Here is a 72,089-nt window from a genome sequence, read left to right on the forward strand (position 1 = left end):
TACATTGAAAAGGTCAAACATGAAAGAGAGTAGAGCATCTACCTTATTTAATGGATGATCTGTAATTAATGCTTCATGCAATAGTGGTTAGGGGTTAAATTAGCTATTTTGGCAATTTTGGTTGAATGCAGTTGTGAGGAGTCATTTTTTTTTTAGGCCCCTCTTGTGTTATTGACCACAAGAATCTTCACAATGACATTTTGGGACCATTTATAGGCCCATGATATTGCCTTTTTTTTTCGACCTCCTTAAGTCTTTACATTGAGGGCTTGACATAAAAGTTAATTATTCAGATTAAAAGTGTGGTAATTCTATTGGAATGTTGTTCAACTATTCCATGTTTTTTGATAAAAATACAAAAATGTGCTTTTCTTGGTGATGGGTTTTTTAAATCAAGATTCTTGTCATTCGATTGTTTTATCATTACTCATGTTTTTAATATTATATTTATTATTAATCAAACTTATTCACCACTATTAATATTCTAACTTGTTTTTTGTCTAACTTCTCAATAATATTTGTTACTAATATCACATAATATAAGGATAATTATACATTGATACCAACTCTTTAGTCTTGAAGAGATTTACAAGCCATTCAACATGTAGTTTTGTAGGTTGTTGGTTTCTCTACTACAAAGAGAAACCAACCCACTAAAATATAGAATGACAATATTAAGAAAACTTAGTTTAAATCATTATGCCTCGCAACTCTAAAGTTAACAAAGTCTACTATCACACTAGGAAGTTAATCATACAAATATTGGACAAATTGAAAAGGAAAAAATGCAACTAAAATTGGTTAGATTTCTATTTATTGAGTTCACAACTTAATATGTAATGACATTATCAAATGATGTTTTTAGTTCCTACCATAGGCAAGATAATATAGCATTCAGTTAATGTTATTTTGTCTTTTCTTCAACCAATCAACATTTAGAATTTTTGTAATTGTTTGTACTTTTATAATGTTTCTAATTTTTATTTCTTTAGTGAAATTTATTACAAATCTTTTATTTCTCTTCTTATTGACTAGTACCATGAACAGTCATGGGTGGAACAGTTTGTAATATTTACTTGATCTCAATGAAATACTTTTTTCTCAACTTTAGGCTTTTCTATAAACTTCTAAAAAAATCCAGTATTGGTTGGTGGTTGTAATTAATGTATATCTTTGGAAACATCTAATATTTTCCTAATAAATTATGTCCACGTATTTTCTTCCCCTCCATCATATTCTAGAACATTTAAGTAATTTAGTATAACATATACTTTGTAAGGTGTTGACGCAAAATGAGAAGATAATAGAACATGATTGGGTGCAATAGAGTTTGAATTTATTAGGTTAATTAAGTTGGAAAATCGTAGACGTGTGAATGATCAATGCTTGCACTAGTGTCGACTCTAGAGATGGGGATTTTCTTTTAGTTTCAATTTTTAGTTCTAGAGATGGAGATTTTCTTTCAATGTGTTTTGTTTCTAGTGAGAAGAAGTCACCTCCACACAAGTCATAAATGGATTCTATGGTTGCCATTACAAAGCATTGATCATTCACACCTCTACAATTTTCCAACTTAATTAACCTAATAAATTCAAACTCTATTGCACCCAATTATGCTCTATTATCTTCTCATTTTGCGTCAACACCCTACAAAGTATAAGTTATACTAAATTACTTAAATGTTCTAGAATATGATGGAGGGGAAGAAAATATGTGGACATAATTTATTAGGAAAAGATTAAATGTTTCCAAAGGTATACATTAATTACAACCACCAACCAATGCTGAATTTTTTTAGAAGTTTATAGAAAAGCCTAAAGTTGAGAAAAAAGTATTTCATTAAGATCAAGTAAATATTACAAATTGTTCCACCCATGAGTGCTCATGGTACTAGTTCCTTAAAAGTCTATTATCACCAAATTAGATGTATTGCAGAGTTATTGCTATCGCTGACTGGTATGATGGATCCAAATTTGGGAAAAATGACGAGGAAAGCCCAAAGGCAAGAAAAGATGTGTTTGAAAATTTTGAGGAAGTTGTGTTGGTTGGGGTTTCTATATTTCTTAAGAAACGAAACATCATTAGAAATGAGTAGTTCAGATGCAGTATATTGCAGACGCCTACAAAAATACCTGATTTTCACCAAATCCTTTCCGTCCACCTCCAATGGCAAAGCATAGAGCCCAAAATTGGAAATTTGATGTTGCGTCTCCGTCAAGTAACAAATTCTCCACCTCGAGATCTCTATAAATGAAACCCTTGCCGTGACATTAATCCATGGTGCTAATTATCTGCTGGAAATATTTTTGAGTCGAATCTTCATGTTACTTTTCGATCATTTTCCACAGATATTCTTTGCCAACATATTCCATTAATAGGAATAGTTTCTTGTCCATGTTGATTGTTGTAGAGACATACTTCTTTTGAGTTAGTATCGCACCGAACTGCTTAAACATCACACACTAAGGCTTGATTCCTAGTGCAAAAGTGCTAAATAGTCAAAGTTTGACTTACTTTTCCAGGCTTAATTTCTTCCTTAGTGTGTGATGTTTAAGGCTGACCGTAGAGCACTAGTATTTGGTTGGAGTTTCTACGCTCACTATTGGTAGTCTTCTCACTACTAGGCTAGAAAGCATAATGGTGGCATCAGGAAATCCCAATTCCTCAAGATGCAATTTTGCACAAGTTCACTCTAGGCAGTGTTGTATACATTAGCCACAAAAATGTCTTTCAACCTCATTGCGACATGCAAGGGGCACATCCCTTTGCTATATGGATGTAAGTATTTTAATTTTTAATAATCTAGTACTAAGTTCTAATTTTTCAATTAAATTGTGTCTACACATGAATCTCCCAAAAGAAAAAAAGAAAGCTCAAATCATAAGAGTATCAACCCAAATTTCCTGTACCCAAATCTAAAATGGAAAAAGGAAACGTTTTAGCTGCCTTATAATTCTGGAGCTCCATTGTCAAAGAGTCTACAATGTAATAATCATTTTCAACTCTCTCTTATATAAAAATGGAAAAGACATTGTCTTTATCAAATACTTTTCAAGCAAACAAACAAAGCATGTCACTATTTTGGTTATGGTGGAGACACCACACTTTTGTTTAACACTATTACAATATTATTTTTAATAGATTCTAGTTTATTGTAAATTACATTTTAAAGTTTGAGAGTTTCGTAAATAAAATTTGACCTGGTCTTTTTTATATTTATTGGTAAAAATATTAGTTATTATATTTTATCAAAATTAGGGTAAACTTTAAGAAATCCCCCTCTAAAAAATGATATAAATTATTGGCGAATCTTTCTTTCTTTTGAAAAACTAAATTATTTTTATTGGTGAATCTCTCAATTTTTTTATTTTAAATATTATTTACATAGGCGATTATTTTAGAATAATAATTTTTGAGTAGAAAATATTGGCGAATCTCAATGATAATAGGAAGTTTTCTAGTCGTCGTGGAATATTACAAATCAAAATTGAGCATGTTTTATCTCATGGAAATTATGAGGATAATTACATTATATTTTAAATCAATAGTGCAAACTAAATATTGGTAATATATCCCTAAAGTAACTAGTAATTATGATAATTATTGATAAATTAATTTCAATTTCTTCGATGATATATAATATTTAGGTAAATCAAATCTAATCATGTGTCGAATATTTGAGTTTAAATTTTTTAATAAAATAAATTAATGAGTGATTTTACGTATTTTAGAACTAAATTTAATAAAAATGTGGCGATTTAGGTTGCATTAAATCTTAAATTATTAGCCAAATTACTAGAAAAAAATTTCTAAAATTTGTAGATTATTCACCACTTAAAAACACCCTAATCAAAATTGTATGACATTAGATCAAATTTATTCAAATATAATTAAGTAGATAGGCTTATATGTGGGAGCTTTGCTTCCGAAAATGATTTTTTCTCCCGAATAATCCTGAATTTTATTTATGACAATAAAAATACTTTAGATTTTTAAATGCAAAATTTCCTAAAAAATTAACTAATAGTCCTAAAATAAAAAATAACAACTTACCTTATTAGCTGAATTGCAATCACATAAGAAAAGCCAAATAAGCCAAATCTGGGAAACTAAGATCTTTTCAGGATATTATTGATTTTTTGTAGTGGGTTAAATCCTAGCCATTAGTTTATATTATATATTTTAATTAAAAATGAGAACTATAGATAGAGCATTGGAACTATGATTATTTGTTCCAGAGTATTTCATGCTTTCTTTGTTATTTTTGTATAGCTAAAAATCATAATTTTTATACATGCTCTATGTAGATCTCTTTTGGATTATTTTATATAGAAATGTCACTGAGGGTTTCTTCATGTTTTATGTGTAAGTCTTTAGATTTTGAGTTATATATTCCAGATTTAATTAGACACTTGATATTTAGAGGGTTTCATTGAGGTTTTCATTGTTCTTTGGAAATGTTCTTATATTTATCATACCTCACTTTCACGAGGTGTTTCAAGTTCCATTTTTGTAAAAACAAAGAATAGACTATTTTATTTGTGCTTAGTATTATGCTTACACTTGAGATCTATGTATTATTACTTGAATTAGGTTCCTATTGTAGTGTAGAGTTTTTTTTGTATTTCTTATGCTCATTTTTTAATAATTAATGTTTGTATGTATTATAAATATATTAAGGGATGTTTTTTATATGATGATTTTATTTATATATGATAAATCAAATATTTGAAAAAAATGAAAACTCGGTCTGTTTAAAATAAGTTTTTAAAAAAAAGATTATTTAAATTAAACTAAAAATAATCAAATTTAATGTATTCACCACATGAAATTATAGTTAAATAATGATCTTGAATAAATAATTTAATTTAATATTTTTTAATTTTAAAATACAACATAAACTCTTTTCTTTGATTATATATATATATATATATATATATATATATATATATATATATATTGATGGATGGTTCAGACCTGTGAGGCAGCCCTATGAGCTACCAACCAGCAAAGGCCACCACATGGACTTTTTAGGAACCCGATACAGGCCCACTCGTGCTTGAAACCTTTCTGGCTTAGAGCTAAGGACTGAGGGGCATCCACACCGTCAAAAACACCCAGGGCATGATCCTGGCCTCATCCATTATGATGTCAAAGCCTTGCACTCAGCAAGACTTGATCCCTGGTGGGCTCTTTATGAGTCATTCAACTTCACTAGTAGACCAAGGGCCCATTGACATGTACTTTAATCTTCTACTTTTGGTATTATGTGAATAATTTGACAATTTATGAAATCGAAGCTGCTAGCCTCTTATTATTATTTTAGATATTTTATTTTCAGAATAGAATATAACTTTGTGTTATAATTTTAAATTTGATTTTTTTTAAAGTTATAGTTTTGATAATAAGATGTGATTTTTTGATGTAATTTGAATTTCATAATAAAATGTGTTTTTTTTTGTTTCTATAAAAGCAAGTTTCTTTTAATTCATTCTACAATATAATTATAAATTGATAATGATCTATTACTATGTGATTTTTGTTTTAAACCAATTTAAAGCTTAAGTTTCTCTTAATTCATTCTATAACATAATTAGAAAGTGATAATTGTTCATGTGAGTTTCTTTTTCTTTTTATATAAAATAATTAGAAAGTGATGATAATTAATTTAGCCGATAGGCTATTTGTGAGAACTTTGTTCCTAAAAATTAAAATGTTGACTGAAAAGTTGTCAGTTTGAAAAGTTGTTGACCAGAAAATTGTAAATCATTTTCGTTAATTATCTCACTCCACTTTTAACTCTTGTTTTGATATTTATTAGTTGTTATCTCTACTTTTAACTTTTGTTTTTCTTTTTCTATTTTTTTAAAAAATTAATTAAGTACTTGTGATCTCCACATTAGCTCATGTTGTCATCTCTATTTATTTAACTTTAGATTTTTTAAATTAATTTAAATTTTATGGTTTAATTTTTTATATTAGTTTAGTTTTTTCTTTCAATATTGTTTTTTAGTTTCTATAATTTATTTAGTCAATAGAATATTTGTTAGAGATGTGGTTTTTTTTTTGTATTAAATATAGAAGGATCAAAAAGAGTACAAAATGAACGAGATTAGTTCACAGGAGGCCAAACCTCATCAAAAGACAGAAAGATTTACATATCAACCAAGCAAAAGAGAGAAGAGTAAGAAGGACAGCTAATGGAGAACATCCACATAAGTATCCATCCGTGCTATCCAACCTAGATTTCCTTCCATCCAAACCAGGTTTTTTTGGTCTTGGATTTGTTTCATCATATAAATCATGTCGTTGGTGAAGCTTTGAGGTGTTCTCTTGATCTCCTTGCTAATATCTTGAATGGTCTGATTAAAGAGCTTGACATTATCCAGATGATGTCTCCAAAAGTGTCCATCCTTAACCTCGTTTGCAAAGAAGGTAGCATATCCATCCTTAAGCAGCCTTTTGAACTTGGACTTACTGGTTCTCATCATGATTTGGACCTGTGAAATTTTTTTAAAATAAGTGAGACTTCGAAAAGACTCAATAAGCAACCTAGATTTATTTTGGAACCTTTCTTCATTTCTACATTTCCAAATTTGCCATAAAATGTTAGCTAAGAGAATATTCCAAAACATGTTAATATCCTTTTTAACATTGCAAATAAAACCAGTAATAATCTCAAAAATAGTAAAGGAAGTAGGAACAGAGATACCAAACATAAGCCAAATTTCTTTAGCAAAAGTGAATTCAAATAAAATATGCCTTCCCATTTTCGAGACCTTGCAAATACTGCAATAGTCAACAATAGAGAAAGAGTTCCTAATAGGAAGCTTCTTATGAATAAGCAAACATTTAAAACATTTAATTTTTGGATCAATTAAACTTTTCCAAAGATAATCAAATTTTTTCGTCCAAGCACATTTGTCTAAATCAGTATACCAAACCTTATTAATATGCCTTAAGATCTCTTCATTGTGATTAATAACTTTGTAAATATCTTTAGCTTTGATATTAGGAACAACAATACCACCAGGCCATTTAATTTTATGATAACTGTCAGAATCAACATAGCAAATAGTAGGGATGTTTTTGCTAGCTTTGACAATCATATTGTAAGTCCTCTTGTGAACATCAGGAAGATTAAATTTGACTTTTAACTCCTCCCACTAAATAAGTTAATCTTTCTCAAATATATCAACAAACTGCTTGATCCCATTATTAGCCCAAATTTTGGCAGAACAACATTGAGTAAGAGCAAGGGGTTTATTTCCTAGCTTAAGGCTCCACCAAATGGACCTTTCACTATGAAGGGTATTTTTATCAAAAAATTCCTTATTGGTGATAAGCTGCCTAACACAGTCCCAGGCTTTCCAAATAGATTTAGAAATAGTAGAGCCTTGAACTATGGTAGGGAACTCACCACAAATAAGGTCAACAAGGGGGAGGTTCTTCCAAAACTTAGCCTTTTTAGGATAACCTCTTCCAATATTACTATGGATCAGAACCTTCCAAGGTTCCTCACCCTCCAAAGCATGAAAGATCCATTTGGAGGCCAAAGTTATGCCACTTAACTTAAGGTCTTTAAGACCTAGACCCCCAAGCAGCTTGTTTGTGTGGCACCAAGTCTAGTTGACAGAGTGAATTTTTTTATTACCTTTGCCATCAGACCACAAATAATTTCTAATGGCTTTCTGAATTTCCAGAATTTGATAATCATTAAACATCCAAGCAAAGGCATAATAAATATTTTAGGAAGAAATAATTTTTTGACACACTTGAATTCTCACTGCAAGCAAAAGGGATCTATTGTGCCATTTGTTAAGCTTGTTGTGGATTTTATCCTTAACCCATCTCCACATTTCTTTTAATGAGGGGTCAACCAAAAAAGGAATACCAAGATACTTAACGATCTTCGAGGGTCCACCCCACTAAAAACCAAATTTCTCGAACCAAATAGGGGGATGGGTATTCCATCCAAGACAAATAGATTTAGACTGGAATAATCGAGCTCCAGATATTTTGCAAAAGAAATTGAGTTTACTAATCATAGCCTCAAAGTTTGACTCAGAGGCTTCAAAGAAGATGGCAGTATCATCAAAAAACTGATAGTTAATAAGGTCATTATTATCTAGGAGAGTGATACCTTTAACAGTAGGGGAAAGGGTATTGTCTCTAAGAATATAATAAAGAGCCTCAGAGGAGATAACAAAAAGGGCCAGAGCAAGGGGACATCCTTGTCTAAAATATCTACCCAGGGGAAAGGGAGCTGAAAGGGATCTATTGACATCAACCTGCGCATAAGCATCTTTGAGAAGCATTTTACCAACATTACAGAAAAAGGGTGGAAATTCGAAAGCATCCAACATCATGCTAATGGATTTCCACTCAATTCTGTCATAGGCCTTTTCAAAGTCTAAAAGGAACACAACAGCATCTTGATTAGTATGATTAGCCTAGTTAAGAGCTTCGCAGCTAGTAATCAAATTTTCCAAAATAAACCTACCTTTAACAAAGCTAGTTTGAGAGTGGCAAATGAACCTTGGCAGAATCTTCTCTAGCCGACGAGCCATAACCTTGGCAAAAATTTTATAAGAAAGATTAAGCAAAGTTATGGGACGCCAATTTTTAATAAGGGCTTTATCACCCTCTTTGGGGATCAACTTAATAATGCCAGAATTAATGTTCCTACACAAAGTACCAATATCAATAGCTTCATTGTACAAATCAACAAGAACATTGCATATCCATTTGCTATTAGCCTTATAGAATTCAATAGGGAGCCCGCCTAGACCAGGGGCCTTATCATTCTTAAAAGAATTAATAGATAGCTCAATTTCTTCAATAGTTAAAGGTTGCTCAAGGAGAGAGGCATCATTATCCATATCCTATTCGGGATAAGGTCTCTACACTGGTCACGAAGAATCTTAGCTTCCTGGGAATCCTCAGAAGTGAAAAGATTAGCATAGAAGTGAGAAAATTCATTCTTAATGGCATCCATATCAGAATTCATCACATTATTAATTAATAATTGATCAATATTCTCCTTGGCATGCTTATACTTAATCAGATTAAAGAAAAACTTACTACCCCTATCCCCAAACTGGAGCCAGTGAGCTCTGGATCTAACCTTTGCCCCCGTGGTCTTAAGTTGCTAATGTTTTCAGAGAGCATGTTTAACATAAGCCAACTGGAGACAGAGATGAGGATCATCAGCTTTATTTTAAAAATAAAGATTGCCATTCAATTGAGACTCGGTAGATCGAAAATCTTTAGCTCTCTTTTGACCCACATTCATGAGTAATTTTTGCCAAGCAGCCACATTCATCTTCCATCTATCGATGTGAGAGAGGGAGGGGTATTGTGAATTATAAATATGCCTGATTATGGAAACAACAACTAGGGTATCTTCATCTTTCAAAAGATTGGTGTTAAGTAAAAATTTACAGTAATCTTGTTTATTGCAGGCCATGAAAGAGCCAAGGCTAATAGAGATAGAGATAGGATGATGGTCTGACATGGTAGAAGTGTAAATATTCACATTACTATTATGCTCATTAGGAAGAACAGAAAAGAAGTTACTACTGAGATAAAAATGATCGAGCCTGGAATATATCCTGGCTTGACCTTTTTGAAAGTTACACCATGTGAACCAGAGGCTTGAGTTAGAGTTTCTATTTCTGCTTAAAGGATCAAACAAGGATTTAGAGATCTTGAAGTTATACCAAACCATTCTTTCTTGTTCTTTCTAGGAGAAAGGAAGACCTCCCATTTTATCCTCTTGGTTTTCAATCATATTAAAATCACCTCCAAAGACCCATGGTATATCGGGCATCAAACTAAGCCAAGACCAGAAAGAAGCTCTTTTAGAATAGTCATTAGAAGCATAAACAACACATATACCAAATTGTCTATTATTAATTTCCAAAATTAACCAAATAGCTCTATTACAAGGAGAAATGCCATGGCTTTTTATCCGAGGACCCCATTTTGGGCTAAGTAACATAACAACACCTCCCCTACCTTGAGGGTGGTTAGTGTGAATTTTCACTGCATTCTTCCAAATAAAATTGAGGTTGGATTCTAGACAGAATCCAGTGGCTTTAACCTCTTGTAACATAATTAAATCTAAATTCCTCATATTACTAATAATTTTTTTATCAACATACTTCCTGTCGGGACATTCAAGTCCTTTGATATTCCAAGAGATACAATTCATTGAGAAAGATTTTTGGTAATGGACGCTTCCATCTCCATGTTATCTTCCAAAGACAAAGTGTTAAAGAAATTAGCATTATTATAAACTTTACTGCTTATACCCTTGTTTTTGGAACCAGGTGGTCTCCCTTTCCTCTTTGAAATGGGGATGTCCTCACTTTCCAACGTAAGATGGGAGATATTATCCAGAACTAAAAGATGGTTTTTAGTGGAAGTAGCTGGTATAACTTCCACATAATAATCATTAGAAATTTCTTGGAATTTTTTGATGGGGGGTTTCAAAATAGAGAGGGAGTTTAAATCCCAAGATTTAGAAATAGGAGGCTTGACAGACTCCTGCACATGAGCAACTCTATTGTTTATAGAAGGAGGGTAAACTGATTCCTTAGGAGCAACATTGTTTTTATTCGACCGGTTCTTCCTTTTTTTAGTAACAGTTTGAAACCCATCTATATCCACAATGCTAGTAACAGAAAAAACTTGCAAGGATGGGGATGTCTTAGTGATAGAGGGGGAAGAATGTGAATTAACAAATGGAGGAGGTGATAAAGTGGGATTCACGGTAGTGGAGTCGATGATAATGGGGGCAGAAGGGGTATTTGATGGAGCATCCGAGGTTTTAGGGTTTTTGGGAGGTTTATTCTTAAGAATAGGGCAATCTCTTCTAAGATGCCCCTCTTTCCTACAGAGAAAACACACATTTAATCCTCCCAAAGTTTCAATAGGGCAGGAGATAATTTCATCCATAATGAAAATGGTGACTTCTTTAGGAATATCATTACCAGGCTTTAGAGCAAGAAGAATCATGGCATTGAGGTGAGAAACCAGTCTTGTCAAATCATCCATGCATAGGAATCTACCAAGGGGTTCTACAAGTTGAGGGATGAATTTCCAAGGAAAAGGAGGAATGTTTTTTATAACGACCCATCTGAGGGCCGAAAGAGCAATAATTTCTTCAAGATTAGCTTCAACCTTCCAAGCCAAAGCTCAGAAAGTGGTATTACCCACATTCCAAAACTCTTTCTTAAGAACTGCAAGTTGAGAATAAGGGTTTTTGAAAAACAAGACAAACAAACCTCTTTGAATCTAACGACAAAAAAGATCTAGTAGCCAAGCTTAAGATTCTAGTAATTATAAAACCAGTCGTCCAAAAACTTCCTTGCAGGAACTTTATCTAATTCAACCATAGAAAAAAAGATGGTGGTATTTCTGAAGTGTTCTTTTTCATTCTTAATCTCAATTAACATTTCATGGTTAGGAAAAACATGAAATATAGAAGGGTCTCCATGTTGCTTACCGTTCACGAGGACTTCGGCATGGGGAGATTTAGTGAAACGAGCACCAGAGCCCACCGCAGGAGCCAAGCCTAAAACTGCCTCAAGGAAAGTTTTAGATTTACTACTGGTGGTTTCATTGCTACCATTATTATTAGCAACATCCGAGCTTTCTATGGCATTAATGGCAACATTCAACATAGGAGAATTAAATGTGGCATTAAAACCAAATTTGTTGGGAGAGGAATGTTCGCACCTTGGGCTGTCCTTATCTGATAGCGAATGCTCAAACTTACCCTTAGTTCCTGCCACCTTACCATCTTCTCAATCGTCGAGCAAGGAGGTGCCGCCAACTAGTTTTTTCATTCGATCCTGCTTAGTCATTTTAATGAAGATCGAGATCCAATCCCTCTAAATTTATCGGCATCCAGATCGGAATGCACACTGACAAAATTCTTTACTTTGCCAAACTTCGCACTTTTCACACTCTCAAGGATTCCAGTTCATTTAAATCTAATATTGTCATGGTTATTTTTTCATATATATATATATATATATATAATTTCTCTTATTATTTTTTCATCATAGATTTTTTGACGAGATCTTTTTAAATGGTTATCTATTTAAAGAAATAATATTTATTTATCTATTTAAAATATTTTACTAAATATTACATTTTTTAAATTGGAAATTATTAATGATCTAATTTTGTCACATAAGATTATATTTTAAAATCTCCAATTTTAACTCTTGTTTTTCTTTTCCTATTTATTTAAAAAATTATTACTTGCATTCTCCACATTAACTCATGTTGTGATATCTATTTATTTAACTTTTAATTTTTAAAATTGAATACAAGTTTACTTATAAATTATTTTTTATATGAATTTAGTTTTTTCTTTATATATATATATTTTAGTTTCTATATTGTTTTTAGTTTCTTTATATATTCTATTAACTAAATAAATTATAGAAACAAAAAACAATATATAAAGAAAAAACTAAATTAATATAAAAACAATTTAAAACTAGAACTAAAATCAATTTAAAAAATTAAAAGTTAAATAAATAGATATCACAACATGAGTTAATGTGGAGAACACAAGTAATTATTTTTAAATAAATAAGAAAAGAAAAATAATAGTTAAAATTGAAGATTTAAAATATAATCTTATGTGACAAAATTAGATTATTAATAATTTTCAAATTAAATAACGTAATATTTAGTAAAATCTTTTAAATAGATAAATAAATATTATTTCTTTAAATTCAATTTATCAAATATTGAAAAAATAACCATTTAAAAATATTTGTTAGAGACACTATTTTTATTTTTTTATTTTTTTGTATTTCTCTTATTAAATTTTCATAATAGATTCTTTTATAAGGTTTTTTTAAATGAATTTTTTTCATATTTAAAAGATTTTTAGTAATATTATGTTATTTAAAAAGGCAAGAGCCTACAACACAATGGTAAATTGTGAGCCTCTTAATTGGGAGGTCTTGGGTTCGAATCTACTCAATATTAACTAATAATTGAAATAATTAATCATAATAAATAACAATTAACCTTGGCTTCAGCCTCTTACCGATAAAAAAAATAATGTTATTTAAATTGAAAATTATTAATAATCTAATTTGTTCACATAAGATTATATTTAAAAATATTTATGATCGAGCACCTATCGGCTTATTGTTGCAAGCACAAAAGCGTGCAACTGGTAGTTTATAATTTTTTAAAGAAATATAATAAATTGTTTAATTATCTAGCACGTGAAAATTCATTCCTTACTTGTTTTAATTATTTTATCAAATCCAAAAGTAAAATTTTAATATTATGTCATGCACCACACCATTTATATTAAAAAATTAAGAAAATTAAAAATTAATCTTCTTTATCTATAAAAATATCATTTCATATTTTTTAATGCTTTGGTAGTTTTCCTTTGATTTACTTATAAATTTGTAGATGAGAAGGTAGAACAAAATGTACTAATGACTACTAATAAAACAAGTGGTAGTTTTTCTTTGTGGCCAATGATCCCATCACTACTTCAATCAAATAGTTTAAAAGTCATCAAATCTTTTGCATTATCATTTTCCTTCATTAATAATGTTGATGTGAAGGTGAGATAAATAACATGTTTATTTATTATTACTATATAATGTGTGACAAGTAAATAATCATAATAAATAATAATAGTAATGTGAACATTATATGTAATAAAACTTGCATAAATCATTATCACTACACTCCTCACAATATGAATCATCTAAGCAGCATTGAATATATGTGTAAATACAGATGACTAAAAATCAAAATCACAAGGAAAGAACTCCTCACAAATATGTATTGTATTATCATGTAATACATGACATAGTGAATAATAATGAATAGAAATAAATATGCGGGGTTATTTATTATCATTATAACTTGCTATCATAGTCACTATTGGTATGGATAGTCATAAACTAATTTACATTTATCCATAGTCGTAGCAATTATAAATATAATATAAGGCACTATGCAAAAAAGTTGTTGAGCTATAAAAGTGTTTAAAACAACAAAACTTTTGGTCTAGCATATTCCAAGTGATAAGATGAATTTGTAGACTTGTGGAATGAAAATAGTTAGTCCACCAAAGACCGTTTTAATTAAAATCAACTAGACCAAAGCTTCTTACATTTTGACAATTCAAATATGGATGCATGCATCCTCACTTCTCCTTTTGCTAAATTTTATATTACCAAATTATGGTGTAGTGAATTGAGTAGCACATAGATGAATGATTTAGTTGGGTGGGTAAGAATTACACGATTTATAATTATTGTTTGGACACAAAAAAATTCATTTGGGTCTCTTGCTATTTACAATTTTTAGACTCTAGTAAAAAAGATTAAGTCTTTTTTAATAAATTTAGTTATTATAGTTATACTTAAAAATAATTTTTTTATTAGGTATAATTTATATTAATTTTATTATTTATTATTTCACATTTCATATGTATAACATTAATGGTCTTAATGGTCTATTTTGTAGAAATTAATTTTAATCCTAAAAAATCAAATCTCCTATCGGTTCATCATATCGTGCTAAAAACATGCAACTGCTAGTTATGTACTTATAGAGGGATTTTTTTTAGAAGTGACTTGGTGAACATTTATATAAAATATGGACTAATAATTTATTTTTAGATTTGCCAAAAAAATTGGCTTGACATGATTGGATTTATTAAAAGTAGTTATAAAGATGAACAATCTTAATTTATACGTAAAAAAAAATCACTAAAAGAGAGGTAAAAATTTATTAAGAAAAAATTAGAAACAAAAAGGAGAGCTCAACAAGGAGCTCTATCTTGAGCAACAAGGTCATCTAACTCAAGAGACAAGTCTATGGGAAGTTTCCCTCGATCGACAATATTCCAATCCTGAGCATATTAGATGCCCATTTAGCCAAACAATTAGCAGATTTATTCCATTGTCGAGGAATGTAATAAAACTAACATACTCTAGAGAAGTACTTTGCGTCATCCCCTCAAACAACATTGCTCCATAACATGTAAAATGGCTAGGGCCTCCATGAGATTATTAGTACAATAACCCTTATGAATTGAAAAAAGAAATTGAACTTCTGCAAAGCTACAGAAGATGGATTGAAATTATTGGTGATGCTTTAAAATCAACAAACATAACTGTGATGTTCCATTCACCTTTTCTGTAAAATAAAATTCATGTTAAAAGCTCTATTTTGCACTCCTCTTTCTATAGCGATGGGGGAAAGAAACATTTTAGTGGTTTGGCCCCTCCCTATCCCACTTCGGTCCAAGATAAGTGGTTGGGCACTGAAACCACTCCCAACAACAGTGCATAATTAATCGATAATAGTAACTTTAAATTTTTGGTATTAATGTTTTGGAGAGTGTGATCCATTATCAGAAAATGGGAGAAGGCAAAAAAAATTTCAAAAAATAGTGCATAATTAGTTTGTGTATTTCAAAAATACTTTATAATTATTTGATAGTGTTTTCTTTTGTTTCTTATATATAATTGTATAGTTTGAGTTTCTAACATGACAATATTGGTGTTAGTCATGCTCATGTTAGTATCAAAATACTTATACTAAATCCCCTCTATACCTACCTAAAGCTAGAATATTTTGAGATCATCGAATTAATATATGTTTGGTATGGGTTTATTAGTAGATCTGGTCTATTTTTTGGCTACCAATGCTAAAAAATCATCAATCAATTGGTAAAAATGTTTTTCAAGGTATAACAAATGGTTGGGTCAGCCATTTAAAGAGTATAATCAACATTTAGCATTAATTTTTAACTACAATTTAGTGCATGAATTATTCTATTTAATGAGAGATTCAACTTTTGTTACGAATCTTATGTTGAATGCTTTATTTTTGTGATTTTATTTAAATTTGAATGAATAATTTTTTTTCTCATTTCTTATCTACTCAAATTTAAATCTGTCATTTTATTTAAATAGTAATGGGTTTCTAGGTTGTAATTTTTTTTTCTCATTTCTTATCTACTCAGATGAAACTATGAACTAATTTAGAGCTACTCCTTTACTCTTGGCTTTGTTTGCACAAAATGGCAAACAAACAATGCAATTAATTATTAATGACATGGAATCGTCTATAAATTCTATAATAGAGTGTCCTCAACTTCTAGCAAGGAATTTGGAAAAGCTTATAAGGCCTACATTTCTAGTTTGGCAAAAAAATAAAATCCTAGAAGTGACTTCGACAATTTTATGTTAAACAACTTTCTTACATAACCATCATTGTAGATATGGATATTTACAATAATGCAATTTGTAGGATTTTAAAATTCTATATTAATCTGAAAATCTCAGCTCTATTTATTATTAACATTATATTTATAAATTTCATCAATTCATTATTTGTAAAATAAAGCACAAATTTAATAGACATTTTTCTTTACTATTTTCCAATGTAATGTCTTTCTAGTTATTAATTGTTATTTCACAAATCACCATCATTAATATGATAATGAAATGAAATAAATAAGTTTGACAATATGTAACAATATCTTCTTCATGTTCTCACATATCTTATATTAATTGAAGTGTCCAATCATATTCTTTTATTATTCAAAAACTTTCAATTTTATATAGTTCTGAAATATATTATATTTTACTAATTTACAATATATTATATTTTACTAATTTACAAAGTATTTATTTCCAACATTAGTTAGCTTTTATTTTTTCAATTTCAATTTTTTTTGGTGCAAACTTTATAGCTACCATTAATATGATTTATTTTAACAAATAAACAAATAAAGATTTATATCATATTGTTATATCTTTATATTTCCTAGCTTTAAAATAAAATTCTTTTGTCAAAGTACCAAATTGAACATTCTAGATTACAATTTAATTTTTCTTAAAGGAGAATATGCACATTTCAATTATATGAGCATAAAGCTAAACATACATAAGTATAAAGAAATCAAATTGACATTTTACTAACATAGCTATATTGTTGACATTTTTAATACTTTGATGATCTAAACTTCCAAGAGGAACTTGACGCTGCCCTTGTCATATATTGGTTGTCTAGATGACACTTGGTCATGCATTTTCATCTTAATGTTGAACAATAACATGAATATTCATCATCGCCACCAAATAGTGCTCCTGCACTATTATCCCTTTGAAACACATTGCACCTTGTCATCTTCAAATTGCCAAATAATATACCCTTCATATATTTGACCTATTTAGTTGCCCTTCTTACTCTTCTCTCTTTTGCTTGGTTGTTATGTAAATCTTTCCATCTTTTGATAAGGCTTCGCCTCCTGTGAACTGATCCCATTCATTTTGTACTCTTTTTTATCCTTCTATATTCAATACAAAAAATGTTATATTTTCACATTATCCAATATATTAGCTAGACATTATAAATTATTTATTTCTTTGTACAAGTTAAATGATTGTACCCTTAATAGTCCACCAATCCTTTACTTATAACTACAAAAATATTCAATTAGACTTTTCCTCCCCAATCAAATTATAAAAGCAATATAACTTTAACATAGAAACCAACAATAATTAAAATAATAAGTATTATAGTTAGAGTTTACTCTACCACAATTCTATCTAAATCTTGCTTTGAAGTGTATTAGGCATATTATGACTTATTGATCTATTCTATCATTGTTTTGCGACTACATGCAATAGGAACAAAAGCAAAATAAGAATTTGTTTTAATGCTTTAATATAACCTCAAGAAGGAGCAACTCTTTTGGACTTTAAGTGATAAAGTTATTGTGTAATCTCTTCAAATATAACAAGATGAACAATAATTTATATTCAAGGCATGCATAATAGTGGACATATCTTTTTAACCCAAAAAATACATTTTTCCAAAACTAATTTAGATTTATAATTAAAAAAAACTTTAAGTCATAATTGTATTAGCATGCATGTACAAATAAATAAACAAACTATTTATATCCAACTTTTGGTTTGAATGATGAAGGATTTTATTTTAGGGAGAGAGATCATGAGAGAGTGATATGAATCATGACATGAAGGGTTTCTTGCTTCAATACATTGAAACATAATGTAATACAATTCAATACAAATTTTAAAAGCAGATATGTACCAAACCCTATTAAAGACAAGTACACCATCACTATTTCAACGTTCCTGACAGCTTGAATGCATGACTGCTTTTTACACTACCTGATAGATCTGCCATTGTCCTAACAAAGTTTGGAGATAGCTTTCAAACCCCAGGTTGGATCGGATTATTATCTGAAGCCATTACCTTCCCATACTGACCTTTCATATCATCGTCCTCATCTTCGTAGTCTGATCTTGCATTAAGTGCAAGCATTTGACATATTAGCCAAAACAAACCTGCATCCAAAGCCAGGAAGGCAGATCCACCATATAAGCCAGTCTTTGCAGTTGGGCACAGTGTTGTGAGATCATGATGTACATTTCGTGTTCGATGCAGACTCTCGGTGATTACAGTCCACATCATAAGGGCTTGCGAAAGAACGGATACAGCCCTGGTAAGCAAATGTCACAAAGAATTAGCACTAGGCAACCAGATCTAGCTAAGCGATTAACGTTTGCAAAAAGTTTTAAGAGTATCAAATGGTTAAAAGCTTGAAGGACTAAAAATACAGCTTGATTTTCACTGTGGTTTATGTATCATGAAGAATAAACATGTGCCCTACTTCTTAAATTTCCACTTGTAGTCTTGCTACATTTATGTCTTCAATCGCCTAATGGAAAAATAACTGATGGTAAACTACTGACAGACATTATTTAAACTACATGCGCCTACCTATATAGTTAGAGAGTACTTACATGGCGATAGCGAAGAATGTCATCAAATTGGCGGTCTTCAGAGCATTAACAGGAACTGATTTCCCTTTGTAAGGATAAACTATAGCTACAACCCCCGACACAGATGTTAAGAACGTTAACACTATTGACAAGCTGCCCAATGCAATGGTTGGATCAGAAGGGTATTTGCAGATTACAATCCCCTTCCCTGGGATAGGGGTTCCAGCAGCAGGCTGCAGGACACAAATGGACAAAAGTAAGATTTTCAATTCTTCTGCATACATTAAAGAATTCTCAAACATCTACGAATGGTAATACAACTTGAAATTGACAATGACCAAGTATAAGGTTTTTGCATTTTCTTTATTTTGTCGAGAAGCTTTGTAAACAGGAAATCCATTAATTGCTTTTCAAATCAATAGTATCAAGGGAAGACATGATATTTCCACAGTCCATGACAATCAATTGAAATGCTTCTGGTTATAATCATTTTTTACCAGAAGCATTTTAATTGATCAATAATATCTTCATTCTATTTCTTAATATCTGAAGCAAGTTTTTGAGTGCTAATGCTTTATCTGTAATATACACTGCAGAAACATCCTCGTATACTTCTAGGAGTTACTATAGTTTTTATTCTTCCAAATATTACACAATGTTTACAGGTAGAACACATCTTTAGAGATTTTATTTTGTGCATAATAACATTTTTGTAAGATATTTATTTCTACATTAACGAGATATTCTCACTCGTCAAAGCTAAAAATAACCATTCTTGAAATCTAGCTCAGGCACGATTTGATATTTTGGTTCCTGGTCATAGTAAATATTGCAAGAAGATGAAAAGGAAAATCTATAGATGACATGATATTTCCACTGTCCATGTGAACAATGTGAATGCTTATGGATATAACTCTGTGGTTTGTGAGTGATTTTTTCATCAACATTTCAGATCACACTCCCTGATTCATCTTCAAGAGAAAAAGAACATGTTACATTGCAAAATGCAAACAAGTTCTTATTAAATACATGGAGGGTAGGAGAAATAGAAAGGAAAAAGGAAAAACGGCCAAGAAGAAAGCCATTTACTGTAACGGAAAACCATCAGGAGGGCCTAACACCTCCCAAAGCTGATTAAGCTTCAACAATAAAACTGGATTATGCCAAAAGGTTAACCTAGAAAACAATAATGACTAGGGATGGAGTGTTAATTATTGTTAGTTGGACAGCTGTTATTTCCAACCCGGAAATAGCAGTAGTATTTATGGGTAGCTTAGACAGCTGTTTGTCCTTATCTATGTATAGCAACATTAGTTATGGGTAGTTTGGACAGCTGTTTGTCCACTTGCCAAGAATTAGTAAATGGTTATTGCAAAGATAATTATTTACTAATTTTAGTGATTCCCTTTTGGACACCTTGCAACCAATTCTATTATTGGTTGTCGAGTTGTCTTAATCTCAGCCGTTGGTTTGATTTAATCTCGGTCGTTGTTTTTTCCAATAGGGTAGTATAAAAAGGGGTCATTGGGTCATTTGGAGAAACAAGTTTTGAAAAAGCATTTTGCAGTGATAGCAAATTGTCTTGCAGTGTTAGCAAGGGCGCAGTGTTAGCGTGGGGATAGCAGTGGGGAATATCAGCGGGAGAAATTAGGAGGTTGTCGAAGTTCTGCCAGTGAGAGGCAAGGAATTTTGTATCTCTTGATTTGCTGAAGTTTAATATAATTTCTCATCTGTAGAACTGGTTTTCCCTTAGGGGTTTTTCCAGGGACAATTTGTCCTAAAATATAGTGTTCATTGTGTTGTTTATTTCTTTCCATATTATATAAGTGAAGTTGCAATTGTGTTATTTTTCAATATTAGCTGAAAATTTGTTTTCAACAGTTTAATAATCATTTACGATAGGAGATTAATAATCAGTGACTGCGATAGTTGATTTTTCACATGGTATCAGAGCATTGTTAAGGGTAGAAGAGTTTTGCCCTAGGAAAGAAATTTTGATCTCTTTAGATTTATTATTGCTTTAAACCCTTGAGATGGCTTCAGCGGGTTTGAGAGATCAGGATAGATTGGATGGTGCCTCAAATTTTGGTGTCTGGAAGGCCAAAATTTCTTTATTGTTGGAAGAGAAGGGTATCAAGGATTATGCTACCAGTGTTGTACCTGTACCAACGGATGCAACACACCTTGCAACATATAGGAAGGACGATGCCAAAGCGAGGAGGATTATCCTTGATGGTGTCAAGGATCATATTGTTCCACATATCGCAGAGCTAGATACGGCGAAGAAGATGTGGGACGCCATTCTGAATCTATACCAGAATGCTACCACCAATAGGAAGTTGATGCTCAGAGAGAAGCTAAAGAATACTCGCATGAATCAGGGAGAAGACATCACAAGTTACCTCACCAGGCTCAGACTCGTCAAGGATGAGTTAGCAGCTGTTGGAGATAGCCCTAGTGATGACGAGCTAGTGAGAATAGCCCTAAATGGGTTTACTAAACAATGGAGTGTCTTTGTTCAAGTTGTCAGTGGACGAGATACTTTACCGAGTTGGGATCGACTATGGACTGATTTCACTCAGGAGGAGTTTAGACTAAGTCTTGTCAATGGGGCCAACAAGAGTCAGAAAAATGAGGTGGAACAAGAGAACGTTGCCCTAGCGGGTAAAGGGAAAGCAAAGAAGGGATCTAGCAAAGGATCAAATTCACAAAGTGAGAAGAAGAAGAAGGACCTTTCTAAGGTCAAGTGCTTTGGATGTCACGAGTTTGGCCACTATGTCAGTGATTGCCCAGAGAGGAAGAAGGGTAAGAAGTAGGTGGCAGCTTCAGCAAGTGCGGAAGAACTCTCCAGTAGAATGGAAGATGAGTTTGCACTCATAGCTTGTATGGTTAGCTCAACCTCACAGTGTGTTTGGTATATAGATAGTGGGGCGTCATTTCATATGACAGGAGTTAGAGAGTACTTCTTCAGTTACAAGGAGGAGGACACCAACATCCAGATTTCTATGGGAAACTTGTCCAAACTCAATCATGTTGGGAAAGGGACTGTTCAGTTTCAGAGGGAGAATGGAAAGATAATTCCACTTCATGATGTGTTATATGTGCTAGGCTTAGGTATGAATTTGATTTCTGTATCTGTTCTTTAGGATAGGGGGTATAATGTACTCTTTAGAGGGACACATGTGTTGATTAAGCACAAGGATTGGAAATCACCCATAACTATTGGAGTTAGGAGTGGTCGCCTTTATAGATTGCAGTTTGATACTCCTAAGGCACTTATGAGCAACAGTAATCCTAGAGATCTTGGAGAGCTATGGCATAGGAGGATGGGCCATATTCATCATGGAGCACTTAGATTGCTTCGTGAGACAGTGACAGGTGTTCCAAAGTTGAGCACAAAGCATGACGATGTATGTAAGGGATGTGTGTTGGGGAAGTTTGCAAAAGCATCTTTTCCAAGGAGTGACACCAGATCTAAGGGTGTTCTTGATCTAGTACATTCAGATGTTTGTGGACCGATGTCGACGAAATCTCTCAGAGGATATGAGTACTATGTTACTCTTATTGATGATTTCTCTACAAAGACCTGGATATACTTCTTGAAGACTAAGGATGAGGTTTTCAGTCGATTCCAAGAGTTCAAGGCTCTTGTGGAGAACTTGACAGGAAAGAAGATAAAGGTTCTTCGATCAGACAATGGAGGCGAGTACAAAGGAAATGTCTTCCAGGAGTTCTGCACCAGAGAAGGAATCAAGAGAGAATGGACTGTTCCTTACAATCCACAGCAGAATGGAGTTGCTGAGAGGAAGAACCGTTCTATATCGGAGGCAGCAAGAGCTATGCTACATGACCAGGACATGCCCCGTTACTTATGGGCAGAGGCGTGTAATACAACAGTCTACATTCAGAATAGAGTTCCACACAAGGTGCTAGGGAAGATGACACCAAAGGAGGCTTTCACAGGGAAGAAGCCAGATGTTAGTCACTTCAGGATATTCGGGAGTTTGGCATATTGCCATATTCCTGGAGATACACGTACAAAGTTAGATCAGACTGCAGAGAGGGGGTACTTTGTTGGGTATAGTGAGACCTCAAAGGCATACAGGATTTTCATTCCGAGGACTAAAAGAATTATTGTCAGACGGGATGTCAAGTTCATGGAGGACAAGGCATTTAGGAGGTCCAGAGATTTGCCAGTAGATGATCAGAGTGAGCAGCCAATAGAAGCTCCAAGACCAAGTCAAGAGCAACAAAGCTCAAGTACAGTTACCAGTACTAGTGTAGACTCAGTTAGTGAAGATTCGCAGAGTATGGAGCAACAGGTGCAACAGGAAATGCATCTAGAAGACTTAGAGGTTGACATTTCATCCTCTACAGTTGGCAGTAGGAACCATGTGGTTCCAGATACACAAAGGGATACTTAGGAGTTTGTGGGAGCTCCTAGGAAGAGTACTAGACAACGAAGACAACCAGCCAAGTTCAATGACTATGTGGCATTAGTTAGTCAGTTGGTAGATAGTGAGCCTTCTAGCTATTAGGAAGCTGCAGAACATCAGATATGGCGAGATGCTATGGTTGAGGAATATTCTTCAATAATGCAAAATGATGTGTGGGAGGTGGTACCTAGACCAACAAATAGGGCTGTAGTTGGATCACGTTGGATCTATAAGATAAAGCATGGTGCAGACGATAGCATCGAGAAATACAAGGCGAGGTTTGTGGCAAAAGGGTTCTCTCAGAAGGAGGGAATAGACTATGAAGAGACATTTGCTCCTGTTGCCAGGTATACTTCTATACGAGCTGTAATCTCACTTGCAGCACAGATGGGATGGCAAATCCATCAAATGGATGTCAAGACAGCATTCCTTAATGGTGAGTTGAAGGAGGAGGTATACATAGAACAACCAGAAGGCTTTGTAGCACACAACAAAGAGACCCACGTGTGTAGATTGAAGAAAGCATTGTATGGACTCAAGCAGGCTCCTAGAGCGTGGTATGAGCGCATTGATACATACTTGCAGAAAATGGGCTTTGTGAAGAGTGAAGCAAATGCTAACCTCTACTACTTGATGGTTGGGGGTGAGATTCTCATTCTTGTTCTTTATGTGGATGACCTATTTCTTACAGGTTCACTAGGGCTCATAGTGGATTGCAAGAAGAACCTTGCAGAAGAGTTCGAGATGAAGGATTTAGGACATATGCACTACTTTCTAGGCATGGAAGTGTGGCAGACAGATGGGGAAATTTTCCTTGGTCAAGGGAAATATTGCATTGAAATCTTGAAGAAATTTGGGATGGAGGATTGCAAAGCCATGTCTACACCCATGATCACGAATTGGAGGAAGGTAGATACAACTAAGGAGAAAGATGTAGATTCCACTTTATATAGACAGTTGATTGGTTCGCTTATGTATTTGGTCAACACTAGACTAGATATAGCATTTGCAGTAAACTCTCTTAGTCAGTTCATGGTTGAACCAAAGAGAATGCATTGGATAGCGGCTAAGCATGTGCTATGTTACTTGCGTGGTACAGTTGAGTATGGGATCAGATATGTTCGAGGTGAAGGTATCAGGTTGATAGGCTATACCTACGCAGATTGGGCAGGAAGTGCAACAGACAAAAGGAGCACTTCAGGGTGTTGTTTCAGCTTGGGATCAGGAGTTGTATCTTGGTTCAGCAGGAAGTAGAAGTCTGTGGCTCTAAGTTCAGCAGAAGCAGAATACATAGCAGCTAGCATGGCGACATGTGAAGCTATATGGCTTCGGAAGTTGTTAGTAGCCTTGTTTGGTCAGAAGGTTGAGACTACTGTGATACATTGTGACAATCAGAGTTGCATCAAGTTGTCTGAGAATCCAGTGTTTCATGATAGGTCTAAACATATAGATATCAGATATCACTTCATCAGAGATTGTGTACAAAGGGGAGTTGTTCAGCTATAGTACATACCTATTGAGGAGCAGGTAGCAGACATTCTGACTAAGGCATTGGGGAAGGCAAAATTTATCTTCTTCAGAGATAAGTTAGGTGTCCTGCAAAACAGCTTCCTCGCTAAGAGGGAGTGTTAATTATTGTTAGGTGGATAGCTGTTATTTCTAACTCGGAAATAGCAGTAGTATTTATGGGTAGCTTGGACAGCTGTTCGTCCTTATCTATGTATAGCAGCATTAGTTATGGGTAGTTTGGACAGTTGTTTGTCCACTTGCCAAGAATTAGTAAATGGTTATTGCAAGGATAATTATTTACTAATTTTAGTGATTCCCTTTTGGACACCTTGCAACCAATTCTATTATTGGTTGTCGAGTTGTCTTAATCTCAGCCGTTGGTTTGATTTAATCTCGGTCGTTGGTTTTTCGAATAGGGTAGTATAAAAAGGGGTCATTGGGTCATTTGGAGAAACAAGTTTTGAAAAAGCATTTTGCAGTGATAGCAAATTGTCTTGCAGTGTTAGCAAGGGCGCAGTGTTAGCGTGGGGATAGTAGTGGGGAATATCAGCGGGAGAAATTAGGAGGTTGTCGAAGTTTTGCCAGTGAGAGGCAAGGAATTTTGTATCTCTTGATTTGCTGAAGTTTAATATAATTTTTCATCTGTAGAATTGGTTTTCCTTTAGGGGTTTTTCTAGGGACAATTTGTCCAAAAATATTGTGTTCATTGTGTTGTTTATTTCTTTCCATATTATATAAGTGAAGTTGCAGTTGTGTTATTTTTCAATATTAGCTGAAAATTTGTTTTTAGCAGTTTAATAATCATTTACGATAGGAGATTAATAATTAGTGACTACAATAGTTGATTTTTCACATAGAGATGATAGATTTGACAAGTTGCAATGCATAAACTTTTATCAAAAATCTATGCTAAAGAACAGCATAATTAGTCGTGTAGACCTGGGTACCACGAGGTCCAAAATTTCCACCAAAGAATATGGTAAGAAAGGGAGATGCTTATGGTATTGTGATCTTATTTGAAAGCAAATTAAAAAATGTATACCTTAGGGTTTTTTTAATAAGAAATACAGCAGACAGGAATTACAAAGGAAGTAGGAAATTGTAGCCTGGGGAAATCAAAGACATGCAAGCATATATAGAAGATCACATGTTGATTTCTTAGGATCGATTGCAGATGTAGTTGCATTGCCATCTTAGTATATACTTTCCAAATGCATCAATCTCCTCTTATATGTATTGTAAATCACACATGGAGAGACATGTCTCCTCATGAGACATGTCTATCCATTATAATTAATAAAATAATAAATATATATAATATCTCATATATATATATATGTATATGTATATATCACACTTATATATGTATATTTATACTAGTCTCATAGGTTTAGCCGACTGAAGCTACCAAACATTAACACTCCCTCTTAGCTAGGGAGGATAAACATATGATGATATATTAACTCAATGTAATATATGAATAACTTTGATAAGAAGATATTGAACATTTTGATATCTCATATGACATCATAAGTATTGGCCTCAAAATATCAATGATATTCACCAAATACTTTGAGTAATGGTCTTCAAAGTAGCAACACTTGAAACTCACCATGTACTCAATAAGGTAATGGTCTCTAGAATATCAACATATGATATTCACCATTTTGATATCACATTTGAGTATTGGTCTCCAGAATAATAATATATATGTTCACCAAATACTCTTTGAGTAATGGTCTCCAGAATGAGATGCAAGATATTCACCAAGTACTTTGAGTAATGGCCTCCAGAATATCAAGTCATATGATATTCACCATGTACTCTATGTAATGGCCTCTAGAACATCAAATTCACATAACATTCACCATATACTCAAAATTGTTTATAAGGTATATGCACACACATTCTCATAATGCTTACCATATAAACATCCACAATGAAAAAGTATAATTTATTATGATCTACATAGACATCGTAAGATATCCATCATAATAGAAAAGTTAAGTTATTGTAAGATCGTCACCTTTCAATAACTTTTACAAATACAAGTGATAATCATTTGGAAGTCATCACTTCCTCATGATGTACACAGGAGGTAGGCCCATTAAAATTGCATAGTCACGAGGTATACTCATGAATTGCAGTCCTCTTGACCGCTAGAATTTATTGATTACTGGAGAATCCATCTCAATGTGGTTTACTCCCTTTGAATCAATATGTTCGAGATCATAGAAGGTTGACTGAACCATATCCTCTATCTGCTCCCTCTCTTTCAAGGTTGCCTCTAATGAAATGTCCGGCTCACTCCAAATCTCAATCTCCCTCTTCCTGTAGTAACATTCTCAGAGGAAAAAATCAAGGCACATAGCTCGTATAAAAATATGAATAAGAGATTATCCTCAAGGATAATAATTCTGCATAATAATATAAGATCATCTCAATATAATATAGATAAATGTATATGCTTTGAACATATAAGCATATCTTCCATTTTATATATGTATATACTACGATCTATATTTTCAATATAATATTTCCTTTATTAATATCTGATATAAAAATCTAAGATAACCAATTTCATTCATATTCATAACAAATTGTTTAGAAAATATATTTTACTTTATTTACAAATATAGTCACCATATATTTTCCATTATACTATCTCATATAATATAACTAAGAAATAATTATTAATGATGACACATCACTTAAATAATATTCTAAAGATCCAATAATGGAAGGAATATACATATACTTACCTCCAATATCACTCTGTGAGTTCTTTGTTACGTTTGCAATGCTAGGAGTAGCAAGTTTCCTTATATATGAAGCCTGATGACATCAGACGACTTCTTTTGTTGCAGGAAGGTAGAGTGGGGAGGTACAGAACAGGTGCTAAATGTTGCTCCATCTTCGAACACATGTAACTCCTTAAGAATGCTTAGGGATAGCATGCGAGTCAAAGAGAGTATGTATTTCTCTATTTCCCCCTTCTGACACTCCTAATCCCAACATTCCTTGAAGTTTGATATTTACCATAATTTTGTATATTATGTGTGGTCAAATATATTGGCGTCCGCTCCTTATTTCCCTCTTCATGGGATCTCTATTTCTTTGTATAAACTGGCTTGGGCACATGTATCACAGGGGTCAGTGGCTATGGTCCTTAGTTAATCAGCTCCCATCATTAGTTTTCTTTATACGGTGAACACCAGTCTCAATACCTTATAACCGTGGATATGAATTCTTCTCAAACTACCCCAATCTCACTACATAGTCTGAAAGGATTAAACAAAGAAATTAAATGTCGCAATAAGAAGAAATACACAACACCGGATTTATCCTGGTTCACCACAATAGTGGCTACGTCCAGACTGCAGAGTATTGAATTAATAAGAAAAAGTTATTTACAAAATGAGCAGGAGTAGCATATAAATGGGCTCCAATAATATTACAAATGAAGAGTCTTTGGAAACCAAGAGACTCGATTATTGGAGGGAACAATGACTTGACTATTGGCCTTCACAATATCAACAAACTCCCACTTGAAGGACAACCAGTGCTGCAACTGATCACCCAATACCCTGCTCAAAGAATGATCTATCTTTTCTTCACAAGCCCAGGAGAAGTTCTAGCACATTCGAACTTCTCTTTGGCAACAACCTTCGTGAATATATCAGCCGGATTGATCTTGGTGTCAATCTTGACAACATTCAGCTTGCCCTCTTCGACTGCATGACGAACAAAGTGAGCATGTGCATCAACATGCTTGGAGCGACGTTGGGATGACTGATTATGTGCCATGAAGATCGCACTACGGCTGTCACAAAATAGATTATATTCATTTTGATGAACTTTCAAGTCACCAAGTAATCGCTGAAGCCAAATCATTTTCCTTGCACCTTCGGAAAGAGCTAAGTATTCAGCGTCAGCTGAAGAAAGAGCAATGGAATGTTGCAACTGTGAAGCCCAGCTGATTGCAGCTCCAACAAATGTGAAGGTGTAACCAGTGGTAGACCTTCGTTTATCCAAGTCTCCAGCAAGATCAGAATCAGTGTAACCTTGTAGCTGAACTTTGTTTCCGCCAAAACATAAAACATAATCTGAAGTGCCTTTTAGATACCTTAGTATCCATTTGACGGCTTCCCAATGAGCTTTTCCAGGATTGCTCATGAACATGCTCACAACTCCCACCGCATGAGCAATGTTGGGGCGAGTAGAAACCATAGCATACATAATGCTACCAATGGCTGATTTGTATGGAATTTTCTCCATAAATTCTTTTTCTTCCTGTGTTTGAGGACATAATTTAGAACTTAATCGAAAGTGACCAGCAAGAGGAATAGGAGTTACTTTTGATTCAGCCATGCCAAATCTTTCAACAACTTTGTTCAATGTATTGTTTTTGAGACAGTGATTTCCCTCTTTTTCCTATCCCTTGTGATTGTCATGCCAAGAATCTTTTTGGCCGCCCCTAAGTCTTTCATGGCAAATTTGCTTGCCAATTTTTGCTTCAACTCATGAACGATTCGTTTGTTTGTGCCAGCTACTAACATGTCATCGACATAAAGAAGAAGAATGACAAACTCACCACTTGGAAGTTTCTTAAAGTAGACACATGGGTCTGATTCACATCTTGTGAAATTATGTTCAGCCATGAAGCGATCAAATTTTACATACCACTGTCTTGGGGCTTGTTTCAGGCTATACAAGCTTCGATTTAATCTGCAATAAAGGTGTTCATGTCCCTTCTTTACGAACCCTTGTGGCTGCTCCATGTACAATTCTTCTTCTACATCACCATGTAGGAAAGCGGTTTTCACATCAAGTTGTTCTAATTCAAGATCCCATGCTGTTGCTAATCCCAGAACAGTTCGGATAGTTGTCATTTTGACAACTGGTGAGAAGATTTCATTGAAATCTATCCCTTGTTTTTGATCAAATCCCTTTACCACCAATCTGGCTTTGAAGCGTTTATTGCCTTCCGCTTCGTCTTTCACACGATATATCCACTTGTTCCTAAGTGGTCTTCGATTAGGTGGAAGAGATACCAAATCCCAGGTTCGATTCTTGAGTAAAGAATCCATTTCTTCACGCATCGCTGTTTGCCATTTATCACTATTGACATCTTTGAGAGCTGCTTTGAATGTAGACGGTTCTGAAAATTCTGAAACTAGAATTGAAGGCTCTGCTTCTTCAGCGTACAATAATTCATAATCAGAGAATTTAGCCGGCGTTCTCCGTTCTCTAGTGGATCTTCTCATTTGGGTTTCTCTGTTCTCTGGTTGAACCAATTCAAATGGAGAACCAGTTACACTAGTTCGCTGGTTTAAATGTTGAATGCCCTCTCTGCTGCTTGAGAACAGATTATTATTAGGTTCATGCATATGACTTTTGCCATTGATGGCAGTTGGATTTGTGGGCTCGGAATGTCCTTCAATATTTGGTTCTCTGTTCTCTGGTTGCTCATCAATGAAATCCCTTGGATGGGAGAGATTCTGCAAAGGAACAGAGTGTGGCACATACAAATTTGTAGAAATACCATGACTCGAGCCCAAAGCGGGTGTTTGAACCTGCAGATTAACTGCCCCCTGCGAATTTACATCTGCAGATTGCATCCACGGATTAGCTTGTGCAATCTGTGTATTAACTAGTGGAACCTTCGAATTAGCATGTGCAACCTGTAGATTGAGATGTGTAACCTGCAGATTAACTTCGCTTTGTTGGGAATTAGTTGGACCCCGCAAATTACATGGCGTATTACCTACACTCTGAAACTGCCCTCGTGTATTGCCATGGATGTGGTCTGTATTCCCACCGTAGCGTATGGTCCCACCGTAAGTATCCTGCGGATCAGTTTGTATACCATGTGAAATGTCTGTAATGCCCTGCGCATTGTTATTTTGCGGATCTAGTTGCCCAGCCTGCGTTTGTGGATGGGCATTAAAATTGGACATATAGTCCCTCCCAACGCTATACTGCAGGTTTTTAGTGTTGCCCACACTATGCTGTGCATCCCATTCATTGTTTGGGTGCATTTCTTGGGGAGTTACAAAAGACCGCAGGTATGAAGGGTCATCCCTTGACTGATAGCCCAACGCAGTAAAAGGATCCCTTGTACTTTGGTTTGAAAAAATTTCACAAGCTTGATCGTGATGGAGAGACAAATTCCTGTCATGAGAAGAGATATCAAAAAACTCTTGTATAGAACTATCATCATGTCTTGTGTTCCTAGGAGTGGAAGAAGATGATAAATTTGGAAATAGTACAGAGGTGGGACTATATGAAATAGTGTTAGAAACTGTTTGTGGATTCAATCCAACATTCCTTTGTGCAGCGATTGGCACAAATTCTTTTTCAGACATTTCCCAAGAATTTAATGCTGGAAATGTTTTCTCATTGAAGACAACGTCTCTGCTACTAATAATTTTCTTATCAGTTAAACTCCAAAGCTTGAAGCCAAATTGATCTTCTCCGTATCCAACAAATATGCAAGGCTCGGATTTGGGATCCAGTTTGCTTCTCTTTTCTTTGAGTACATGTACAAAAGCCTGACAACCAAAAACTTTAAGATGAGAGTAAGAAACTCTTCTACCTTGCCATTCCTCTTCCGGAATTCCGAAGTTCAACCTTGAAGAAGGACTCCGATTAATGAGATATACGGCTGTATTACATGCCTCAGCCCAGAATTCTTTGCCCAATCCTGCATTTGAAAGCATACAACTAGCTTTCTCCATTATTGTCCTATTGAGTCTTTCCGCTGCCCCATTTTCTTGAGGGGTGTAGGGCACAACTTTCACCCTACGAATACCATTATCTGCACAATAATTGTCGAACTCCAGCGAACAAAACTCACCTCCATTATCCATTTTTAAACATTTGATCTTATGGCCCCTTTGGTTTTCAACAAGAGCTTTGAAAACTTTAAACTTAGAAAAGAGTTCAGATTTATTTGCCATCATATATATCCATACTTTCCTAGTACAGTCATCAAGGAATGTAACAAAAAATTTTGAACCTCCTAAAGAGCTTACCTCAACCGGACCAAAGACATCCGAGTGTACAAGTTCCAATGGTTTCTCCTTGAGATCATGTCCAGCTTTCAAGAAGCTGACCCACTTTTGTTTCCCGTAAAGGCAATGTTCACAAAATTTCAAATTTGCTGATTGGAGACCCGGTAGTTGATCCCTTTTGAGCATTATCTCAAGGCCCTTTTGCTCATGTGGCCTAATCTTTGATGCCAAAGTGCTGCATCGCTGCCCATGACTGTCATAGCAGCCCCTATTTCAGTAGGCTTCTCAAGGAGATAAAGATTGCCAACTTTGTTTCCCTTGGCAATTATTCTTGAACCCTTGGTAACTTTCCAAGTATCCGGATATAAGAATGGATAATATCCTTGGGCAAAGAGCTGACTAACCGAAATCAGATTTCGCTTTAATTTGGGAACATGGCGAACATCTTTTAACAACCATTTCCCTCCATCTTCCAGCGGTAACAAAATGTCACCTTTGCCAACTATTTCGCAGGATTTGTTGTCTCCAAGAAATACCTCTCCAAATCGACCACCATGGTAGTTTGTGAAATAATTCGTACATGAAGTAGCATGGAAAGAAGCTCCGGAATCTATCACCCAAGAATCTGATTTTGTGTCACTTGTAGAAAGAACTAAAGCACTTTCATCTTTCTCATAGGCTGTATTGCTTCCATGTTTCTCACATTTTCTTGTGCTTTCTTGTAAGCCCGACAATTTCTCTTTGTGTGGCCAGACTTACCACAAAACCAACATTCTCCATTCCTACCTCTTGACCTTGAACGATTGGGTGACTTTGATCTTCGCTGATAGTAATTATTATTTCCTCTATGATGGCTTCTTCCTCTTCTCTCAGTGCTGACCATAGTGAGAGCATCACTGGATGAGGAGTCTTTGTTATTCCTTCTCATGTCTTCACTTAATAAAGTGGCAACAACTTCATCGTAGGCCAACTTTGACTTCGTAGAGCTTGAAGTACTTACAGCTGTAACTACGGGATCCCAACTGTCAGGTAAAGAACATAACAAGATGATTGCTTTGGATTCGTCATCTTGAGTCATACCAACCGAGCTTGCTTGACATAATAGGGTGTTCAAATCATTTATATGATTTAACATTGTAATCCCTTCCTTCATTTTCAGTTTGTAGAGTTTCTTCATAATGAAGATTTTGTTTGCAGCCGATGCCGTTTGATACATATTCTGAAGTTTGTCCCAAACCTCTTTCGTTGACGTCTCATTTGAGACATTGAACAAGACATTTTTCGCTAGTGAGAGAAAAATGGATGCCATCGCTTTTTCATCCATCTTTTGCCAATCTTCATCAGTCATTGTAGATGGTTTCTTAGACTTTCCTTCGATTGCGAGAGCCAAGTCTTGCTTAATCAGCAAGGAACGCATCTGCACTTTCCACAGGCTGTAATTCTTGCCTGTAAATTTCTCTATTTTCAAATCCTCCATCTTTCCAGAAAATTCAACACTGATTTTCCAATCTGCACACCTCGTGCTCTGATACCAATTGAAAGGATTAAACAAAGAAATTAAATGTCACAATAAGAAGAAATACACAACACCGGATTTATCCTGGTTCACCTCAATAGTGGCTACGTCCAGACTGCAGAGTATTGAATTAATAAGAAAAAGTTATTTACAAAATGAGCAGGAGCAGCATATAAATGGGCTCCAATAATATTACAAATGAAGAGTCTTTGGAAACCAAGAGACTCGATTATTGGAGGGAACAATGACTTGACTGTTGGCCTTCACAATATCAACATAGTCACTAAGCAACATCTTGATTTCATGAGCTCTGCCATGAATCCAACCTGTTATCATCCCAATAACATAAAAGTGAAGCTATCATCACCATGTGGTGAGAGGAAAATAATGTGTAGATTCTCATCTTGCTCTAGTGTAGTCAAATCCTTATCACATCGCATCGTGCATGTGGATCCAAATCATTGCCAACCGAAGGTCCACTCACGTAGTAAAAGAACATGACAAAATTTCTTTGAAGTGCGACATAGTGAACACACCTGTCTACACATACTGCAGACCACCTCCCACACATATTCTGTGGGAACTTAGAGTCAAGGCATCCTTTTTAGAACTGTCTTGGTAACCACGACATCTTTAATGGCTTCGCACGTCTCTGTTCTTACATTAGAGAATGGTTGAACCATTTCTTCCCTCTGTGCTAACATTAATGTTTAATACTTATCTGTGTATCTAAATAAGTAAATCGATAATATGGTTTCCAATACAACTAGAAACATTATAACCATATTATAATCTATGCTTTTTTTTTTTTTTGTGTTCCTTATTGTGTGGCGAGTCTGCCTGTAACATTGACATGGCCACTCAACTGATATATTGTAGCATTATAAAATTGAGGGGACCGATTTCATACCATGTATGACAACATTGACATGCTTTGGCAATGAGATCTGTTCCTTCCACATTGAACAAAATTTTGACTGGCTTTATAATTACTATACAATCACGTCCTTGTGTTATATGCGTTGAATCTGATGACATTTTAAACTTTTATATTATCCTTCCTATTTTATTTGCACTTCTACATTTACAACCTGGCTCTGATACCATGTTGATTTCTTAGGATCGATTGCAGATGTAGTTGCATTGCCATCTTAGTATATGCTTTCCAAATGCATCAATCTCCTCTTATATGTATTGTAAATCACACATGGAGGAGACATCTCTATCCATTATAATTAATAAAATAATAAATATATATAATATCTCATATATTAAATATATATGTTAATACACACACACACACACACACACACACACACACATATATCACACTTCTATATGTATATTTATACTAGTCTCATAGGTTTAGCCGACTGAAGCTACCAAACATTAACATCACATTAGTGAAAATGATCCATATACAACAGCAGAAATATAGCTCTTTTGAATAGGTTAAATGTGACAATGGTAATTAAAGAAGATGAAATGCACAAAGCCCATTGATGGATGATGAGTATGAAAAGATACCCCACCAATTAGCAGCTAGGAAAAATTGGTTCTTCTCAATTTTGACTTCGCATTTAACTAGCATTTGACTAGCAATAAGAATGTATTCTTAGAACCAAATTTTCTGGCCTATTAACTTCCAAATATTAATTGAATTATGTTCAGCACTACAAAGACTTTTAAAAAAATTCACTGTTGCTAGACTGAAAGAATGCAACCAAGGGTTAAAAAACAGATGAAGATGGCAAGCAAAAAAATGTAAATCTTTGATATATATATATATATTGGTTATTTTTTTAAAAATTGTAAATCTTCAACCAGAGCCCATCATTTTCAAAATGAACCTCTATAACCAAAGAACAGAATGAACGAGAGAAATACTATTGTCCACAAGTAGCCAAATTAGGTCAGTGGGATTTGAAAGTACAATTACACTTGCAAGATGGAGTCAAAAGTGAATGCGTAAAAGAAAGAGTTGCTTCAAAGAAAACAATGCTAATGAACACTATGTATGGAGGCCAAAACTGGCGCTGGCCTGAATTTGAATGCACGTTTAAAAGAATATATCCTTCACCCACTACAAAAGAGCTAATATGAGGTATAGTTATTTCTGACTAAGGGGTTTGCTTAGGTCATTGTAGAAGAAATTGATAATCCTCCACAGACTCAGCAAGAAAAGACAAATTCAGGAACAAAGCAAAAAGAAAGGTAACACCATCTAAAAAAGAGTGCATGCAAGAAAAATATGAGTTCCTCAAAGTTAATCATCTTTTAAAAATAGAAAGTGAAAAAAAATGGACAAAGTATAAGATAATTGATAGTAAAAATTCACAATGGACACAAGATGTCCAATCAGATCCAATTTCTATCTAGGAGAAAACCAAAGCTGCAGGAGCTTAAGGTGTTATAATAATCATAAACTAGATCAAAGGAAATTAATCAAGTGAACATATGAAACTGCAAGGTCAATGAAATAATTACAGCAATCTCAAGAAGTGATGTGAAAATTTATCACTTCAACTTTTAAATGTAGCTGGCAATTCCTTGACAGCCTTTTTTGGCAGAAAATGAGATGGTCGGACAATCAAAAGTTAAAAGCAATTTGTGATATCTGAAATTAAAGTGTCAAATGCTCCTAAAAAATGTTGAAAGGACTTTTGCCAAGAAATGAAGCTCATCAATACAGAAAATGCCCCCACAAAAGTTTCAATTTTCTATTAATTTTATGTTTTTTAATTCCAGTTATCTTTAGAACTTTTTAGCCTCCAACTTTTCTTGCCAAAAATCCATACCTATGGAAACTGTTTTGATGGTAGTAGTCTAGAAGAGAATAACCTATGCATTCTAACATGTTAAGTGGATTCTAATCAATGGCAATGGAGTCATGCCCCTTCAAAGGTGGCAGTTTCGAGTATAACTTCTGTTCTAGGTTGCCAGTTTTTCATATTGTTCATCGATGATCACAATGAAATGACTTGGATTTATTTCATAGAAGAACTTTTGAAATTTTAAATAAGCTCTACATTGTGAGCAAAGTTCAAACTACAATTGACTCACTTGAACAAACAATGCAAGAGATTGAAGATTTTGCATTGGTGTTAGGGATCAAATGGGTTTTGTCTTCTCATCTCCTTGTTGAGAATACATCTACAACCAAAATTACAAAAAATACAATTTTGTGATTGAACCAAACATATCAACAGAAAAGTGTCATTTCCTTCGACATCATGTGAAAGATGGCAATGTACTGTTCAAGTATTGTCCAAATTGTAGACCAACCAGAAAATATTCTCACCAAAGCACTTGGATGACAAGGAGTTAAAGAAGTTTAGAGGAATGCTTGGTTTAGTAGTAAACCATTAAGATTAATGGGGGAATGTACATATTAATCTTTAGAGTTTAAAACTAATCCTATTAATTAAAATACTCAGTTTTGGCAGTTCATCTTTTAGTTTCTTTTTGTCAATTACACTTTTCTTCACTGCTTTATAAATAAGAACGTAAATCTTTATTTGAGAATGAAAATGTTATACCATCTGTCCTGCTGTTGTACCCTAGCTGCGTAGCCACCATTATGTCACTTATTTTTCATCACTTTCTGAAACTGTCCAAAACAACTGGTTGGATCGTCCATTCCCAATTAGAAAGCAGTGGGCTCCAGTCCTTATTTTCAGCTCTTGAAAAAATGGGAAAAAGTTTCATAGAATAAAATTTATTTTGTTTCTCTTGTATTTAATAACATTGCTTCTAGTTCTGATTTCTAATTAACAGGAAGCTTTGAAGAGTAGAATATTGTTCTCTTTCGTGGGACAATCCATTTAAAAAATAAAATCATTTTTGCTAATTGCTAAGACTTCTGTAACGTCAGCAAACCAACATGTACCATTGGTGGTGGGTTGAGAAGATTTTTCAATGTGCCCAAGAGTGATATTCTTGGGCCACATTTCTACCTTGTGATTTGAATTCCTTGGCTGTTCTTGGCAAGACAATGATCAATGTATTTCAGTTTCAATTTCTTCAGCAAATTGAAACCAATGATTTAGTGAGTTTTTCAAAACTTCCAAATGAATTTGACAAAAAATCAAGGTTTTGGATATCCAAAATATCCAAAAAGTTTACAGTGTTCTCATTTTATTTGGAAATCCAAAAGGGCCTTATCTTATTCCTGTTTGTTACTGGATATTCAATGGGTTCATCACAGTCTCATGTTTTTGTTTAAGTATCTTTTGTTCAATGTGGCTATCTAGCATCTCTTTGCATTCGACTTACAAATCAGTATTTCTTCCTTAGATGTCAACTCTTCATGGAATTTCAGCACAGCTTGTCTGCATCTTTCTTCTAGTTAGCATTTGATAGTGGAGTTGCCAAATTGAGAAAGATTATTCTACATTTCGCTTGATGTGTTAAAGATTATTCTACATTTCGCTTGATGTGTTAAAGATTATTCTACATTTCGCTTGATGTGTTAAAGATTATTCTACATTTCGCTTTATGTGTTACAAGATATGATTAAGGTTGTTCTAACTCTAAGAATGTTGCCTCCAATCATGTAGGTGGGAATTTTCTTTTATCGCAAATAGTACTCTTATTAGGGTGTGGAAAGAAGATCTTCATTTTGATGTGAAGCAAAATGTATAAACATTTTTGCGCCTGTCAGATATTTTCTTGAATAAAAATCCACCTTTGAATTGTGTACAACTAATCGTCCTAGATGATGATGATGGTACAGGTTCTTGATTGAAAGCAAGGTAACAGATTTTGAATGGAATGGTTTATACATAAGGCTATAAATATGGGGAAAAATGTTAAATTAAAAAAGATAAATTTGAGGAGAAAGTATGATAAATAAAATCTAGAATTTTGTTTAAATTATACCAATCTCTTATGATTTTTTTAAATCAAAGAGGAAAAGAATAATTAATTACAAAATTTCCAATCAATATTTTAACTGCCAGAAAAAATTAATCTTTTATGCACTGCACTTAAATTGAATAAACTTTAATAAGAAAAAATAATATTATCAAAATTCTTGCCATGTTCAGTGATAAACTTTAATAAGAAAATTTATATTAATATTAAAAGCAGTGCAAGCCATGTTGAAATAAAAAGCAAATATCAATAATGATGAATGAAGATAGTAATGAGCAGTGAAACAGTAAAGATCAGATAGAAAAGGCAGCAAAAGTGGAGAAATGTCATCTTGCAAAGATGAAGACAGTGATGAAGAATGCTCCTGGGCTCAGTATGATCAAATAACCATGAGGTGAAATAGTACCTGAGAATCGAAAACAGAAAAATCATGGATTTTATCAGTATTCAAGACAGTGCCAACAAATATGAATGATAGTGATACTGAGAATGAAGACATTGATGTCATAAGAACAGAGAAGAATTTTGACTATAAGAATACTCTGACTCGAAATGTGTCCTTGAAAGTTGTGAGGCAATGAAGAGGAGACAGCAAAAGAGAAATGAGAAGAGGTGGCAAAAACACAGGATTGAGAATGGCTGTTGAGGTTGCTTATATACTAGTTGTTGTAGCAGATATCTTTTGTTATGTTCTTGTAAATGAACGGCATTTTGGGAAATTTTCAGCCATATACATGACAAGTTTGCCATAGTGCTTATTAAATCTTTGTATTGTGCTATTATTTTAATATAATATGAGGTCAACCCTATTTGCTTGAAAAAATAAACTATACATGTGGTTTTATTCAGTTAATAAATACCATATCACTCCACAGGAAGGTAGATTGAAAAAATTGTCACATACATCTCGGGCTGTCATGAAGCAGAACACTCCATCTCACAATTTCCAAATTCTGTTTTAGAGGTAGCATTATCACCTAGTACAAATATATATCTTACCTGATTCATCCAGCTGATTGTATAGGGCGAAAGTGAGATCTCATTGATAGATTTAACCTCCTAACAAGATCCTGAAGTTAGCTTCTTCTAGCTGCTATTGCCTATAATGAGATTCCTGGATATTCCTTTGACAAATTTTTGGGGGTGAAAGACATGCTCCGTCTCCTCGAGCTCTATGGTTCTTGTATGCAAGGGAAACTACATATGTTGTCTCACAACTTTTCCAGACCAGATTGAGACAGCCAAAAATGAGAGAAAGGGGTGTGTCAATGATTTGCTTGGTCAGGATAATTAGCTTGGCTGTTCTATTATTGTTGTGGTTCTTGTTAAAGGAGTTGGTATTTCTCACGAGTACTTTGTTCCTAGTATTGTCCAGGTTATTGGTAATTAATGTCCAGGGCTTGGAATTGGATTTATGACAAACTGACTGAGATCCTGGCCAACATTATTTATGTTTGGGGCTGCAAGGGTTGGTCACATGGCATGGCAGATTCTCCATGCATTGAGGTGCCGGTCTTGACAGGAAATGGTGATCAAATGATTGGGTGAAGATACAATAAACATATTCTATGCCAATCCTACTTGAAGGTGAGCTAGAAAGGATAAGTAAGAGAGGTAGGAAAAGAAAAGAAGAATGTCTTAAGACATTGTCTAACCTGTTGGAGAGACATTTACTAACAGTGTAGAGTGCTATTTCATTCCAAAATATATTAAACTGAATCTAACTATTAAATTGACAACAAAGAGAGAAACACGAAATAATACATTTAGTTTCAATTTTTACAGCAAAAGCAAGAGCTTAATGGTGCGAGTTAAGCAAACCAGCCTCTAGAATTCTCAGTGATACCTCTGACATAAGAAAACCTTTTAGAAATACGATATTAGAAATAAACTAATAAATTTATTAAAAATAATAGAGTAACCAAGCTACTAAACTTCAAACAATGGTTATACAACCTACGTAAGATGATAACTTGATGTAACACAACTGTGGGATGCAAGAACAGCAATTTAATGACTCCTACAAACCACAAGATGTTTAGAGTATGCAAGACAAAATCAATAAGAGCATAGGTGCAAGAAACCATCCAATTTTTTTATAAAAGCGCTAACAACATGTGAAGAGTCCCACACGACCAGAAATACTTTTTCCCTAGAATCATATAAGGGCAAGAAAAGCATGATTACCCAACACATAAGTTTAAAATTAAATTTTTTATACCAGATATTTGCATACATAAAAAGGAAGGATTGTATAATGTTCATATCTAGGCCTCACATGATGTACCTAAAGGGATCCAAATCAAAGGTATCAAGAGAAGTCTAGAATTCAAAATCTCAGAACTCCCTCTAAAGTAAACATCTGAAACAGTATGAGTGCAAAATTTAGAACAATAATAGCAATCCTATACTACAAGTGGCTCACTTGGGATAGGAATATGCGAAGTAGATTGCAATCTCTCAAATCTGTTGAAAACTTGAAATGGCAAAAGTGGCATTCCCAAATGTTAAAATCTTGAACCAACAAATTAATGTTAGAAGTGTGACATCTAGCATTAAGAAGGGATTGGTAGAAAGGTACTACAAAGGGAACATTATGTGTTGACCAAAAGTTCTATTTTAATTTTTGAAATCCAAACACGAAGGGTGGGAGTTCTCCAATCCTCTCATAATTTCCCCTACAACATTCTAGAAATGAAGAAGATCCAGTCTCCAGACACCATTGGTTTACGGTTCAAAGCCTCAACCATACACCATAAGATTATCAAACTAAATAGAAGATCAAAAAATTTCAGGAAAATTACAGTTGAAGAATTTTCAGTTCTGTCACAGTATTGTGTTAATTGTGAAGCCACTTGGAAATCATTAGAATTACATGTCACACTACCTGTCAACTCACATAGTCACCAACCAAAAAAGGAAAGAAAATTCAATAGATGCAAAAGTTCTAGATGTAAAACCTTCTTGTTCTCAGCTACAATTCCAAAGCAAAAAGCTAAAATACCAAGTATAGCAATAGTCATTGACAAGTTCCCAGTCTCACCCAAAGCCATTGTACCTGTGCGGACATATAAAAATAGTTTAGAGAAAGGTGATCTTCCATTATACCAACACAATAAAATAGAAGACAAAAAGACAAGAAATTAAAAGGTAAAGATAGATTTTAGGGCACCACCAAGGGAAACATCAAACAGATAAGAATCCCTTTAAGCTCATACAGGTAACTTCACTCTCATTTATGGTTGGCTTATGGTTTCTACATTGTTCAATATTTGAACTCCGGTGTATTGATCTCGTGACCAAGCTAAAGTAGTTAGCTAACTTGCCAAAAGAAACATCATAAGCACATTCAGCTTCAAAATATAGAAATGAAATCAAATTCGAGAAAGAAAATTATTTTTAAAGCTGTATAAATTATCTCTTGAAGACATTCCAACATGTATGCTTCCAATTAAGTTCACACTGTACTACTCTACGAGAAGTTCCAGAGTAAAGTGATGAAGTTTTGATCTAATTTTACAGCAACTGGATTCCTCATATCACTCTTACTAACTTTGTTCTACTACATGGTGGAATATATTATCAAAAACTGATACAAAGCTTGGACTATATCATGTGTAAAACACCATATATTGCTTGGAAGTAACAAAAACCGAGATGCAATTTTTCTGTTATAAATAGCTCAATGGTCTAGATTGATTTTTATTTTCAAAACACCAACTATTCTGTTTTATGAGGTTCTCTAATAGCTTGGTTAACATAAAATATAAACACCCTAGGGGTAGATTTGAGCTGTAGAAAACAATGAAGCAAGAAAGAGCACCAAATAATTAAGGAAGTACGAGACAAGGATGCTTTTCAGTAGCAATTCTATTTAATTTTAATACATTGTGACCAACCAAGAGCAACTGCATGCATTTGATAAAGGCAACCATAGCATCCATACAAATTGCCAATAGAAGTAGTATTTTCATGCTAAGGAAAGCAACCTCATGGTGAATAACTCAGTGACAGTGGGCACAAGGCCAAAATACAGCGACCTTTAAGATTGCAGATAAAACAATGAATGAACCAAGGCAGAGGATGCAAAGATAGGCGAGTCAACTTAAACCAGATTTCATAAATTAACAGACAACAATCAGATCACTCAGATTTAGACACTATTCTAAGAGTAACATGAACTGACAATCAGAGCATAATGTGGCATTAGATAAAGCCAACGACAATACAAGAAAAAAAGAGATATAGAAAGCAAAGTCAAGGAAGTGATAGTGTGGCATTATGATTTATATTGGCAACCACAATCCAAAAGAAGAGGCATCAAAAGAAAAGTGAAGAGAGTGAAATTTAAATTCAAAAAACTTTAAAAGAAGGTTAATAATCAATGTCATTTATAGGTAGTAGGACGAGCAGTAAGGAAGTGCAAACATTTATAGATATAAGATAATCTAGACAATGCTTTATGACATGCAGGAGCAGTAAAAGAGTGAAACAAACTCTAGACAATGCTTTTTATCCTTCACTAGGTGAAGTTTCCATAAGAAATTATGGTTTAACATAGACTTCATGAGAGTAATAGAACTCATCAGCAGAAGTTAGCAAGATGCCTGCTTAGGTTTCAGATTCAGGTGAATTTATAACTTATGTTCTAAAAGTCTAATACTGAAATGAATAGAAAATCAAGAACTTCATGTCATCACTGCAAAATGCAACTCTTTTAAGTTTTGGCCTCAATACTCATCAGAAAGCAACAGCCAAGAGAAATGCCACACCAAAGAAGGAATGCACACAGTAAACATAATTCAGTGCTAGGAACAGTGATTAGGAATCTGACTAGGAGCACGACATTCACTTGAGGTTGTCTCAGGCTTGCTGCTACTCAAGCAATTTGTCCATAGCACTAGGGTATTCTTGACGATACTTTCATCTTGGATCTTGAGTGATACCCATTTTTTTTCCAAATTTAGTCAGTTTGCCTAGAGCATTCTTGTGTGGCTGCATGTTTTGGTTTTGGCTTCCTCCCCAAGACAAAGAGAGTTTAAGAAAATAGGAACTTATGATTCTCAAAAAAAAATCAATAAAAAAACATATCTGTTTACACAGCAAACTAGGCACATCTTTGAAACAAAGCAAAACTTAAAGAAGCTAATTTCAGTAAATCCTACTGAGAGAAAACAACTACTTCAAGAAAACAGTAAAAAAAGTCATTGAAATCAGAAGCCACCTGCCCCACTGAATCACAATGAGGAGGGGAGCTTGGGCATGGCAACCATGCTAAACTCCTTGCAAATCAAGTCTTCCAAGGCAAACAGTGGACCGGTGAAAAGATAGATTGTGTTACAAGTTGCTTCATTAGACCTTCATATGCTCAGGAAAGCAATCGATTCTATAGTTAGAATGGAAAGCATTATACTCAAACATACGTATATCATGAAAGTAAATCCAATGCAACAAATGGAATGAACACCAGGACTGCTCTAGAAATAAAATGTCATGTGTTGCATTACATGCATGCATCAACGTTGTCACAAGTTGGGCCTACTTAATGCATGGCTCCATCCATAAGTTGGGCCTAGTTTGGCAACCTACTCACTCAATGGCTACATTGATTTTTCAAGTCATTATTTGGCTACCACAAAACCTGACCAAATTATAAACCAGAGGAATATATACAACTACAGCACGACCCCCATCACCACAAAGTCCATTTCTTGATTCTGATCAGTTAACAAGCTCCATTAATAATGCACAACAAATTATGCTATCCAATGTCACCACAAGCAAAGAGAGCCTTAGAACCAAATATTATTGGACTCTATATTATCCAGGGCACAAGAACGCATAATCACTATAGACATAAATGTAAATTTCCTACACAACTTCAATTGTAAACCGGCTTGTTGCAGAGAATATGAAATCCATGCAACTTCAAAGCACATATATCTTAGACTCATAGATTTTACTATTGAGCATGCCCGTAAACCATGGTTGTAGGCACTGCTCGCTTAAAGCAGCTCTATAGCCTGGGACAATCCCCAAAGGATACAATTCATAGTCCTTATAACCATGCTGAAAATGGGTAGTCTCCAAACCTCTTTTCCTTGATTGACGCTACAATCTATCAAATTTTATGCTTCTAGATTTGATTGTGTGATTATTTTTGCATCAACGTTTCTTCTTGACGCTGGAATATCATATCCCATTAGCAAGGGTAGTGTAAAAGCAGAGAGGCATAGATAAAACCAAGCATGCAAAATGGGTATGGCTCCAGAAAATTTTCTGGTAACTAGAGAAGCAAGCCCCTGTAGTAGGAAGAATACATTGTTTAAAGAAAGATAGATGACAAAAGCAATTACCAAAAAAAAAAACATGCCTCAAGGAAAAAACTCTTCCCCGCTTGGAAATCAAATCCAAAATAAATACATTTCCCATGCATCACATAGATTAAAGCACTGAACACACGATAAGATAGGCTAGCAACATTTTTCCCACAAAGTCAATTTGTGGGGCTCTAATCATTTTGAGCAACCGAGAACTCCATTGTCAAAGCTTCCGCTTGGAATTCCCACACAGCTTCATGGTGTTAAAGACATTTTGAATTACAGACAAACTCAAACCACCATGATTTAACCAATTTTCAATGAAACAGTGCTAATTGTAATGAAAATGAATAGCAAGAGAACGCCAAATGCAAAGAATGAGTAGAGACAAACATACCTCAAATAAAGGCTTTAAAATAAAAAGCGAGTAGTTTGGCCAGGGACAATAATGAAGCCTGTGAAAGGGAATAATGCAGAATTCCCTTTTATCTTTCAATTTTTATAAACCAACCCAACTGATCTCCACAGTTTTGTCATCCCAGTCAAGTGAAAACTATAATTTTGGTCTAAAAATGGCAAATATTGCTGTTTCCACCTTGACTGGCTTATCCCCAAACAACTGTTATAATGCCGTTTGACCTTTTCTAAGCGTGGGATTTGTTTTCATGATTTTGACATTTTAGTTAGTTCACGTCATGCGGATCACATTCTTACGGCGGTGGGCCCAGCAAAACAAATATTTTGAGATTTGATTGAGTTACATTCTTTCCAACTTAATTTACTATTCCAATGAGACTCACAAGATGCACACGCGCATATGCATGTACAGTCACGTATACGCGTAAGATGTACACATGAGATGCCCGTTTGAACACACTCACCTAGGCCCTTCGTACGCAACCTGCTTTTCGTGGCTGTATAGTCTCTGCCTCTATGAGATGTCTATTTACACACTCATCTAAACTTAGATGAGATGTACACACTATAATACTGAGTATTTTCCCTTGGTACACAAACTACTTTTTGTGGCTGTATAGTCGCTACCCACATGAGATGTCTATTTACACACGCTCATCTAAACTTATATGAGATGTACACACGATATGCATGCATCCAATGTACACGTAGCATGTCCCATGTACATGTGTGCATTCACATGCACCAAATTTATACACTCAAAGATGCCTATCACATTCTTATGATAGTTGGCCCAATATTTGGAGATTTGATTGAGCTATATTTTTTTGGCCTTGTTTTACTATTTGAAGGAGACATCCATACACATACAAACATGAAAAATATTTGAAGGATACATACATACACATACAAACATGAAAAATTTGGGGAGAAAATGTTTCCTTATATCAATTTAGAAGTTGTTTTATTTATTTATTTTAGATTTAACAATCTAAAAATCACTTTAAATTTTTATTCTAATTGTTTAATAATATAAGAATAATTTTATTTATGTATGAAGAGTGTACACCAATGATGTGGGTGTATACTTTTGATCATGAGATTGTGCAAAGTTGATCTTGTGATTTATTAAAGAGTTGATACTCATTGGGCACCCCAAATTGAGATTGGTTTAAGCTCAACTTTGATGGAGTTGATCTTGTAGTTAATCCTTGACTTAATATCCACTACGTATTGTTGATCAAGATTGGCTAAAGATCGAGTTTGATGTAACATCTCTTAGAAATTTTGGGCCATTTGATGTTGGACAAATCATGAAGGTAAAATCTAGAGGTGGAGATAAGAAAACATCTTAAAGGGACAACTAATAAGTTTGAATTCAAAGTGGTCTAGTTAGGAACTAATCTTATATAAGAAATTGAGATGTATATATAAAAATGGATTCCATATCACTATCAATGTCATTCACAAAGAGATTCCTAATTGGAAACTACAAGGACTCTTGCTACTTTTTTGGGAACTATTGCTAGTTTATGATATTTCTATCAAGCACATATATAAAGAAGGGAATTGTGTGGTATTTTTGCTAACCAATTTAACAATTGGCATGGAAGTATTAACTCAAATTTGGAGTTACTTGATATTTGGGAGGAGTTTTCCTAGATATGTTGGATGGAAGAAAATTAAATTGTAGTATAATTGTTGTAAGCCATCAAGATTCCAATTTTTTGGTAAAAATAAAATAATTGTTAAAGTAAAATTAAACTATCAATTAAATGAGAAATTTATGTATGTATGTGTATATTTATTTGCATATGCATACAAATATACATTTTATTTATTTTATTTTTATACTAAATATTTGGTAATTTATATAATTATACTATTGTGATTTCCATAGTCCATATTGTTGTTGTGCTCAACTAATGGTATCAACTCACACAATTGGTATTGTAATCACCAAAAAATGGTCACCTAGACTACTACCCCCTTTCTCAACAATTTGCTAAAATTATTAAATCACTTATCTTGGTCAAATCTTCAAAACATTATTTATTTGATTATATCTTATAGTTTGATCACTTTATCCTAAGTTCTTATTTAATTAAAAGGAACATGTCCCCCCTTAAATTAAATAAAAGACCCCTTTCATCTCTTATCCTAAGTTGCACACATAAATGCATTTTTCCATTTTAAAAAATAAAAGAAAAGTCTTTTGTCCCACATGGAGATACACAAGTGAACTCTTTGTGTCCCACATGGAGATACACAAGTGAACTCTTTGTGATTGGTGGAAATGATTGTGCACATGGATCATGCAAAAGTCAACTCCCCACCCTTGATCAGATCTTCTTGTCTCATGATTTCCACCGTTTGTACTTCTTGAAAAAGGGAGAGCTCTCTCCTCATCTAAAGATCCATCTTCTTTGCATTAGTGTTATGCTGCAGTTTTTCTATAGGTCCTCTTGGAGCTTTGGAAGATCTTGTGGTTTCATCCTCATACTTGCATAGCATAGTAACTTAGTGTCATATTGCATTAGTATAGCTTCTTTTATGCAATAAAGTAACACATTTAGTTTAATTAGAAGGATTGTAACACTCTTATATTGCTAGTTAGTTGCATTTCTTGCATTTCATATAGTTTAGTTGCATGTTGCATAGCATCACATGGTGGTTCTTGGACACTAGCATCCTTGCTCTTGTCTTATAATTTCTCGTTTCATGGTGTACTTGCAAGGAGTTGCATTCTTATGCTCAGCTGAGAGCCATTTCATTGTTATTTGCATTCCATGACTAGGGAGCTTTAGGTCGACATTTAAGGCTCGCAATCCATGAGATACCTCAAATAGAAGGACTTAGAGAAGTGCACATTTATGTGTGTACATATTTTGACCTAATTTTTGAACTCCTTGGAATTGCGTGAAAATTGTACCCCTAGCTAATTTCAAAGTCCTGGATCCATTTTTGAGATCGAGATTGAAATTCGAATTCATCTTGATGGTCAAAATCACATTGTAAAATTCCTTCCTTCTTCTACGTAGTTGGTTGACCTTTTGAAGCTTAATCTTTGAATCTTACTAAGGCATCATCATTTCTTCATCCCTTCATCATTTCTACTCTCTTCCATGCTTCTTACTCACTTCACTCCATTTCATTTCACTTTCATTTCATATTTCTCCTTGATTTGACCTAATTCTAATGCTTTTATCATCCTTAGTCAAAATTAGTCAAACTGGGGCATTATATTACTTCTTAGTGGTCACTCTTGGGTTTTAATCGTGTATATGTCATCATGGATCTTGCCCTATCTCGATTTGATCACGTTTTTCTTATTTCTGTATCTCCTCTACTTCATTTCGATTTCAATCTCGAGAGGGTAGGAATATTCTATCATCACTACAAATTGCTTGCTTGCTATAGCTATCTATTTCTCAGGAACATAAGCTTGACCTTTCTTTTTTCTCTTGATATATCTGCTTACTTTGCTTGACATATCAGTCCTAATCTTGACTTTTGACTCTCTCTCTCCTCTAGTGTCCAGTACTATCGCTACCAAGCTGTATATTTAGGATTTGCTATCTCTCTCTACACTTCATTCTTGGTCACTTTACTGCTTGCTTGGCTTCTTCATTCTTTGACATAATGTGTTCCTAGATCAATCACACATTAGTCAAAGAGGGGCAAATATAATCACCAAAAAAATGGTCATCTAGACTATTAGCCCCCTTCTCAACATTTTGCTAAAATTATTAAATCACTTATCTTGATCAAATCTTTAAAAATCAATTTATTTGATTTTATCCTATTGTTTGACCACTATATCCAAAGTTCTTATTTAATTAAAAGGAACATGTCCCCCCTTTAATTAAATAAAAGACCCCATTCATCTCTTATCCTAAGTTGCACATATAAAGACATTTTCACATTTAAAAAATAAAAGAAAAACCTTTGGTCTCACATGGAGATAAAAAAGTCAACTCTTTGTGATTGGTGGAAATGATCTTGCACATGGATCATGCAAAAATCAACTCCCCACCCTTGATTAGATCTTCTTGTCTCATGATCTTCATCGTCCATACTTCTTTAAAAGAAAGAGCTCTCTCCTCATCTAAGGATCTACTCTTTTGCACTATTGTTATGCTACATGTTTTCCTACGGGTTCTCTTGGAGCTTTTGAAGATCTTGTAGCCTCACTTTCATTCTTGCATAGCATAATAGTTTAATCTCATATTGCATTAGTATAGCTTCTTTTATGCATTAGAATAACACATCTAGATTAATTAGAAGGATTGTAACACTCTCATATTTCTATTTAGTTGCATTTCTTGCATTTCATATAACTTAGCTACATTTTCACATAGCATCTCATGGTAGTTATTGGACACTAGCATTCTTGCTCTTTTCTTAGAATCTTCCGTTTCATGGTGTACTTGCAAGGGGCAACATTCTTATGCTCAGTTGAGAGTCATTTCATTACTATTTGCATTCCTTTGCACTCCATGACTAGGGAGCTCTAGGTCGACATTTGAGGATCTCAATCCATGAGATACCTTGAATAGAAGGACTTAGAGAAGTGCACATTTTTATGTGTACAACATCCACATGCTTGTATTGGTGATGTACCTATCATGGCTTTGATCACTAAAAACTATCACAAGCAATGAAAAGGAGATATCAAAAGTTATATATTTGTCTTGTTTAAATGGTTCCAAGGATAAATGAACTAGAGGTATGGGATACCAAGGGAAGTAGTTTAAAAGCTTGTTGATATAGTATACTTTATGGTTGAAATTGATGTTACATGCATGGAGGTTGTTGAGCCAAGATAGATATTCATTCACCCTCTTGGATATGAAGTTTGTCAAGAAGTACTTGAACAATATGCATAAGTTATGTTGGCATCACATAAGGAAAAGTATATAGAAAGATGGGGTGCTTACAAGGAGAAATTAAATCAAGTTAGAGAAGAGATATAGAAGCTCTAGGGAAATGAAAGTAGAGAAATTTGTAGAGAAAATAGTATAGAAGGACAAGGAATGTATCAGTAAAGAGGAATGGACGAAGATTAAAAAGGGAAGAAAAGTTCCTAAAAGAGTATAGTTGGAGAGTTCTAGTATAGAACTTGTTGAGGACAACAGTTCAAAAAATGTGGAGGTGACAGATACACTTATTATTGACATAGTAGAAGAAGATGTTACACCACAACCTCACAAAGCTACTTGAGGAGGTCTAAAATGACTCCACCCATAGTTAAGATAGAGAAATTAGTTAAAACAATCCCTACAAGGACTACTAGATAGAAAGAAAAGGCACAAGGGCCTAACCCAAAGAAAGCTAAGGTCACTAAAGTGAAGAAGACTAATAAAATCAAGAAAATTGAGAAATCCAAGGATGAAATAAAGATTATAGAAGAAGAAGAGCCAAAGGTTACAAAGATAAACATTGAGGAAGAAAAGAAAAGAAGAAACCTCACCTAAAACTAATCACAACCAAAATTAAGAATGCAGGCAAGTTAGGCTGACTTGAAAAGTGTTACATTAGGTATAAGAAAATGATCAAGCTATAATTGAGAATTCAAATATTAAGTACCTATTGAACTTTAAGATAAATGTTTTGGGTATAAAAGGTAGTATTCCATATTCTATCTATGATAATCTCAATGTAAGAATACAAATTGCATTGGAGAAAGATCAAAGAATAAGGGAAGATACTCTATGTAAACTTTGGACTTTCATTACAGTTAATGAGATGAAAATAATATTGGAGAAAGAAAGGCTTGAGACGAGGACAAAGATGAGAATAGTCAAAATTCATAGCTCGATTGTATGAGGAAATAGAAAATGAGACAAATGAGGCTATAGAAGAATTTCTAGATAAACCATGTATGAGGACCAATCACACATCAGAACCATCTCGTTGCTATTTGGCATTTCAATCAAAGAACAATTAGTTCAACCACACGAGGAAGATAAAGACATCAATTGGTTCTATAGCACAATTAGATAACTAAATTTCTTTCTCACTAGTATTCTAATTACTCTTGACACCACTCCTAAATAGATGGAGAAAGAACAAGACACATTTGTTGATAATTTGGTGAGAAATGAAGAGATTCAAGACATAATGATATAGGTCACCAATGAGGATGAACAAATAGGAGAAGAAGATGAAGATGAAGACAAGGAAAATAAAGAGAAAGAAAAAGAATATGTAATTACAGAGGTTGAGGTTAGATCCGTGATCAATGAAGGCAAACCTTCATTTATCATGATTGATGTCGATACACAAGGTGATATTCAATCAGTCACACCTCTAGAATAGGTCATCATAACACAAGAAAACATCATTGGGATGTCAAAGGTAAATGAATAGGTAATTAGCCTACATCAGTCACTCCTACTTTGTCTTTACAATCATTGTTGGTAAGGAATTTGAGTCATGATATTTCAAGTATAGATAAAGATGATTTGGATGAAGATGCATTACTGAAGATATCACTTATGACATTTGCCAAAGCTAAAGAAAGGTTTGAGAATAAATTAGAGAAGCATGCAAGAATTTTGGGTAAACCACTGGATAGACTATAGATGACATTGCCCACTTAGAGAATTTTTGAAGGTAACGATATAGTTCAAAATTTGACAAGTGCACAATTGTTGATTTTGATGCATATTACACTTCACTTGTGGAATCTTCTAAGGCCAAAGTAGAACATGACTATGTTGTGGAATACTTTCACAAGGTATGTGCCAATATTGAGAATGATGAATATATTAAGGACATTAGAGAATGTGTTAAAGAAGGAAAATAGTTGTATATTGTTTGTGCAAATCCTATGAAGCATGTTGAAGATTTCAACAAATGCATTGAGGATGAACAAATAAAATTTAAAAAAATTGCGAATGAATTTTCTAAGACAAAACAAAGTGTTACATACATGGAAAAATTTGTACAATTTTCTTTGATGTAATGAGTGTTCTTTAGAAGGAAAGAGATACAATGTTGAGAATATTTTCCTTACTACAAAGTTTTTTACTACCTAAGTTGGACTTAATGCAAAAGTAGGAGCTATTGGAGTCTTCAAAGAAGACTTATAAAGTTTTCAGACCTATTGACCTTCATGGGGCAGAGATTCTAGATTATGCAATTTATGGTATAATTGTAGTTGTAGAAAATATGAAAAAGGTATGGGACACTGAATTTCCCACATTAAGAAGGAATTTTTCATATATTTTGAGGTTTTTATAAAGGTTTTTGGAGCATTGAGTCTTTTACATAGTGTATTGTAATCTTGCATTTTCCATTGATGCCAAAGGGGTAGTATATATCAGTGCAAAATAGAAGTAATTTTGGATCATAAAAATAGAAGAAAGGGGGAGTACATGTAATACCTCGTCAGGGAACTCGAAAGGATAAGTCTAAATGTTACTAAGGTTAATGAGTTTTTTAATTTTAAAAACATCCTTTTCCTATCAAGCTCATTAATCATAGATGTAAAGTCCTAACAGGTTCCCTAATATCACCTTTAACATCTTTAGTGTCCAAGCTTAAGAGTTAACTTTTATTATCTAATCAACTCAACAAGTTTTCTTCATTTATTGCTTACTTAATCTCATTACCAACATTTATTCTTACTACTGAAGTTAATCCATCTATTAGTTTTATGTCTACTTATGAATTGATACATTATCCATCCTAATGACCATTTATAAATTAGGAACTAATGTCTTAATCAATATTAAAAAATACATTTATTTGGCATGCAATAAAGACACATGAAATAGATTTAAACCATCAACCATACATGTAAACCTAATCATCTTTTATTCACCAATTACTTAGATTGTTCATTTGATAATGTTATGATGAGTATGTCGTTCATCATACATTTATCTAGATACAAGAAAATATACAATGTCATGGCATCATCATAACTTCATCTATCTTTTGAAATAATACAATATGTTCACATTTCCCTTTATTTTTCATAGAGATAACCTTTACCCTTTTACATAGCTTTTAAATTCATGATACACATACATATGAAATTTTACTTTCTTTAAGAGTTTACATTACAATATTAAATAGATTTCTTCCAAAGAGATGCAACACATAGACTTCAAGAATGAATCTTTAGCAGTCGCTCAATAAGGATCCATATAATCCATCCATAAAAACTCGAACAATACCTCAAAAATATTTACCAACCAACCACGTGGAGCCATAAATGGTCCACTCCTTGAGCTAGGAGATAAGAACATGATCCACATAGGTTCTAAGGTAATTTAAGGCTTACAACCCAAAATCAAAGTACAAAGGTAACATACAACCACACAAAGCATAATGCCCCAAAATGAAATCACAAGGCAAATGGACAACTAGAGGCAAAAGCAGAGTTAGGGGTTCAACCAAATCTAGGTGAGTGTCATCATACATTCCTCTAAGTTGGGATCATTCACATGAGCTGAAGACTATTCTGATGCACAAAACATCTCCTCCCCAAGCACTCCAACAGGATATGTACAGACTAGTAGTGTTGGGATCATTCACATGAGTCAAGGATTGACGACCTACATAGAATGTCCCCTCCATGAGTACTCGAACACTATATATTTCTTAGTCTTGATTAATGTGAATTCCCAAACCCCTTTAACTTATTAATTTCATTAATGTTTCCACTTGATTGGAAAAACTCACATGTAGAGCCAACCTGCACAGGGCATTGGTCTCTAACACATAGGATCCTCTAGAGGCCACTTTCGGGCCCCAATACCTATGGTGAGACACTCAACTAGGGAATCTACCCTACTTACAAATCCAAAACAATAGAAGAGTTTAGGGAACAACATTCCTAGAGACCCATACCCATAGTTTAAACAAGACCCTAACTCATCAAATAAGCATCACAATACATAAAAAATCATAAGACACAAAGACTATAATCATAGGTCTTTATAATCATCAATTTTATACATCACATAACAATTTGACATGCCTTTGGTGTCTTAAATAATAGTTGGGAGCATGAAAATCCAAGCATGAGGTCAACTGGTTAAAAATCCCCTAAATCAAGCACATATAGTTCCAAAACTTATAATAAAACCACATAGTATGTAAAAGAAAGAATAGATAAGAACACATGGAAGATATCATAATACAATATTCCTTTCCTCTAGTTACCAACAATCCTCTTAAAGAAGGTAATATATCTCCAAAACTAGTGGTTAAATACCATAGGAAAACACATATCTATTTTCACAAAAAGGAACTCAAAACCTTTAAATAACTATAGGAATCGAATATGAAAAAATAATACATCATGAGTACATATAAATAAAGATATTTTTATCAAATAAATAATGCAATCAATAAGTTCAATCCATTCCTCAAGTCCTACAAAGATTTAACGGAAGCCAAAGCAAGCAGACAAATAGAGTAAAACAAATCCACTTGAGATGCACCATTCAAACACACTCTAGTTTCACAAACCTCCATGGTTGAAGAAGAATCAATTCCACAAAAATAATTCTTCCTCTCAACTCTTTAAACTCAATGATATAACTCTCTCTCAAAGAGGAAATAAACTTACAAATCCTTAAAGAATTATACTCATAAACTCTCCCTCACATATCATTAATTTTTCTCCATAAAAGTATTCATGAATAGTACAACCAATCTCTCTTCTACCTTTCAGCCCTCCTCCCCCTTCACATTTACATTTTACACCACATGTATATGTTTGTGAATAGCTTTCATACACTTTTAGGGGAAAAGATACCACCCTTTTAAATAAAAATAATTCCAAAACCCAAAATTGCCTTAGTTTATGTAATTAACTACCATTTTACAAGTTGTTTAGGCATATTAGAGAGAATTTAAGGCTCTTTTAGGGGCATATAATGAATAAATGGTCCAAAAATGATGTAAATACCTTCTTTGGTGCTTTGTAACCCATTTTTTTTATGCCCATCATTGTATTTATGTTTTGATCTCATATTCTTCCACATGGGTAACACATATTACCCTATTTTAAAAAAAATCTTGAATGCATGTTATAATTCCTCTTCTAAATACTTATGCTTTTTATTTTATCCCTTTTAATTTCTTTATTTCTATATTTCATTAAATTTCTCTTCATATCTGATTGTATAAATAAATCACTCACAAACAATTTATAACATACACAAGTACTTAAATACATTAACTATGCAACGATGCATATTTATATAGGTATATATGTGTGCACCCATATATTCTTATATAAATATACCAAACAAATATCATAGACAATTTATATTAAAATACAAATATCAAGATCATGAACACAATATTCTAAGCAATAGAATCCACTGATCCAACCATAAAAGGAAATGATAAAAACATAATCCTCAGACTAGGTGAGTGACTTCCTATTGGATTTCTAAGGATATAAGGATGCCTATATGGATCATGGTTCCATATCCTTTTAACAATAATTGGTTCGAGGATTTTGAGGCATGCTCAAACCTATAGAGCCATGTGGGGTTGATGCCTGATACCTGCACACACCTGTATCACCAATCAACAAGATACAACACACACACACACACACACACACACACACACACACACACACACACACACACACACACACACACACACACACACACAGTGACATATACAGGACGAGGGTGACATTGTGTAGATCTCCCAAAGGAATGATTATGACTACCTCACCTCATTCAAAAGACACACCAAGTAGAGTAAATGCACACATATATAAGCCATCAAGGGTTAGCTGGGTTAGCTTAAAAAAATAAAAAATCAGAATGTTATAAACAAGGTATTAAAATCATAAATAATGATTTTAGAACAACATATAATGCATGATACAATTCAACCATATATCCAATCTCCTAAAGACATTATATAGAACATGATCAAGTGTCTAATGCAAAGCAATATCTAACATCATAAGTAAGAAAGGATGTGTATGATACGTATAAACATATTATAGCATAAGAACCTAGTTGATTACCAATTTTTACAGTAGATAGGTACCATTCTTTTGTGTTAAGTATGTGAGATGGGTAAAAGCACAAACCTGTGTCACCTTTTATAAAGGAGAAGTGATATCAGAATTTAAAGTCTTCAACTTTAACGAAATAAAAGTGGCCTTTGTGCTTAGAATTTGAAGATGATGTAAACTAATGAAATGTGTAAAATTGGATGAAGTTTATGTCTATAATTTTTAAAAAAAAAATTGAGTGAAAATTTTATTTATTTTTGAATTTTTAAAGTGTATTTTTGAATTTTTTAAAAATACTAAAAATATAGAGTTTTTTTTCCCGTCAAACAAATATATGCAAATCTTCATATTTTGGTTTGATTTTGGAATATGTTAGAGTTAACATGTATACCTGGTGCACCGAAAAAGAAAAATTGAAATTCGGCTAATATTTTTGAAGTTATAACTGGTAAAAGTCAAAGTTATCAGAAATAGACAGTTTTTTTCTCCCATCAAAAATTTTCCATCAAATCTACATATTTTTAAAAAAAATTACATATTCTTGAAGAAGACTCTCTCCTCTAGTGCACCATTAAAAAAAAAAAAAAAATTTAATATGATTTACTATTTTTTTCTTATTTTTGAATAGACATCTTCCTGAATCTTAAGATAACTACTTGTAATATTTTTAAATTATAACATATTATTCATAATCAAAACTTTAAAAAAATTATACAATCATAATCGTGACTCCGAGAACTACTAAAGTATATTTTTAGTTTTAAAAAATACTTCAATTTAGTAGGTCAAATTGGCCTTCAAAGTGAGATGTTTACAGAAGTTTTGATTTTTGCTTGTTTGGCTGCCACATAGATAGTTACGGCCGGAACAGTTTTGGCCGTAACAGTTTCGGCTGGAACAGTTACGGTCGAAACCCCTAGTCGGCTTGAGAAACCACTAGCGGTTAGTGTGACTTTTTGATATAAAAAAATATTGTTTTCTCTTTTTTAAATAATTAAATATACAGGGACAACAAAAATTGAAAGAAGATTTGCAAAAAACAATTAATTTTGAAGCAATTTTCAAAAACTGTTTTGCGGATTTAATCAATATTGCAAAGGATCGAATAATTTGAAGGTGCTTTTTTTCTCTTCTAATTATTTTTATTTTTATGTATTATATATTGAACCATTAGCTGATATTTAGTGAAATCTAATTTTTTTTTTTTTTTTTTCTATAGGTTGAATTATTCAATGGGTAGTAAAAAGAAAAGATCAAGGAAATATGATAGAAAAAGAGATGACAAAATGAAAGGTCATACAAAACATGCTCAAAACCAACCTACAGAAATTCCTGAACATGATGAGATTCATGAAGAAAATGAAAGTAATGAAGAGGAAGAAATTGGTAGTTCTATTGATAGAGACAAATTAGAAAGCATAAAAAATTTGATGGATTTGGATGAAGAACTACTTTTAAACCAAATTCCATCTAAAGATATGATAAATGATAACACTATCAAAAAGCATTGTCAGAACATGTGGGATGAATATTTCAAGGATAAAAGTATATTTGGACAGGCACAATTATTTGTCAAGTTATTTAGGAGAAGAGATATGAGACCTGTCTTAGAGTTGTTGGGTGTTGATAACAGGAAAAGCCATGCTCATAATATTAATAAAACAATAGTTGAAAATTTGCAAAATGCTTATAACAAAATTGACAACACAACTCGAGGAGGTGATTTGAGTAATGCACGTAGAGCATTGATGACTACTATATCTAGTAAAAAATTGACACATAGAAAATAGGTATGTGCAATTTCTGATGTACTACATATATCTAGAAGAACTGTCCAGAGATACATCAAGAGGAGAAATATGCTAGATGATAACATTGAGAATAACTGGGTGACTATTTGTAGAGTTCCTCGAAAAGACAGGATTTTTGAAGAAGTAAAAAGACAAGTTATTGAATTTTGGACCACACATTCTCGTGTTTATTCCAACAGGCGTGATACTATACAAATTAAAGATCAAGAAAAAGGGGCCAAAATTGAACATCCAAAACATTTCATAAATATAACTCAAAGTGAACTTTTTGAAGCATTCAAACAAGAATTTTCAAATGTCAAAATATGTCAAAGAATGTTTGAGAGTTTACGTCCTTCCTTTGTACGCATAAATAAGATGCGAGAAACTTGTTGTTGTAGAAATCATGTTGAATTTGGTCTACACTTGCAATCATTTAAAAAAGTTATGGCAATACTTGATCCTAATTTGGTCATCCCTAGCAGTACAACACAATTTGTGAGGTCCATATTATGTGATAAATTAGAAGATTCAAATGAATTCAAAGTGCAATGCATCAAGAATCAGTGTGAAGTTTGTGTAGATTTACACAAATTTTCTAAAATTATGCAAGTTGAGAATATTAATGAATCCACACCAGTTTCATGGATGAGATATGAATATGAGACATGCCAAAATAATAGAGGGGATGAATCCAAAAAAATTGTATTGAAGGAGAGTGAATTGCATTATGATGAGTTCATGGCCAAGTTCCGTCCATTGATATATCCACATATCCAACATTGTCATGGTGCACGATGGCAAGCTAAATAGTTTCGTGATTCCAAAAATTGTTTTCCACCTGGTTGTATACTTTCAATTGTAGATTTTTCTGAGAATTATACATTTGCACCTCATACAGAGCTCCAAAGACAATATTATCATTCTGAACAAGTTGCAATATTTGTGCAAGTGACCTATAGACATGCACAATTTGAGGTGGATTAGATACAAAGATTGGATGAAAATGAACGCATCATCATCAAAGAGATTCATTTCTATATTAGCGATGATAAAGTTCATGACAGGAGTTATGTGGCTCATTGTTTTGCAATGTTCTCTGAAGATCTCAAAAAACGTGGAATAAATGTTTCAGAGCACTGGATTTGGTCTAATGGATGTGCAGGTTAGTATACACGAAATAATTACACGTTTATTTAACTTTATTTTAACTTGTATTTATTTGGACATGTCTATTTCTATTTAATATATGTACTTGGATAATTGTAGATACTTATCATGTTTCACGTTCACAGGACAATTCAAATCTGCAAAAGCATTTAATTGGTTAGCAATGCAACATGCTAGAACCAATGTTAAGTTTTTATGGAATTTCTTTGAAAGTGGACACGGAAAAGGGGAGCATGATGGAGCAGGAGCATGTATAAAATGTGCACTTCGACAACATGAACTTGCAGGTAAATATATGCATTTTTAAAATGTACATGTTTAATACTCTAATAGCATATATTTTGAATTTTATATATACATGCATATTTTATGTACATACAGGGAATATGATAGAGAGCGCAAATCAAATTGTTGAATGGTGCAAAGTTCATTTTGTTACTCGAGATACTGAATACAATAAGCATTACTTTTGAGATGTGAAAGGTGAACTAAGTTATATTTATTTTTAATGTCTTTTTCAAATCAAGTTGAGTTTTTAATTAAATATTTATTTTGAAATATGATAATTAGTTTTTGTATTTGTAACAGATATAGATTGATCTAATCCTTACAATTGTCAAACGATTCCTGGAATTAGAAGTTTACATCAAGTGATGACTACAGGAAACCATAAACCTCCAGTATTTAAAGTAAGAGAGAAAACATGTTTTTGTGATGATTGCATTAAGGACAATGTAGTGAGTGCATGTGAAAATATTGAGAATGGATATGTTTCACATTGGGATTTGAAGGAGATAGTTAGAAAGCCTCCTTTTGAAGATGTTGACATTGACATTGACATTCATGATCTTGTATATTCAGCTGATTATGAGCGCATTTCTGATTTAGTTGTGGCAAGTTTGTGTGCATATATACATATATATAAATTAATATACATGTATATTTTTTTTAAAATTAATTTATATTTCTCTTTCTATATACATGGAGGAGATATTTTTGCAGTTCAAGCCTTACCAGATAATGCAGAAAATGTGGACTATTATCTTTTAAGATGCACAAAAGCAAAACACAAGTTGCTAGAAGGAACTATAGATGCTGATGAACAATCATATCCAATTGGATCAGTTGTTATTGAAGGAACATATTATCAACAAACAAGGGTAATTGGTAGTGGTATTGAATTTATTGAATACAAGCCCGGAGAAAAGGTTTTACACTATAGCAACCATGTTATAGCAACCAAATTACAATTTGAAGCAGTACAAAGAAAAGGACGTCGTGGAAATCAAAAGTGGAAATTGCCTATTGAAGAACATGAAAAACTTCTAAAGATAATAAAAAGTAGAGAGGATCCTAACAATACATTGTTTGTGGAGCTCTAGTTTACCTATGTACTTATTGTGGAGCTCTAGTTGAGTTATGCCTGTATAGCTCTTATACTTTCATATTTAATATTGATAGGATATTTGTTTTATATAAATTTTTGTACATTGGATCATTTATCTTGCATATGCAAAATTAGACATGTATTGTTATTTTTATTTAAATTCGACATGGATATCTCATTTAAGACCAGGTCTCTTAGGACCTCCCCTTAAGACAACCTTTTTAGTATTTGTATGTACATATAATCTTTATATGTTCTTATATGATACATTCTTTATGTTTGTATATAATCGTTATGTTAAGATTACATGTATATGTTATATGAACTATGTTACATATAATTACATGTACATTATATTTTATTAATTAAATGCTATTAATTATAGTTAATTAAGAATGTATGTCATTAAATATAGTTAATTAAGTTATTAAATAGAGTTAATTATTAAGACATTAAATATAATTAGATTAAATATAGTTAATTTAAAGGTTAAATATAGTTAATTAAGGCATGTCATTAAATAGAGTTAATTAAGTCATTAAATAGAGTTAATTATTAAGACATTAAATATAATTAGATTAAATATAGTTAGTTATAGTTAATTAGGTTAAATATAGTTAATTATAGTTAATTAAGACATGTCATTAAATAGAGTAACTAATTAAGTCATTGAATAGAGTTAATTAGTAAGATATTAAATATAGTTAATAGGATTAAATATAGTTAGTTATAGTTAATTAGGTTAAATATAGTTAATTATAGTTAATTAAGGCATGTCATTAAATAGAGTTAATTAAGTCATTAAATAGACTTAATTATTAAGACATTAAATATAATTAGATTTAATATAGTTAATTATAGTTAATTAAGGCATGTCATTAAATATAGTTAATACATGATATACATTAAATATAATTAGACTAAATATAGTTAATTATACAGTTAATTAAGACATGTCATTAAATATATGTTATATTGTTATGTAAATTGACCATTAAAATTATATAGTTAATTACACTTAGATTAAGGCATTAAGATGAATAACTATACATATACATGCAAACTTGAATATTGAAAATATGAATAACATATAGAAACATGTGCATAACACATACATAAGTTACATAAAAGATGAAAACATCAAAAGATCAATAAAATAGACGTCTACATTAAAAGATCAATAACATACATGTGCATATATCTGGAGAATATAATGTACCCATATTAAATGTATAAAAATAGATCATGTAGATCAAATGTCTGGAAATAACATATATAAAACATCAAAATCTCCATATAAGCATGTATCTCGAAATAACATATAAAACATCATTTAGTGTCCATGATATAAACACGTATCTAGAAATAACATATAAAACATCAAAGTGTCCATATAAACCATGTATCTGAAAATAACATATAAGACATCAAAGTGTCTGGATATAAAATGTATGCATATGGAAATAACATATAAAACATCAAACTGTCCATATAAATATGTATCTAGACATAACATGTGTGTAGTAAAATAAAAAGCCACATATGATCTAATCAGCTACATCCCCCCTCCTGATCCTGGGCTTTGTCCCCAAAAGGGTCTATCAGCTGCATCTGAACCCTGTGTCAAATGATAACAAGTGAGCCATTTAATTATGTGTACAAACAAATTATATCAAGATCTACATGTATATAAATCAAATATATATATAAATTGTAACATACCTGGGACTCACGACATGTAGGATCTGTCGGCACCATCTGCAGATCAGCAAAACGTAACATACTATCAGTCAAACCCTATAACACATACACAAACACACACATATACATTAATTTAAACATATAGACATATTATTTACTATAATAAAAATAAATCTAAACATATAGAGATATTTACCGTAGCATTATGTAATGCTCTGCTGATCTGACTGATATCTGAATCATGTAATGAAAAAATAGTATCAGCATCCAAGTCAATAGTGCGGCCCTGATCTGAAAGCATGGAAGTAAATAGACCAGGCTGTATGGTGCCACTGAGATCCTGAGTAGGGGGGGGTGCTGTAGGGTCTTGAGTAGCTGGGGCTGGTGCTGTAGCCTGGGCTTGTGTAGCAGTAGGAGTAGTAGAAGGTGCAGGAATGTCCTCTTGCCTCTGTGAATCCTCTGGGACTGCTATACATGAAAAAATATGTCTAATCTGAGAGCTCATGTCACGAAGTGGAATCCCTGAGAGTGTAGATAATGCTCGATATGCATCTAAAAGATCAGATGCTGAATATGATGCCAAACAATGCAATGCATCCACCTCTAAGAGTGCAGAAATGTCTACAGGAGAAGGTATGTCTGCAACTCCATAATCATCATCAATAGGTGTGCTAGATGATGCAGCTGTGGGAGCGGTACCTCGAGACCGTAGCATATATCGACTACATCGATCAGAAAAAATCTCGTGTAACTGTGTGGCGATGGTGGTGATGCTCGAAAAAATTTGTGTCCTAATTGTGTCATCAGGAACACTCTCACCTGCAGTAGCCATCTGTGGACCTCTCGGCATAACCAAAAGGTTTGGACCCACCATTGCCCATTTGTTAATGGGTGCAGGAGTGTCCACGAGTCTAAATCTATCAGAAAGTCTCCCCTGACCCTGCCCAACACGCCGTGGATAATCTGTATAGTCAACATCATAGTGTAAATGAAATTCTGCAAACAATTGTTTGCAGAAATATAGGGGGAACTCATCCTTCTGTGGCCATCTATGATGAGTAGCCAACCAATGAGGATACATCAATGGTGCAACGAGTGGATCAGTACACTTCGTCGCAGAGTAGCCTCTGACTCTGCGACGATGTGCATAAGATGGAAACATGGTTTTCACCATGCTGGTGGAAACCTTAGTATCAATCTGTGTGTACTTCACAGTGCCAGTGACACTGTGAAATAAAGAAGAATAAAATGTCTCAATGCTCATATCATCAAAAGGGTTGTATGATTCAACTATCTGAGTCATACGAAATAACTCCTCTCTCATCGCTATAACCTTCTCCCTATTAGGGAGGGTGGTAGAAGAGGAAAGCAAGCTATCCAAAACCTACATAGCACGAGATAATCTCGCCACTGTATCTCTAAATAACTATTGTCTATCATGGCTGGAGGTCGCTCTACGTGCTGCACCAGACTTAGCACTCTGACCCCCACCACGAACACTGGCATCCCCTGAGGATGCAGGAGCATGATCCCCAGAACCGGATGCCATAGTGTATATATGAAAATAAATATGAGAATATGAATGTGAAGCTACAATCTGAGTGATAAATATCTAGAGATCTGCACATGCATATATATACAAATATAAACATACAAGTCTATTTAAATTAAAATAATTAAAAGTTAAATTTAATTTGAAACACATGTACATATAAATACACAACATTAAATGTATGGTGCTAAATGAACAATCATGTAACATACATATGTATTTTAAAACAAATTATCTTAGAGACCATATCTAATGTACATTGTAACGTGCTCATGCAAATGTGAAAAATAAATATTTGTACATGTACATGTATATGCAATAAAAATAAAATAAAATTTCTTGATTAAATGATAACTAAGTGCACACATGTACATACATGCAATAAAAAAATATAATTCTTGACTAAAATCTAAATTTTGATGTAAATGCTTTGATGATTATGGGGAGTGTAGATGAGAGTTAGGACATAGGGATAGAAAAATTTGTTACTAGATAAGTAAATGAGTTTAGTTAGCAAATGTTAATTCACAATTTAGAACTCATGACTTAATTTACCAGTTTGAATTAGAGTTAAGAATGTTAATAAAGTAAATGGGATATAGTTTTATTAAGGTTGATAGTAAGGTCAGTCTATTATGTGCTAGTTTAAACATATGAATACCTATTACAACCTATAACAGACGTAATGACCTAGTAGGAGTCCCTAGGTCCCCTTAACATATATATGGATAAAAATACCTAGAAATGTATCATGAGGTCCTATTACGACTCCTATGTCCCCTTAAGAAACACATGTATGGATAACATATTGAAAAATGCAGTTGACATAAGTGATCAAGTAATGTATTGTTTGGTAATGTAAGACTCATTATTACCTGACAATACCTATTATGTGCTAGTAAACATATGAATACCTATTACAACCTATAACAAACGTAATGACCTAGTAGGAGTCCCTAGGTCCCCTTAACATATATATGGATAAAAATACCTAAAAATGTATCATGAGGTCGTTATGTGTCATATGGTAATGTAAGAATCATCATTACCTAATAAGACCTATTATATCCTAATAATACATATTAAGATTTATTAGAACCTATAAAAAATAGTATGATCTATTACGACTCCTATGTCCCCTTAAGACACACATGTATGGATAACGTATTGAAAAACGCAGTTGATGTAAGTGATCAAGTAATGTGTTGTTTGGTAATGTAAGACTCATTATTACCTGACAATACCTATTATGTGCTAGTAAACATATGAATACCTATTACAACCTATAACAGATGTAATGACCTAGTAGGAGTCCCTAGGTCCCCTTAACATATATATGGATAAAAATACCTAAAAATGTATCATGAGGTCATTATGTGTCATATGGTAATGTAAGAATCATCATTACCTAATAAGACCTATTATATCCTAATAATACATATTAAGATTTATTAGAACCTATAAAAAATAGTATGACCTATTACGACTCCTATGTCCCCTTAAGACACACATGTATGGATAACGTATTGAAAAACGCAGTTGACGTAAGTGATCAAGTAATGTGTTGTTTGGTAATGTAAGACTCATTATTACCTGACAATACCTATTATGTGCTAGTAAACATATGAATACCTATTACAACCTATAACAGACGTAATGACCTAGTACGAGTCCCTAGGTCCCCTTAACATATATATGGATAAAAATACCTAAAAATGTATCATGAGGTCGTTATGTGTCATATGGTAATGTAAGAATCATCATTACCTAATAAGACCTATTATATCCTAATAATACATATTACGATTTATTATCTAACCTATAAAAAATAGTATGACCTATTACGACTCCTATGTCCCCTTAAGACACACATGTATGGATAACGTATTGAAAAACGCAGTTGACATAAGTGATCAAGTAATGTGTTGTTTGGTAATGTAAGACTCATTATTACCTGACAATACCTATTATGTGCTAGTAAACATATGAATACCTATTACAACCTATAACAGATGTAATGACCTAGTAGGAGTCCCTAGGTCCCCTTAACATATATATGGATAAAAATACCTAGAAATGTATCATGAGGTCGTTATGTGTCATTTGGTAATGTAAGAATCATCATTACCTAATAAGACCTATTATTCCTAATAATACATATTAAGATTTATTAGAACCTATAAAAAATAGTATGATCTATTACGACTCCTATGTCCCCTTAAGACACACATGTATGGATAATGTATTGAAAAACGCAGTTGACATAAGTGATCAAGTAATGTGTTGTTTGGTAATGTAAGACTCATTATTACCTGACAATACCTATTATGTGCTAGTAAACATATGAATACCTATTACAACGTATAACAGATGTAATGACCTAGTAGGAGTCCCTAGGTCCCCTTAACATATATATGGATAAAAATACCTAAAAATGTATCATGAGGTCGTTATGTGTCATTTGGTAATGTAAGAATCATCATTACCTAATAAGACCTATTATATCCTAATAATACATATTAAGATTTATTAGAACCTATAAAAAATAGTATGACCTATTACGACTCCTATGTCCCCTTAAGACACACATGTATGGATAAGGTATTGAAAAACGCAGTTGACATAAGTGATCAAGTAATGTGTTGTTTGGTAATGTAAGACTTATTATTACCTGAAAATACCTATTATGTGCTAGTAAACATATGAATGTACCTATTACAACCTATAACAGACGTAATGACCTAGTAGGAGTCCCTAGGTCCCCTTAACATATATATGGATAAAAATACCTAAAAATGTATCATGAGGTCGTTATGTGTCATATGGTAATGTAAGAATCATCATTACCTAATAAGACCTATTACATCCTAATAATACATATTAAGATTTATTATCTAACCTATAAAAAATAGTATGACCTATTACGACTCCTATGTCCCCTTAAGACACACATGTATGGATAATGTATTGAAAAATGCAGTTGACATAAGTGATCAAGTGATGTGTTGTTTGGTAATGTAAGACTCATTATTACCTGAAAATACCTATTATGTGCTAGTAAACATATGAATACCTATTACAACCTATAACAGACGTAATGACCTAGTAGGAGTCCCTAGGTCCCCTTAACATATATATGGATAAAAATACCTAGAAATGTATCATGAGGTCGTTATGTGTCATTTGGTAATGTAAGAATCAATATTACCTAACAATAACTAGTTGTTAAAATGAACATCATCAATATCTAAGTGTGGTTCATTCGGTTAGTAGAGGGCCTATGTTATGGTTAGAATGTGGTATGGGTTATGATTGTAGTTAATATAAGGTTATGTTAGAAGGTATATTTTTGTATATTTTAACCTAATGTTTTTGTATATTTTAACCTAATATTTTTTTATATTTTAACGTAATATTTTTCTACACTTTTAGCTAATGTTTTTCTATATTTTACCCTAATGTTTTTCCTAATATTTTTCTACACTTTTAATTAATGTTTTTCTACGTTTTTATCTCATGTTTAACTACATTTTTGCTAACAAATTAATTTAAATACCATTCTTAAATAATCTAAAATAATTAAAATAATTAAAACATATTAATAAATAAATAATTTAAAGCATTCCACTCACAAAATACGTAAAAAACAACTATTTTAAGTACGATTAACATCTACTAATCAAAAAATACGTTTAAAAACTATTAAAAAATAGGGAGGGAAAAACCACCAACCAGTTACGGCTGAAACCCTTAACCCGCTCTCCAAACATTCAGGAACCGCAACAGTAACAATGATAGCCACTAGAGGTTTGCGCCGAGTTTTATTCCGTGTCAGAGTTTTGGCCGTAACCCTTTTGGCTGAACCCGTTTTGGCCGAAATGGTACACGCCATGTAGGCACGCGAAACTGCCATGTGTGTACGATCGGATCTGTTACGGCCGAAAGTGTTTCGGCCGAAACGGTACAAGATATCACAAAAGGTGACACAGGTTTGTGCTTTTACCCAGATGTTATCTTATATTTTACTTATACATGAATTTGTAAAATTGTGAAATCAAGGACTACCAGAAGTAATGTAGTGCTTGCCCCTAGTTTACTTTTCATGTTATTTTTCTAAAGTTTTTCCAGCTAGCTTTATGGTTATGTTTTATGATTTAGTGGTACTCGATTACCTGATTTGATTGGATGTTATTTCATACTCAGTTTATATATTTGATGAGCTACTTAATACTCAGTTATTTCATGTGTTCATGTTTATTCTTTCAATGATGATGCTTCGTATATTCATATAGTGATTTCAATTGTTTCATGATGATAGTTAGATGGATGATTTATATATGGTTTTCTATGGTTACTTACCCTATACTTGCATGTGTATGGTGTAAATGTATGTTTTACTTTATGTTTGACATTTTTGATGTAGTTGAGGGAGGGAGTTGGAGTCACTTGCTAGTCGGGATCTACACGATGCACCACTACCTGCCATTCCTTGTTTAGTTTAGATTTATATGTATATGTACATGTTTGGCTTTTATGCAGATTGTAAGTACCGAAATCAACTTCCCTGAATTGCTAGGATGAGCATGCCCTATCACAATATCTCAATGGTAAAGAAGGGAGATAGTTCTCAAGTCCAAATCCTAAACCTGAGCCAACTCTCCTAAAATATAGGATAAGTATCTGAGTTATTTACCCTTCTGAATTCATCAAGTGATGTGAATTTGAGATTTTGATGCTTGAGCTTGATTTAGTACTTTGTCTTTAAAATGAGTTTTTTAAATTTAGGTTTGTGGGTCTGTTGTGATTTTTAGTTATAATTAAATCAAATTAAGAGAATATTAAATGATTTAATTTAACAAAAAAATTATAAAGAAAAATCAACATTTAATTAATTGAGAAATTAATTAAATAAAAGAATTAAATTTAAAAGATTTAATTAAAGTTCCAAATTGAGCATAATTATATTAATTTAATTTAATAATAATTTATTTAGGAGTTTCGTTTTAATAATAAACTCTAAATATTATTATTATTTAAATTAATAAATATAGTTTTAAATGCATCTTGTTATTTAATAAAAGCAAGAGAGAATAAAGTAAATAAAGATTATTTAAATTAAAACATAAAAAGTTTGCACATGAAATTAAAATAAATTAGAAAAATAAAGAAAAGACTAGAAAAGTAAAGAAAAGACTTTGCATGTTTGTAAAACTAAAACCCTAAAGGAGAAAGCTCTTTATTAAGAAATTAAAGCTCATTTCTCCACACACAGGTTTGGAGGAGCAAATTTCTGGAAAGAGCTTAGAGAAGACAAGAATTTTCACAATCTCTAAGCGTTCATCTAGTTAGCATTAGATCGAGGTTGGAATTTTGCTTGAAATTAGATTGCTTCAAATTTTCCCTCTATCTTCTTCGTGTTTGTTTGTGGCTCTTGTTTCAAAGATTGATTTTTGGTTGAAACCCTTATTTGATAAATTATTGTTATTCGCTATTGAAATCTTTGTAAGAGAAATCAATTGAAAACTCTTATTGGAAAATTGGAATTTTAGAAAACTAAGATCAAGATAGGGTTTGAAAATGAAAATTAGTTTTTAATTTAACAATTTTGATTGTTTCAATTATTTTGCCCTATCAGATCTATATTGGAAATGTTTTTTTTAAAAAAATGTATTAGCTACCACAGTAATAAATGATTACTGTGTAGGAAAGAATCTACAACACATCAGTAAATTGTGAGCCTCTCATTAGGGAGGTCTTGGGTTCAAATCTACTCAAGATTAACACATAATAATAATTAATCTAATAATAATAATAATAATGAATGATAAATAATCCAGGCTTTGATTGATTACCTATCAAAATAAATAAATTATTACTGTGGTAATAATACTAGAAATTTTATTGGGGTTCTTTTTTTGTTTGTATAAATTATATATATACCTTTCCAATGTTGTTGAGCATCATGACTGCCAAGTAGCATGCAATTGTTGTAAGTAGACTGTAGTTGTTAAGCAACCTGCGACTTCTTACAAGCAACGCACGATTGCTTGAGTAGTCATCTCCTTTGAGGAGACGAAACTGCATGAGCCTAAGGGGCTATGATTGTGGGTCCCACAAAAAAATAAAAGTGTTTATATATATAGTTATTATTTATAGTATATTAAATATTAATTTATTAATATTTATTCATAATTATTTTTTAAATATTAGCTGAATAAAAACTTTGTAATATAGTTTAAAGTTAGTATATTAAAATGTGTTTTAAACTAAATTAAATTTAAATTAAGTTTTAATTACTATATAATAATATTAAATTATGTTTCCTTTTTAGGATTAAATTTAACAATTATTAATAGTAATCATTAATTGATTTATATATCTATAAGTGGATTGATATTAATAGTGGATCATATGTATTAAGCTATGTTATTTTCATAGTGAATCAATGAAAGATCTTTTCAAGCCTTTTTTACAAAATGTAGTTGATTGAGTTGTATAAATGAAAGCTATATTTTTCGATCAATTTAAATCGAAACCTTTTTTCAATTGGAATATGTTTGAAAATGAAAACTTGAACCCATTTGTGTATCAAAATTTTATACTAATATATTGAAAAACCTATTTAACTATGAAACTACACTTGTTTAAATATTTGATGTGATGTATGGTTTATTTTGTGTTGGGGTTGGGTTTAACTTATTACATTGACCAATTTTGGATGTTTACCAGAGGCTTGGGAGTTATTGTTTTATGATGTTGTATGTAATGGTGGTTATGGAATTTGACCTTTGAGGTTTTGATGAGTATATATTTTGTGATTTTCAGTTGCTTGTATAGGACTGATGTGGTCATTGTGACCTTATGAGACTTTTTGCTATGAGCTTAGGGTAGGTTATCTTTAGACATGTTGGGAAGTGACTTGCAATGGAGGTCAGAGCCCTAAAGAGGCTGCCTAGGTAACCCATTGTAGGTTGTATTAATAAGTGATAACATTTCATTAATTGGGTTTAAAATGAATTAATAAGAGTTAGTGGATTACCTTGCCCGTGCCTCAAGTGCTAGTATAGGCTAGGATGGGAGTAAAGAGGATGCTTGGTTGCAATCTTTCCTCATTAGTATGCCTTGTTTGTAAGAAAGAATATTGAAGTTGTAAAGAATCACTAGGGGATCAGAGTCCAGAGAAGCTACCAGGGTAATTAGAATTGGCTCATGCGATGACACTTTTCCACTTACATAGTAGATTTCTTATGTTTCTTTGTTGCCTCTGGGATTAGATGTTACTTGTGTCTTGGTACCTTTGAGATAGACTACTATCAGGGTTTCCTTGACCTAGATGATGGTTATGACTGTTGGATTGTTATTCATATGAAACTTGAGATTATCTCCTCAGCATGGCAGGAGTGGTCCATTTAAATTCTATGAGGTTAGGTGGTAGTGTTTCTTATACCATTGAGATCCAACAACTGGATGCCATTGCTAGATGTACTTGTACAATTGTTCTATTGTTATGATCTGGTGATTATGTTATTTGGCCATACTATGATGTATTGTACTTGATTATTGGAGATCTTATGAGATGTATTTATTCATGATGTATATTATTTTATCATTTCATACCCTATGACTTGTACAAAGGATGATTATGCATTTGGGTTATGCCATGTGGCATATTATGTATTTGTATATAATTTCATTTGATTCGTACTTATGGTTATTCTATGATGTGGATTTTTTTATGTATTAGATTTAATATTTATAAAATGTTTGTATGTGATTCAACGTCATGGAACCCTTAAGAGATGTAATCTGTTTATGGATTGTTTGTAAGTATGTGAGTTATTTCTTCCGCTATATTATATCTTGTTGTTGTAATCTTAAAAAAAAAGTCTAGCAAACTTAGTGACATATTAGGTTAATTTCTTTTGGGTTCCTTGGCAGAGTGTTACAAGTAACCTTATAGTCCAAGTGTACTTATATTATCTTCTAAACCCCACTTAATACTTGTTTAGATAAGAGGGGTATTACAATACAACATGTACAAGTAAATGAATGACATTTTAACATACTTTAGATAAGGGAGTTTTGATGAGACATTTTTTTCTCTTAGTCAATTTTTTACTAAGTGTTGCCATCAATGCCAAAGCGAAAGTTTGTTGGAAAATAATTACTTATGAAGATATGGATTTTGTCATGTATGGAAACTCTATCAGATGGTGTGGTTGATTGGATTTATATCTAGTTTTGGTTTAACGTAAAAATTACCCAGGTATAACTTAGGAAAAAAGTCAACATACATATTGTTTTGATCAATGAGCTTAGTAGGATAAGACTTATTGGTCACAATTTTGGACAATGGTAGAATGGAGTCTACAAATGATATAAAGGTGTTCTCTGAAGTTAATATTCCATATGACATATATTTTGGTTGAAGAATGTGAATGCAGGTCTGTATCATAGAGGACAAGATAAGAGACAAAGATTAATTTTTTTGGCCTAAGGAGTTAAATTGCCTTGTTCATTCAATTACTTGACAATGTAGGGATGACATCCTAGATATTAACC

General features: G+C 33.0%; 1 protein-coding gene and 1 long non-coding RNA gene across 5 annotated transcripts; one reads left to right on the top strand and one right to left on the bottom strand.

Moving 5' to 3' along the window:
- Positions 1–17,884: 17,884 nt before the first annotated feature.
- LOC149571425 (uncharacterized) lies at positions 17,885–45,123 on the bottom strand. 3 transcript variants are annotated; one of them, XM_089812945.1, is made up of 4 exons: positions 44,900–45,123; positions 41,143–41,240; positions 18,852–19,063; positions 17,885–18,547 (listed from the first exon to the last, which is right to left on the bottom strand). In XM_089812945.1, exons 2-4 carry the CDS (start codon positions 41,233–41,235, stop codon positions 18,259–18,261), a joined length of 594 nt encoding a protein of 197 aa, XP_089669071.1. In that variant the 5' UTR covers positions 41,236–41,240; positions 44,900–45,123; the 3' UTR covers positions 17,885–18,258. The 3 variants fall into 3 exon arrangements, with proteins under 3 accessions (XP_089669071.1, XP_089669069.1, XP_089669072.1); XM_089812943.1 differs by lacking the exon at positions 44,900–45,123 and adding an exon at positions 44,539–44,867; XM_089812946.1 differs by lacking the exon at positions 44,900–45,123 and adding an exon at positions 41,358–41,376.
- Positions 18,414–38,011, top strand: LOC149571426 (uncharacterized). 2 transcript variants are annotated; one of them, XR_016359813.1, is made up of 3 exons: positions 18,414–18,550; positions 18,803–19,086; positions 37,867–38,011. It is a non-coding gene; the product is annotated as an uncharacterized LOC149571426 (long non-coding RNA). The 2 variants fall into 2 exon arrangements; XR_016359812.1 differs by lacking the exon at positions 37,867–38,011 and adding an exon at positions 37,182–37,475.
- Positions 45,124–72,089: the final 26,966 nt, after the last annotated feature.

This window comes from Cupressus sempervirens, chromosome 2 (genome assembly GCF_028749045.1).
Source record: "Cupressus sempervirens isolate cs-2001-9-10 chromosome 2, ASM2874904v1, whole genome shotgun sequence".
Classification (NCBI taxonomy): domain Eukaryota; kingdom Viridiplantae; phylum Streptophyta; class Pinopsida; order Cupressales; family Cupressaceae; genus Cupressus; species Cupressus sempervirens.

What these genes read in the sequence shown, in the direction of transcription:
- LOC149571425 (XM_089812943.1), bottom strand. Translation starts at nt 44,614, where the DNA reads ATGGGAAATGTATTTATTTTGGATTTGATTTCCAAGCGGGGAAGAGTT. An exon ending in GAGGCATGTTTTTTTTTTTG is followed by an intron (nt 41,241 to 44,538) that starts GTAATTGCTTTT and finishes ATGTCCGCACAG; the next exon opens with GTACAATGGCTTTGGGTGAG. An exon ending in ACATTCTTCGCTATCGCCAT is followed by an intron (nt 18,548 to 18,851) that starts GTAAGTACTCTC and finishes TTTGCTTACCAG; the next exon opens with GGCTGTATCCGTTCTTTCGC.